A 72,089-nucleotide genomic window follows, 5' to 3' on the forward strand; every position below is an offset into this window, starting at 1 on the left:
CGGAGGGGGCGGAGCTTCAACGCGGCCGGGCCTACCGGTAAATCGACCGGCTGCCCGGGACCATTTCATATCTACAATGTAATACTTGTAAGGTAAACCTTATCCTGGAAATCCCACAATCTAATATTTGCACCATCCTGATACAGTATTTTGAACAACTGATCATTACCAAACAGAGACCCATTATAAGCAAATCTCCTATCTATCATAGGCCCTTAATTTGGAGGGACTATATTTCCTGATTATGATTAAAAACTCTTTATGACTCATAATTATCAATGTATATTAAAAGTGTTTTCCTATGCATTACTCATTTTTTTACACATTGCAAACAGTGGCTTGCTTTATATACAATTGCAGCTCCAAAAGATCACTATATTGATATTTAACTGAGCACTTTACAAAGAACAAAACTGTAATAATATATGTAGCAGCATTTCATATGACAGAATCACTAGAGGAAGAACCACAATGCCTAAAATGGTGTACAATTAGACAAAAATAAAGCCCCCCTACTATTTGGTACTGTAGTAAACGTTATAATAAGTACATTTTAGCTCATTGGCTGATAATTTCGTGAGACAAATCATCATTTATTGTCAAAGTACGACCTAATTGTGCAGTTATCTGGAATGCTTTCCAGATGAGTTTTTCCATAATGCAAATGGCCCATATTTCCAAACACTGACACTGGTATTCTCCTCCTCATTAAATTATTTAGTAGAGCTCCTCACAGTGTCTGGGTAAAAATGCACAAATGAACTAATCCCGACAATTGTAAGAATTGGAATCCAAGACCAAGCTAAATGAAAGTCTATGCGAGTATGGAGAACCCAAGGTATCTCATAATATGGGACTATCCGGTAAGTAGTGGTTATGGAGAAACAGATCAGTTACTCAAAGTTAGAATATAGAAGGAGAGATGCAAACTGGAGAGCGACAGTACCAACATTAGTGTTAGCTTTTATAGCAAATGAACCTGTAATCACGCAATAAGCCAAATGACAGATGAGATAAGTACACTGCAACATACACATGTGAACAAATTTTTTATGCTGCAATGTGTTGTTTAATGTGAAATATGTATATTTTATTTATTCAGTTATACCTGAGCACCATTTCCATGTGTTCCATCTTTATTCATGCCCAGTGAACCTCTGTTTGCCCACACTGACCTGATCAGAATGTTGTCTGGATCACCCCTTTTCTCTGACCATGCCCAGTTGTGATATACAGTGATCAGCCACAACATTAAAACCACCTGCCTAATAATGTGTAGGTCCCCATCGTGCTGCCTAAACAGCTCTGACCGAATAAGGCATGAACTCCACAAGTCCTCTGAAGCTGTCCTGTGGTACCTGGCACCAAGAAGATAGCAGCAGATCCTTTGAACCCTGTATGACTCTAACTTGTTTTCCCAGCACATCTCACAGAAGCTGGATGGGATTGAGATCTGGGGAAATTGGAGGCCAAGTGAACACCTTGAACTCTTAGTCATGTTCCGCATACCATTCCTGAAGAACTTTTGCAGTGTGGCAGGGCACATTATCCTGCTGAAAGAGGCCACTGCCATCATGGAATACCGTTGTCATAAATGGGTGTACTTGATCTGCAACAATGTTTAGGTAGGTGGTACATGTCAAAGTAACATCTCCACGAATGTCAGGATCCAAGGTTTCCCAACAGAACATTGCCCAGACCATGATACTGTCTCTGCCAGCTTACCTTCTTCCATACTTGTCAACTCTCCCGGAACGTCCGGGAGACTCCCGCACTTTGCGTGAGTCTCCCGGACTCCCGAGAGAGTGTGGCAATCTCCCTGATCTGCCCAGAAGTGGGCAGAATACGGTTCAAACGCCGCGGTTCAAACGCCGCCGCCCCCACTGTAAAATGATGCAATGTGCGTCATTACGCAATGGGCGGGGCTAAAATGACGCAAAATCGGGGCCCCACCCCCAACACGCCTACCTCCTACTAGCAGCTCCCGGAAAAAAAAAATGAAATGTTGGCAAGTATGCCTTCTTCTTATAGTGCATCAGGGTGCCATCTCTTCCCCAGGTAAGCGACGTACATGCACCCAGCCGTCCACATGATTTAAAAGAAAACGTTATTCACCAGACTAGGCCACCTACTTCTATAGCTCCATGGTCCAGTTCTGGCGTTCATGTTCCCATTGTAGGTGCTGTCAGCGGCAGACAGGTGTTAGCATGGGCACTCTGACCGGTCTACGGCTACCCTGCCCCATACACATCAAGCTGAAGTACTTCAACGTTTGTGATCTAGAAATCAGTGCCCTATTTAAACTACTACCTGAGTATAAGATCATTGACTTTGTGTCTGTGTTTCCAGCATCTCAGCAGTTTACCAGTTATCTGTTTTCCTTGCGCTTTGTCCCAGCTTTTAATTGTGATTACACTGAGTTCTATGATCCATGAAAACTATTTCCATTCCTCAATGTGTTTTTCTTTCTTCCCTGAATTCTGATTAGTCCGACTCCGTTGCTCCCAGACTCTTTCTGCATAGTGTGAGCACTCCACCTGAATCAATTTCCTGTGTACCGTCTCCTACTCCTATTGTGCATGTTATCTTATTCTTATCATTAGCTGCTCTGTTTAGAGCACTTCTACCAGTGACATCTCCCTATCTTGTCTGTGCAATAAACTCACCACATTTCCCTGACAGACCCATATATCCTGGGATGGAAGACAGAGAAAGACTGAGCTACTGCTGGGTGTTTTTCTCTAACAGCATTGCCTGGTAGGTGTCAGGAAGGGCACGCTACCACCACACACATCCATACAAATGAGAGTTACATTAGTATTACAGGGGAATAACATATGTGCAGGGCCGGTGCTAGGGTCCACGGCGCCCTAGGCATATTTAAAAAAGCGGCGCCCCGTCCCCCCGCAAAAATCGCCGCCCCCCCTCCCCCCGCAAAAATCGCCGCCCTCCTCCCTCCTCTCCTTACCTTGTCTCACCACCACCGCCTCTCTGCTCCGTCTCCTCCCCTCCACTCACTGACACTAGTAAGTGGAGGGGAGGAGATGGAGCAGAGAGGCGGCGGTGGTGACAAAATAGCCTCTCCCCCCCCCTCCCCGTCCATCTGATGCTGTGCGGCGGCCGTGACAGGTATGGTCAGCGGTCGCCGCACAGTTTTAAAGTATTTTAGAATTCTGTGGTGCCCTCCAGGCGCCCTCCAGAGCCCGGCGCCCTAGGCAAGTGCCTAACCTTGCCTAATGGGAGCGCCGGGCCTGCATATGTGCTGTTATACATTGTAATAATGCTCCATGCCACAAGGCTAGGAAAGTCCTGGAATGGTTCCAGGAACATAACAATGAATTCAGGTCAATACTGTGGCCTCCCAGTCACAGATCTAAATCCTATGAAGCATCTGGAAAATGAAATGGAACAAGTTTTACCGACTCGAGATCGACCCCCAGATAATCTGCAAATATCCAACACATGAGCACATGCACAACATGAGCTAGCATTCCTGCGATACACTTCTGACACCATGTTGAGTCCATGTTCCAATAAATTGAGGCTGTTCTGAGGCTAATGGGGAGCAACTTGCTATTAGATGCAACTAATAAAACGGCTACTCTTTGTGGCCCTCTTTATGGAAATACTCCAACAGCACTGGTATAAGGAGTGTGAAAGGCTCCCATTTTATTTGCTGCAAGAGAATGGCTAGGTCCACAGCTACCAAAAGTTTCTTCTACCAATCAGCTACAGCAGTGCAAGTGTATAGTTTCAACATGCACAATTAAGTTTCTTATTGCAGGATATGCAGGATATTTAAAGCGGTGCTGCCTTGTAAAGGGAAACTTCCCTTTACAAGGCAGCGCTGCTTTAAATTTAAGCTGTCATCTCGCCGATCTCGCACGGGATGCAAAAACCGGACTATGATACATTTACCCCCAGGTGCATCCACTGAAGAACCTATGCAGTTGAGCCGATCTTGCGTACCCCAGAAGTAAAAGAGCGAGGGTTAAAAAATAACCTTTGTCTGTATTGTGCAGAGCTGGACACCTACGTGGATCCTGCCCCAAGCGTTCGGGACTCCAGAGCCTAACTGGTACTGGAGAGGTCCTGTTAGTTATATCTGTAAACTCTCCCTCTTCTGATCCCAGTTCCTGTTTTTCTACTTTGGTGACTTTCTATTATCCCATGGGGTCAGTCTGCCTTTCTGGACTCAAGTGCAGCTGGCAAATTTCAGCTTTGCCAGTTACTAAACTGGCTCTTCCCACTCACTCTTTGAAAACCCCACTCTCCTAGACAGCTATTGATGGCAGTAAGATTGCACATGGCACAATTCGGCAAAAAGAGAAGAAACAGAAGTTTAAAGCAGGGCACTCTGGGATGTTCTATTTGTTTAAAATTCAATAAAGTTTATTGACATAAGTGTATTCCCTAGTTTGGAAAGCAGTGAAATAAGGATAAAAAACAGGTGGTGCTGAGTAACGTGCTTAACTCAAAATGTATAACAAGTTAAATAAAAATTGCAGATAACGCTGCAATGACTTTGCCACCACAATTAATTCTGTTTGTAAACATTTTAATTTGTGACTTTTATAATGTTTCCGCTGAATTTAAAATTAAAATTGTCACAGTTGCCAGTCCATTTATGTACTATTAGAACCAGATTGTTATTATTAACATGATCTATTCCTCACATTATCGTGAGGAACATATTATGAAATGAATAATTTGAATCATCCACTTAAGCTTATTCCTAGAAAATAATGATTTTGCAAACAGCACACTAATTGAAAGAGACAATAATATCAAGTTAGTTATCATGATTAGTTACATTATACTCTTCTATAAATGTTAATATGAAATAGTAGCAATATTATAATCTCTGAATATATGACTGACACCCATTGATTTACTTTAACCAATAGGAATGATTGAGAGACAGGATTAACATACTCCCAGCACAGATTAAGGTATGTTTCACCTTGTGAGAATTTTATAATTATAATGACTATACGCCATTCCACTATACATTATATTTAAACTGATTTGACAATTAAAACTAAACTCTTTACCATATGTGACTTATTTAACAACGGAGAACCATGTATTAGTTCAAATAGGATTGTGTGAAGTATTAATATACTTTCCAATAATTATATTTCATCTTATTTATGCCAACTGATCATGGTGTATTTTCTCTTTGGGTCCCTTAACTACTTATTTTTGTTTTGGGACTGATTGTTTACATAGTATTAATTCTGATCAAGCTACAATGCTTATTGATATTTTGTAGCAAATAGGAATGCTAGATGGGTGGGACTAATAATTATAGTAATTACAGTAATAATTACCAACATTCAATATATTATTTCTATAAATAAGATTAATTCCTGAATAATTGGATACAAATTTATAACAGCTAAAAATATTTAACAGTATTTAATGCAGCAATTTGGCTGTAGACAAAATAGCTGTCATATTAACATTTATGGAAGAATATAATATAATTAATCATGATAAATAACTAGACATTATTGTCTCTTACAATTAGTATGTTGTTTACAAGATCATTATTTTCTAGGAATAAGCTCAAGCGAATGATCCAAATTATTCATTTCATAATATGTTCCTTACGATCATGTGAGGAATAGATAATGTTAATAATAACGATCAGTTTCTAATGGTACACAATATGGACTGGCAACTGTGAAACTTATTAATAACACAAATTAAAGTGCTTACAAACAGAATTAATTGTGGTTGCAAAGCCATTGTGGTATTATCTGCAATTTTTTTTAACTTTTTGTACACTTTGTGTTAAGCACTTCACTCAACACTACCTGTTTTTTATCCTTATTTTGCAGTTTCCCAAACCCAGGGGATACCCTTATATTTTAATGTATACATAAACATTCTTGAATTTTAAACAAATAAAACACCCCGGAGTGCCCCAATTTACACTTCTATTTCTCCTCTTTTTACCTATATGTTTGTATGTGCTTGAGTGAACCCTTCAGGACACTATACATTATAGATACCCTGAATGTCCTAAATAGTATAGACTAATTTAGGGATGCACTAACTTATTTGCCTAGTGCATTTGAATTTTTTTCCACAAGGCACAATTTATCTCTTTCTATGTAATTCCTTAGGCTATTAATCCCATAGTCCTGGGTCTTCCCTGGTTGTGATTACATTCTCCTGCCTTAGATTGGTATTTGAAGAAGTTTTAGCCTGGGGTCCTCGTTGTCATTCACAGTGTTTACAGAGAGTTCAACCTCCGTCTTGTGTGCCAATGTCTTCTAAGTCCATGGAACTTTGTATACCTCCTCAGTACACATCTTTCTCTGATGTTTTCTGCAAACACAAAGTAGAAGAATTACCTCCCCACTGGGAGTGGGACTGTGCAATTGATCTCTTACCTGGACAGACTCTTCCTTGAAGCTGTTTGTAACATCTGTCCTTACCAGAAACGATACCCATGTCTAAGTACATCCAAAAAAATCTGGAAAGAAGTGTCATTTGCAAATCCACTTCTCCTGCTAAAGCTGGGTTTTTCTTTGTCAAGAAAAAGGACAGAGGTTTACGTCCCTGCATCAATTACAGAGGCCTGAATGCCATAGTGGTCAAGAATAGATATCCACCTCGTATTTCAGAGTTAATGGACCGCATCCAAGGTGTTCAATTTTTTCTAAATTAGATCTTTGAAGTGCCTATAATCTCATTTGCATTAAAAAGGGAGACAAGTGAAAGACTGTATTCAATACCAGGGTTGGGCATCATGAATATCTTGTGATGCCATTCGGGTAATGCAATGCTCCGGCGGTTTTTCAAAACTTTGTAAATTAAATTTACAAAATTGTTTCATTCCATATGGTTGTCACCCTCTTCTTCCAGTACTCTCCTTCGTCCCCACTCCTGCTGTTCATTCCATTTCTTGTTACGGAAGTTCTTGGGCATCTGGACCCAAGTAAAAATAAATATGATGAAAGTTTCATCCGCTGCAAATCTGCGACTGACACAAAAAGACGCACAGTTCCTAGTTTAGTTCTGGGGGACAAAGTGTGGTTATCCACCTGGAACCTGCACTTGTGAGTACCCAGAATGAAGTTTTCACCACGTTTCACTGGATCTTTCAAAATTGTCCAGAAATGAATCCACTGGCTTTCAGTTTGGATTTACATGGATTCATTACGTGTCTCCAATGTTTTCCACATTTCTTTACTCAAACCTGTAGAATTGAAGTGGTTTACCTCTAGAAGTGATCCTTCTTCCTATGTAGCAGTTGATCAGCAAAAGGACTTTGAGGTTAGCCATATTCTGGACTTTTGTGTTTCTAAAGGTAGTCTTCAGTTCCTTGTGGGTTGGCAGGGTATAGTTTTGAGGAGCGTTCTTGGGTCAAGGCCTCTAATATTCATGCTTCCTGGCTTCTTAAGCTGTTTCATAGAAAATTTCTTAATAAGCCTTTTATTGGATGTCCAGAGTCCACCCATAAGAGAAGGGTACACAACTGAGTCAAGCTGTCCAGCACGCTCCCTCTATTCTTTCCTCAGATCTTGGTGCAGAACCTTGTGCCATGATAATACTTTGTCCCACAGAAGGCACATGTCCCTTTAAGAGCTCTGAACCTGTGATCATGGCTTCTGACCTGAGACGCGCCCTATTTATTAGCTCACCTATGTAAACCCGCTCAGTGCACAGGCCTGTGCCAGAATATTAGGCTCCAAACCTTTACTCCATCATTCCAGTACTTCTTGTGGTTATTCCCTGTGAATTCTGACCTGGACTGTTCCTGACCTCTCTTCTGCCTGTCGTTTAGTACTGTTTATGCTCTGACTGTTGCTGACCTGGCTTGTTCTGACTTTTCTTCCATTTGCTGATTTAGCACCCTGCAGTCCATTTATGTACCAGTCCGGCCGCGACCTGCAAACCTACCTGCAGCAAAGCCCAAACCTCCTTGCGGGGGTCCCTGGCGAAAACTGGGTGTTTTTTAGTTTACACATCTGTGTTACTGCCAGCGCTAATCCAGGTTGGTGAAAGTGAATGCAGGTTATCCGCTAGATCCGCTAGATTCATGACACAAAGCTCCTTTCTGTACACAAATGTGCAGAGTACACATTAGTGCCATGTTATAACCCATAGCAACACAAATCAACAACTCTGAAAACATGCCTGAAAAGCACAGAAGGATGGCAGAAAGAAAAAACAATGTATTTGGCAAATGTTGAAGAACAACAGCATCTGAACAGCATCTGTTAATGCTGACTATATTATAAATGTGAAGCTGACGCAGCCTGAATATCCTGACTCCAGCTACCAAGTGCTTTAATTTGGTTACAGCCTCATTGCAGGGGTCCTGGCAAAATCACAAGCTCTTTTCAAAGAAATCTCGGTTCAGCTATGTGAGCTGCAAACTCTCAATGCTGCTTCCTGTTCTGGAAGGTGAATGAGAGATACTGACAGTTTGTGTTTTCCATAAAGGACCTGCCCAAATTCTACTGTGAATCTGCTGGATTTATGGAGAGAGAAATGACTAAACACTCCAGTCTAATTTAGCTATTACTATTATTATTGTTGTTGTTGATTTGTAAGTTTGTGAGAGAGCTTACAATCCAGTGGAAAAAAACATCTGAAACTAGAGGTGCAAGTGTGGCTCAGAGTGGAGATAAGGACAGTAGCATGGTGTACCAGTGTGAGCAGTATAGGTGGGGTAAGCTCTAGTAACGAGGTGGATTTTCAGGGAGCATTTAAAGATTTGAAGGCTGGGGAGAGTGTGATCAGGCATGGTATTGAATTCAATAGGTGGGTAGTGGCACAAGAAAGGCGGAGTGAGATGTGGTTAGACAGTGGGCCAGGCTATGTAGGAATTTTTGAGCTGTGCGGCAGATGTGGAGCGAGAGAAGAAGATCAATCTTGCCAAAGCATTAAGGATGGAGTCAAGCAAGGACAGATAGTGATTATAAACAATAATAATTATAATTGTTTATTTCTTCTCGCCAACTCAAACTCAATCTTTCAAAAACTGAATTAATAATATTCCCACCCAAAAACAGAAGCTTCCTGCCTGACATTTCTATTTCTGTTGATAACATGACCATAAATCCCACCCCGCAAGCTCGCTGCCTAGGTGTTATCCTTGACTCACAACTATCATTTATTCCCCACATCGATTCTATATCTAAATCATGTTACATACATCTAAAGAACATTTCCAGAATACGCACATATCTCACACAAGACACCACAAAAACCTTAATTCATGCACTCATCATCTCCCGCATCGACTATTGCAATTCTCTCCTTACTGATCTTCCCAAAGTCAGACTTGAAACCCCTACAATCTATTATGCACCCAGCGGCTAGATTGATTTTCCTTGAAAATCGTTCTTGCTCTGCTGACCCACTCTGTCAGTTTCTACATTGGTTGCCTGTATTTCAACGAATCCAACATAAAATTCTTCTACTAACATACAAGACCATCAACAAAATTTCACCGACATAAATCTGCTCACTTGTCTCAAAATATCTCCCAAATCGACACCTCCGTTCTGCACAAGATCTGCGTCTCTCTTCCAGTCTCATCACATCCTCCCATTCCCCGTTACAGGACTTTTTTGGGGCTGCACCCACTTTGTGGAATTAACTCCCTCACCAGTAAGACTTTCCTCTAGTCTTCAAACCTTCAAGCATCCCTCTTCAGGCAAGCTTATGATATTAATCAACCACCATCTTGATCTCCCTAGGTTACCCTATTACCACCCTCTACACAGCTAACACATGACAACAACCCTCTGACCAACATTGCTGTGTGACTGATCACCGCAGATATTGTAGTAAACTACAATATCTGCACAATTGATCTTTTAGAGATAGCTTGAGCAGGGTAGAATGAGATATTTACCATATAAACTACAATATCTGCACAATTTATCTTTTAGAGATAGCTTGAGCAGGGTAGAATGAGATATTTACCTGTGGATGAGAGAGAGGAGAGATTAGAATACTCAGATAATACACTCTTGTCAGATGTAGAATATCACTTGTATATCTCTAACTATACTAGTTAATACACTTGTAAGAATTTCATTAGGAAGAATTCTCACTAGCCGTGTGATTGACCCGTTCAAGGAGTTTGGAGGCAAAAGGGAGAAGCGAAATAGGGCGGTAATTAGAGAGAGAGGCGGGATCAAGGGACGGTTTCTTGACTATGGGGGAGACAAGAACATGTTTAAAAGAGGAGGGGAAGATTCCAGAGGAGAGGGAGAGGTTGAGGAGGTGTGCAATGTGGGAGCAGGCTTCGGGAGAGAGGGAGCGGAGGAGGTGGGAGGGGATTGGGTCCTGTGTGCAAGTGGAGGGGGGAGAAGAAGAGAGAAGGGTATGGACTTCATCTGCAGATACCGGAGTGAAGGAAGAGAAGGAGGGTGAGCTAGCTGGAGGGGAGGGGAGAAAGGAGATAGCAGCAGCAGAGGAGGGTGAGAAGGGGGACAGAATGGGCATGGAGGGGGGAGAGGGTGGGGTAAGAAGGGACTGCTGGGAGATGTCATGACGTATAGACTCAATCTTGGAGGAGAAGTGGGTAGCAAAGTCGACAGCAGAGAGTGTGGTGGGGAATGGGGGAGTGGGAGGGGAGAGGAGGGAGTTGAAGGTGGCAAAAAGCCGACGGGGGTTGGAGGATTGGGAAGAAAGGAGAGCTTTGAAGAAAGATTGTTTAGAGAGGGAAAGGGCCGAATTATAAGAGGCAAGCATGAACTTGAAGTGGAGGAAGTCAGCATGAGTGCGTGACTTTCTCCAAAGCCGTTCTGCACTGCGGGAGCATTTTTGAAGATAGCCGGTAAGTTTAGTGTGCCACGGTTGTGGCGGGGACGGACGAAGCTTGACGGTGACAGCTGGGGCGACAGAGTCAAGTGCAGCGGTAAGAGTGCGATTGTAGAAGGAGACAGCCTTATCGGGGCAAGAAAGAGTGGTGATGAGGGAGAGGAGCGAGCCCAGGGAGGAGGAGAAACTGGTAGGATCAACTGTGTCAAGATTACGCCTGGTGAGAGTAGGATCTCATTGATCACACAGCAGTGTAGATCACACAGCATATAATCAGCGTAGAGGTAGGCCAAATTGAGTGGGCTGTGTGATTGATCACACAGCCCACTCAATACTTTTACCTTTGCATTCTAGCTGGTCCAGTGTGCAATATGATGTAGCACATGCCCTTGTGTTTCAAACTCCCATTGTCCCATAGATTGTAAGCTTGCGAGCAGGGTTCTCTTACCTCTCTGTCTGTCTCTATTACCCAGTATTGTTTTATTAATGTTTGTTCCCAATTGTAAAGCGCTACGGAATTTGCTGACGCTATATAAATAGATGTTGATGATGATGATGATGATTTATATATTGCCAATCATATTATGCAGCACTGTATAGAGAATATGTAATCAGACACATCAGTTTAAGGGAATGCCTGATACAAGGAGGTTGGAAGATGAGAGAATGGAGTTTCGGTTGCGTATTGGGAAAAAAGGGTGCATTCAAGCAATATATCAAAGGTGGATTGGGGCAGCATGGTGGCGTAGTGGTTAGCACTTCTGCCTCACAGTACTGGGGTCACGAGTTCAATTCCCGACCAATGGCCTTATCTGTGAGGAGTTTGTATGGTCTCCCCGTGTCTGCGTGGGTTTCCTCCGGGTGCTCCGGTTTCCTCCCATACTCCAAAAACATACTGGTAGGCTAATTGGCTGCTAACAAATTGACCCTAGTCTCTGTGTGTGTGTGTGTGTGTGTGTGTGTGTGTGTGTGTGTGTGTGTGTGTGTGTGTGTATATTAGGGAATTTAGACTGTAAGCCCCAATGGTGCAGCGGTAAGAGTGATGTGAGTGAGTTCTCTGTACAGCGCTGCGGAATTAGTGGCGCTATATAAATAAATGGTGATAATGATGATTGTGAGAAAAGTCTGGGTGTGAGGAATAAAGCAGTGGGCTTTATTCAAGGATCAAGAGTCAAGGGTGACACCAAGGCAATGGGAAATTGTTTTTCTGTTGACAGTGAGGGATATTAGAGGGGAGGTGGTAATAGCAGAGAGACACGGTCACATGAGGTAGAGAAAGGGAGAGGTCAGAGGAGGAGAGGTAGATTTAGATATAATCAGCGTAGAGATAGGCCAAATTAGCAAATTAGTTCATGAAGAGGAGAGGTATACAATGAAAAAGCAGAGCATTGTGAAACCCCAACAGATAAAGTAGAGGAGGATGTGCCAGAGATAGAGACACCAACGGAGTGTTTTGATATGTAGGTAGTAGGTAAAAAAAAGCAATAATCACACAAATATATTTTAAATTGTGTTCGTGTGGTTTTTTCTTGTTTTGCTTACCTTGCACTGAAGTGCTTTCTGTGATGTGAAAACTGGGAATGGCATATAAGTGTGAAGCTGGGCTTGGTGCCTGCAGTCAGGATAAACACTTGACAGTGCAGAGTGGTGCACCAATGTCTGGACTGTTCGACATTAGTTGGGGCAGTTGGGAGACTGAGCTGCTTTCTCCTACTTACAGCTTAGACTGCTGCTGTTAATGTCTTAAGTTTAATTGCTGCTTGTATGGATCCTGGAATGTTGGGGCCCTGCTTATAAAAGGGATAAGTACTCTTCACCTAATGGAAAGTCCCACAACGAATGAACACTCCAGGCCTACCTCCCCTCAGCCAGCCCAGACATTAAGTTAATAGCTGCCACATCTAATAATTAGGCCCCCATCTCCCCAAACAGCCTCAACATTAAATCAATATTTAGGTCTCCTTCTTCCCAACCAACCCAAACATTAAATTGATAGCATTCACATTTACTAACTAGACCTACACCCCCCCCACCCCCCAAACAGTCCCAGCAACAAATTTACAGCAATAAGATTTAAGTCAAGTGTGAAAAGGTGAATTTTGAGGGAGCCTTTGAAAAAGTCAAAGTTGTGGCGAATCTGATTGGGCAGAGCAGCAGGGGTGGACCCAAAATTTTAGGGGGGGGTGGGCAATTTTGTGCCCGACCATTTTTTCTCTTCTAGCAGGTGCAGGCTGCCTGCAGAAGCACAATATATACGTGTCCCTGTCGGCAGAGACAGGCAGACAGAGGATGCTGCCCGGCCGCTCTGACTGTGAAATACAATCAAAGTAGCCTGGCAGGATTCTTTGTCTGCCTGACGGGGACATGTATATAGTGTGCGGCTGCAGACAGCCTACTACTGCTGAAGGGGGAGGGGTGATTGCCCTGATCTCCCCCCTCTGGATCCGACACTGTGGGGCGGGAAGTTCAAAATGTGAGGCAAAGTCCTGAAAGCGGGAGTGGGAGATGGTGATAGTTGATGAGGAGAGGCGAAGGTCAATGACAGAACATAGAGGGTGAGTAGGGGAGTATTTCTTGACAAATCTAAACGAACCCATGAACCCATGTGTAAAATGTAATCAAAATATTATTAATATGCATTAGAATAAAAACAATGGTGTGCATCATTATCAGAGTGCCACCAATATCAGACAAGCTGCCATAGGTTCAAGTCTACCTTATGTGGCCTTTATGTAAATTCGGTGCTGAGCCCCATACTGTCCTTATGTCAGTAAATGCTTACCAAGTAAGCACTGCACTATATTTATATCAGCAAACTGTTAACATATATTTGTTTATAAACTTCTTTATTTATCTCAATATATAAAGGATAATCCCTACTAGATTAAAAAAAAAAACCAATGGGTCAATTTTCAATTTTGTAAAAACAGTACAAGCTTCTGCCTGTATCTTTGGTTAGATGAACTCCCTATTATCTACAACGACTTCACCTTCGACCGAAGGTCTGATCGCTCGGACGAATAATGTGCACACACTTGTCACGTTTTAGACAATTAAAGAAAGACCGACCATCCAGGCAGCCACTTTTTACAGCCATATTGTCGAGAGCAAACATTAGAATTTTGTACACACTGAAACGACTTATGAAGTCCATGTAACGATATCCCCAAGAAATTTAAATTAAGGGCAGAGCATGCTCAATTGTACCTACCCCAAACCTCGTAAAAAAGCGAAGGTAACACGTTTTCTTCATGCTCGATCGCAACCGCACATAAACATTTTTTTTTATTGTATTTTATTGCTTTACTGCTAGATGCACCTAAGTACCAAATGAGTCACATGCGGACACCGCACCACGTGGGACTGGTACAGGCATCAGAAATGAACATACACACGCCCCCAAAGGAAAGAAACTTATACACACTACATGATCGTTACTTTTGACCATCGTGTCACTATACACACTAACCTGACTTCTGAACAAATGGTCGTATGTCGGATGATTTGCCCGATTATTGGATGAAAATGCTTCAGTGTGTACCCAGCCTAATAGGGTCTAACATTATCTGAAACTGAATGATTCACAGAGGCACAACATTGTATGTATTCTGCACTGATCTACAATCAGACTGAGCAGAAGACAGTCAGACACTTGCTTTAACTGTGTTTTTTGCACTAAAAGCTTAAAAGTTGATTGCTGGCTTGTTGCTATGGCTCAGTGCAAATTTAAATTGTATTTATTTCTATAGAAAAAATAGAGAACAAGCATGTGTATTTTTTGTAAATGAGTATGGTGTTTTAAATATATGGTCCTATCTGTACATACTGTACTAGGGGCTTTGTTGTTTAATTCCATCATAGAGTCTTCTGAAAATCAACAACCCTATTAAAAGTTGAAGAACTTTGCATTTTTAAAAAAGATACCAAACTTTATAGTGCTTTTTTGTTTTTTTTAGTGCTGAATTTTTCTTTTGAATTGGAAAACATAACTTACTACACCATCAGCACTTCCTAATGCTCTCTTTTTTTTTCCATTCTTGTTTGTCTTTCTATATTTAGCATTAAAATATACTAACTATGGTGACTGCAGTTCGGTATTTAGGACGTTTTATCTATGTGTATTTATTTTGAGTTAAAGGCCCCTATTTAGTAATGACAGCAATTCTTACAGGAACCCTTTCAATCTTTATCGCAAAGATAAGGATTGAAAGATTAAAAAACGTCAACAGAAGCAGCAGTCACGAAAGACTGTTGTTCCTGCAAAGACCCCTCTCCTATATTTTCTATGGTCACATTGCAAAGTGACCACCTTTGCAATAGTGATCATCATCACCATTTATTTATATAGCGCCACTAATTCCGCAGCGCTGTACAGAGAACTCACTCACATCAGTCCCTGCCCCATTGGGGCTTACAGTCTAAATTCCCTAACACACACACACACAGGCAGAGAGAGAGAGAGACAGACTAGGGTCAATTTTTTAGCAGCCAATTAACCTACCAGTATGTTTTTGGAGTGTGGGAGGAAACTGGAGCACCCAGAGGAAACCCACGCAAACATGGGGAGAACATACAAACTCCTCACAGATAAGGCCATGGTAGGGAATTGAACTCATGACCCCAGTGCTGTAAGGCAGAAGTGCTAACCACTATGACCGTAGGGGACAGCAGTTAGATGCAGTGAGGATCCGAAGATCCTTGTAACGAAATGTTTTCCCAATACGAGAGGAGCAGAGCTGAAAAATTGCACATACGTATCTGCCTATTGTACCCATGGAGGCACACTTATCACAGGCAGAGAAAAGATGACCTAGAATCCGTGGGCAATTTGTTGCTGTGTTTCCCATTTAAAAGCATCATAATAAGTGTTACAATTTTCACCTACTACTACATGTATACATATATTCAATTAGTGTTTCTGATTTTTTTTCCATATCCCTCTGTAACTAAGAAATCAGCTATCTGCTAACAATCTAGAACCTGAATGCTTGATTTCCAGTACTGAGAAAAGTGACAGCTGTTGGAACAAGTGGCAAACATTCCATTCCACTGTACACATACATTAGGTTGGTAGGAACCACCACACTGCAACTATAGCTAACTCCAGAATCAGAATCATTAATGCTCTACATACACAGTGATAGCAACAGCACCTCACAATCTTGTGTACACACAAATTCACATAAAACAAAGATATGAAGACAGCTCAATACATTTTTTGATACCTCCAGGAGCCAGTTATGTTTTTAAAAAGGATTTAAGGATTTACCTTTAATACACACAATTTAACAAGCTTTCTTGCTTACAAATTTGGGTCATATCTTGACTTATACAAAACTTCCTAAAACTTGTTTAGGAAATGGATGATTGGATAAATCTGTTTGCACTGGTCTTGCTCAGCCAGAAGACTTTGATAAACCGACCTCTTTGCTCCTTATATTTGACACAGATGCTTAGCCGAAGCCAGCGACAGTAACTGACAAGGTTACACTGAACTGTGGCTAACTCCTGGTGCAGAAAACCCCCTTTTTACACGTCACGTCATATATGTTCTGTGACGGGTCTCCCGGTGGGAGGTCTGTTTCTAAGGCAGTGCTGAGTAATCTCATTATTTACACGAATTCTGTATTTGTGCAGGAAAAGGCTTCGCTTCCTGAAATACTATTCTCGCTTAATTCCCACTCAGCTGCTTCTGTTGTTTTAATAAGCACGGAGAGAGGATGGAGAGTACTTTTCTGTGCACGCTCACAAGCGCGCTGTGTCTGTTCACTTGGGGTAAGCTTGTTTGTCCTGCAATGTCTTCTCTTTCATTTACAAGTAGATATGTCAGCACATCTGTTTAGTATCATTTTTTTTTTTTATTGTGCTCCTTGATCTAATTTTCTTGCAAGTTGGGATCTGGAGTAACTGTGTTAACAGCAACAGGCAGAAGGGCACTGCGCTCTGTGGTACGCAAACTTTTAGCAGCTTGCTGGACACAGCATATACTGTAAGTAGGATATCACTTTATTGTCCTCTATGGAGACCCACGGACCGCTGTAAGAGTATATACAGTGTCCTGTCAAAGATTGTTACAGTTTTCCTAGACCGCGGGTAAGTCTCCTAGAAAGCATCTCTTTATTCCTAAGCAGTATCCTACAAATGCATGTTGCAGGCTTAACCTTCCTTGCAAATTCTTTTTTTGGCAACTAGCAGCTTGCTCCATAAAGAGCTGTCATTCAAACCTCTTGCTGTTCTGGGGGGGATAAAACCCCCTTTAAATCTTATGTTATAGAAGTGTTAAACTGATTGAAACGGTCATAGTTGCTCCAGGGAAAATATTACACTTTTGTATTATACTCTCAAGATGGTAATCTATTGAAAAAGAATCACAGTGCTGCTTTTAATTAGTGTTGTTTAAAAACATTATTTTCTTGTTTGTATGAACTTGTATACAGTACATGGATTAGTGAATCAAATTTCTATGGTCCCGTTGCTGGATTCTCGCAGCCTTTGTGTATTGTGAATGGTAATTCCCTGTATAACTATTTGTTGATGATACCTATACTTATGTATTGATGGCTCAGTAAGTTTTGTGAAAGCAGTATTTTGACTGAGATATGTAGCTGACGTCTACTTAGTATTTTATGATATGTGCTCTCATTTGAAGTAAAAGAGATTCTGAGGCAACCTATAAGTTCCAAGAATCACTGTAGCTGACAGAGTCAGAGTTGAGTTGTGAAGAATTGTGTGATTTTGATTGTGATTGTGAGGAAGTGGTAGAATTAAGCAATGCATAAGTACTTCAGAAAAAAATAATATTTGTGACAAAGTTTCATTTTATCTACCTATGTAAATATTCATCTAACAGCATGCACATATGACAAACATTTAGCTTGTAAACCTGTACATGAGAAAGGTACCATAGTATCTCCAGCGTTTGACATTTCCCATCTGTTAGTATTGCTGATGTGAGGTAAATGTTACACTTACACTAATATAATTTAATATCCTCTTTTGCCCATTCTATGCTAGCAACATGTGTTCCAAATTGCATTATAAACATTTCTGTAACTACGAACTACATTTTCAATCCAGGTAGTTGAATTTTACTGTTTTTTGTCCCTTGAGTAACGTATTACGTAGCTTAGTTTCCAATGTTGATTCCTTTCTGTTATTTCCTTTTTGTTCATTACATTAAACCTTTAGTATGCCCTTCAGTACTAGATACTTTCTAGAAGTCAGGTAGTTCCAGCACCTAAACATGAAATTAGTGTTAGTGTATATTATATATAATCATATCTATCTTGCGCATTATATGCTCCATACCTTTCCTGAAAGCAGTAAAATCTGCTTAGGATGGCAGAGCGTCCCTATATCGCCTCATTCAGGTTAAGAGAGACAAGGGGACTTTACCTTCATTCCTTTTCGTTTCTGGGTTTTGACTGTCATTTACCTGAATGGCTAATGACTTTAATCATGTTTTTGTCCACCATTGATATAAGGGAGTTTGCTCCTCTATTATTGTAAAAGTGTAGGACTCCCATGTGTTCTGGTTTTTCCAGGACATTTCCATTTTTCCCACTAGAAATCTAATGTTATCATAATTAAGACCCCTGCTGCACCCAAATTAACATGCTAAGTAAGAAGAGGTTAATATAATCATTTTATCTTAACCAAAATGAAATATGAGGTGGATTATATGGACTGAGCATTGATGAATGATGTCCCCTGTCACCATGTTTGTGGGGTTGTTTTTTGGCTTGAGAGAACAAGAGCCTATGCCAAGCATGGCAGTCTAGTTGTTCAATTGGGCACCTGGACAACCAGATCAGCGCAATTCGACCATCCACGTGTGTACTCAAATTACTCATTTTTTTTGTTATATAGTTGTGCCAAAAAGACTGGCTGGCTGCATGTAGACCCCACCAGCAGTAGTACAGGCAATCAATACCCAAAATACTATGTTAGAGTCACAGGATTATGTCCTTACACAAAAATAGTCATATAGAAAGTGAAAACTTTGTAGAGTGGAAGAAGATGTCCATATCTAACATAGAAAGATTCCCTAAATTATTTGTAATCAAGAAAAAGATTGAGTTGCAATTATATTTATGTTGCAAGTTAAGTCAATAATTGCAATTTCCAATTCATCTGATTGTCGCAACAATCTATATTTGTTCCTGTATAAAAAAAATTAGCTTCACTATTGTTTTATGAAAATATATACTTGAATTATATTTAAATGTTGTCCTGTAATCTAACATTGACAACACATCAAGCTATAACTAAAACATAAGCTTGTTAAAGTTATATTTAACATTAATGAAGTGATAGTGAGGGTTGGAGTTACACCACAAGGTAACTTTATCATCTGTGTCTGTACCCCCTGTCATCATGTACTTATAAACAATTCAGACACACGTAGACATTCTAACTAAAGATTTACCAACATTAAACAGCATTTAGTCTCACTTATATACCATTGCTCATTGGTTTAAACATATGTTGGATAAATGTCCTCTCACAAGTAGGATTTCAAGGAGAGTAATACAGGGTTGACAACTCAGCCAAATTGAAAATCCCCAAAAGTCCAATTTATCCCATACTCACAGATATACACCCATCTCTCTTCTGGGTCGCCCTGACATCTCTCAGTAGAAGCATCTCAAACTGGATTTGTTTCCACATTTCATCCAGAATGCAACCATTGGTGTTGGCTGCCCACATGTGACATTGCATGTTAAATTCATTTGACATATGGTGGTAACTAGTACTTTCACTTTTGGTCAAGCAGTGTCCTCCACTGGACCTCTTTTGTTCACTTGCAGTGAATTCAAGTAATTGCAGCAGGGTGAGGCCGCATTCAAAGACACTGACGCTGCTTCTGGCTGAAGCCATTAGGTTCTATTCCCATACATGATTACATGTTTTTGGTATCATTACAATGCTAATATATAACATTATTTTTGATGCTAGTGGGTATGGGGTTCTACACGACCAGATATGTGGAAAGGTAACCAAGCTTATGCTTAGGGCAACAATTATCATTGATTTATTGAATACTCTATGGGGGGTATTCAATTGTCGGCGGGAATGCCGTAAATCCCGCGGTCCACGCACTATTACCGTTATTACTACGGTAATTTTCTCGCTGGATTTCAGCTCGCAGCTCCCTGAGCCGCGAGCTGAAATCCAGCTAACTATTACCGTAATAACGGTAGTAGTTTTTACGCGCCGCGAAAACGGCACAATTGAATATGCACCTATGAGTGTAGCTTGAATGTTAAACACAAAAAACAGGTAATAAGCAGCAAACAGTTCAGATTTCCATGCTTAATTGACGTTTGGGTTATGTTTTAATTAAATCTAATCTAATATCCCAAACATGTTTTCGTGATAGGCAAGTAAATGGCCCACATAGCACCTTTTTATAGTGTGTTAAAGTGTACACATTGCCTAAACGTTGGTACAGCATGTTGTAGACGGAGATAATATTTAACCTATTATTTAAGCCACTAGGAACAATTAGCCACGGGCTTCATGGCTCAGTGATGTCACTAGTTGATGGGTTGACTATTAGTTCAGCCGGAAAAATGAGTACACTTAAATTCGTATATCTCTTGAAACAGTTCTTCCTATTGTATCAAGCCCACAGTCTCCATTGCACTGTGAACTTTAGGCAGAAGGGCTTTGTTGCATCTCTGCTGCTGTGTATGCAAAAGTATTGCACTCACTTATGTTTGCTTAGCTTACAGCTATGATAACAGTGATAATGGTTATATGGAAACATTTTCTTGCAGAAATTTGCTGAGTATAGGCAATGATAATAAACAATGATATGATACAGTGATTTGGAGACTTAAAAGTGAAATCACTGTCTTTAGGCAGCAAGTTCAAACCCGGCCACACACTCCAAACCACTGGCGACTTGAAGTAAATGCACCAATTTTAAAAAAAAAAAAAAAGCTGGATTCTCATTGGTTGATTTAAAAACAGGTTAATTGCGTGATTATTTCTACCTCACCTGCACTATATAAGCCTGGCTATTGCCTATGCTTAGTTAGTAGAGTTGGAGGAGTTGGAGGCAGGAGAGAGAGTGTAGATAGGGAGTGGTAATGATGTCTGTTGACATAAACCTCTGCCCTAAAGTGAGGTGCTCTCAGCCCAATATGAGCACAATCAATGGCTCCCACAACATTAGGTATCCCTGAGGCCCTTTAAAAGGCTAATTTAAGGTCATGAATGCAGGTGGGGTTGAAGCACATATGTGTGTATCACCATTTCTTAAGGGCACTTAACATTTGGCTTAAGTGTCTGGAAAATGTTGGCTGTGTAATCCCTAATACTTATATAAACTCACAGATTGGAAAGAACCTGTGGCCATAAATTGAAGTGCACACTATAATCTTTGTAGCCCAGACACTGTATAGGTCCTTGATGTTACAGGCTCTAAATCATGCCTCAGCTTCTCATAAAACTGCAGGAGTTTTGTTCGATTCAGGCGAAACATAAGCACAAGAGAGCTAGAGAGTTAGTCCAGGGCCAATCAAGCTATAAACACTAAATTTGCGGCGGGTTGTATTTGTCAAACACGGCTTTCCAGGATCTTTCTGTCGGTTTAACCTTTAATAAATCTGACGGTTTGTAACTTAACCAAAAAGTTGCAGAAAACTGGCAAATTGCTGAAATGGCTCCTTAATAAATCCCCCCTAGTGAGTCCAATGTGGCAAGACAGTGGGCTACAACAACATGTCTCTCATAATTGCAAACTGTCCCTAATTTCCAGGGATAGTACCAATATCATCTGCACAAAAAAATTATCTTTGTCTCACGCTAGATACAATAATTAACATCTATATTTACTCACTAGGCTTTAAACGTTAATAAGTATTGGCTCAGCAGCAAAGTGTCCCTGAAAAATATTCTGAAATGTTGGCAACTATGGTCTCTGTCGATAAAGTTTATAAGTATGTCTAATCAAAAATGGAGGTCCAAGCCTGGTCCAAAGACACTATTTTGGGTTTTAAACTGAATGAACATTCCCAGAAATGGTTTTTACACAGTTATGTTATTTTGATGTAAAAACTATCTCTAACGTGCCCATAATAACATACAGTATGTCAAGCTCTTGACATACTGTATGCTATTTTTGATCTAACGGTCTGGTGAACCGTGTCTGAGCTGCAGGGTCACCTACATATTATCATCTCCATAATTGTGTCTAATTTTACTGACTGTTAGCGCCGGGGTGATCCCCTAGGGGATCGTTTGTTTCATATCTATGTGCCCATAATAACACTTATGTTCTGTATATACATTCTGATGCGATGAAATGCAATTTATGATTGTTATATTGTGGATTTTAATTTATCATATGGGTGAACTCTACGTGTGCCGTGATTAGTTATATAATCATTTTATCTGATGTTATTATTTGAGTTCTCTTTGAGTTTGTCAATTGCTTTAAAAAAAATGATAAACTGTTTATAACAGCATGGGCAAAGCTTCATTGTGACAGAGCGGCACCCTACTTCCATATATTCATTCCTCGTTCAAAGGAAATGACTGTTGTATCCAAGTTTGAGACTGAATCTTAATTTCTTTATTCTTTAATATAAGTTGACATAATTTGCTTATGAGATGTCTATGATAAGATACGTACAGTCATTATGTAGCACATCTATGTGCATACTGTAAACCCACTGAGTAAAACAACTATTCCATCGGGAACATCAAATATACTAAACCCTCCAAATCAGAAGGTAACATCAACCCATTTGTGCTGCCCCTGTTGGCATCTCAGATGGTACCATCTGAGGGGCATATAGACATCATGCAGATGTATTTATGTCAGTCCTCCACAATCGCATTATTTGTACACAGATATAATCAAACAATCACAATATAATAGGATTGTATTTCAAATATTTTCTTTAATTACTCCCCGTCTTATAATTATTAAGAACTGATGCAGAGAATGGAAGGAGTTGTCCACTTTGGATAATTCCTTCTTAATTAATCATGCTCCTCACGTATAGCTATTACTTAGTACCACCTGTGGCTCTTTTACAATGTGTCAGTCAGTAATGAATACACCTGTGCTCCAGCAAGGAGATACGGAAAACATGCACTGTTATGGTTTCCTGAGAATTGGATTTCGGAATCACTGCCCTAAACCATCGAATCCAACATTTTCTTAATTTCAGATTCCTGTTCTCCATCAACAGTGACTGAAAGTAGCTTGGAGGGTATTCAGTTATTTCTTGAACGGACCACCGTTATAAATATAATTATGTGAAATGGGGTTTTTCCATAGATATTGGTAAATTGGGATTTACCTTTCTAATAATTTTAAAATGTCCAACCAAAAGCCAGACCCTATCTCCTACTTTGTTGCACCTCCCCTCTCTCTCTGATCTGATCTGTCTCCACTATGATAAGTCGGTTAGAGGTTTTCTAATTTTGCTTGCAAGATCTGTTGTATATTATATTATATTATTATTAGAAGCCTGATGAGGAGCTTGAGGCAGGTCTTTGCCTTGAGGTGTCATCAACTGCATGTCTGAGATGTTATTTGCTGCCGTATGAAGAAAATGGTACAGCTTTGCTATTGTTGAGGTGTGATCTGTTTTATCCAATTTTCAAAGGGTTATCGGATGTTTGTTAGCTTGTACAATATATCTCAGTGAAGAGGTAACGTGGTCATGATATATCACAAACACAGATTCCACGTGGTAGCTCTGTTTCACATAGGGATGCAGGTAGTGAGTCCTGAATAGCAGCACTGAATAGCAGTTTATAGTTTAGATGATACAGAAGATATTAATAATGTCTGGTAGAATCTTCTGCCCCTTGGTTTCCCAGAGCCAACTATTCTGAATGCACTCTACCACATCCCAGCTGCTGTGCTTTGGGCACATTGTGTATGGCAACAGAGATAGACCATTATGAACAGGCCTCTGTCACACATATAGAAATAGAGATGGCTGCCGTCTCTATGATGCAGAGGCACAGATTTGTGCCAGAATATTGAAAATCATTCTGAGGATGTTCAAATATATAAAATATTTATAACCATAAAAATAGCAAGTAGATTACCTCACACTGCCTGTAGCCCCTTTATGTCAGTTCAAGCACCCCCTAATTGAGCACCCTAATTAACAGTTACGATCACTGAGGGATTGGGAGTCTCAAATCTGGTGCCAGTGGTCACCCGCTGTCCACAGCCTCCATACTTGTCCGACGCTTTTCCGCACTGCCACCCCGGCGTGATGCACTGTGCACTGCCATCTATCCATAGTGACTACTATCATTGTGTGGGATTGTTGGCCTCCAGGCTTTTCACCTGACCAGGGTCCTACAGAACGGCGTGCCCAGCACCCGACACACACTAGTCTACGTGTGATGGATCTCCCACCTCTCCTATGGCTCGGATCCCCTTCAAAGATAGCAGGTATGTGTCTGTTGCTATTCATGACCAGATATGGAGATAATTGAAATGTTACTGACACGAAGCCTGAGTTTGGAATAGGCCTCGAAGCCCCGCTCTAGATAGACTTACCCCCAGAGAGGTGCGGAGTCTAACGGTAGAGAGGTATTCACCTGGGATCCCCGCAAGGGAATATGGACTTAGTTGCTCTCTAGTCGCAGGTCGCGGTCCTCTAAGGGGGATTAGAGCAGGGTGAGATGGAACCTTGGAGTGGAGCAGGCCTGCAGAAAGATAAATGCAGAGGTTCAGATGAACGGCAGTGAACCGAGGCACTGAGGTCTTTAGAAAGCGAATAGCTGAGAACAGGACTGATTATAAAGCACGAGGTTCTTCCAATAATACCACAGGTCTTGATCGTGGAACAGGTAACGCAGGATACCGATGTGCAGACAGGAGCCAGAGAGGACAGCGTCCTAACAGGTAAGGAGACCTGAAGATCTGGCAACTTGGTAGAGAAGCAGGTGCTTTAAATAGACAGAGCTGACAGGCAATGAGCCAATCAAGAGAATGCAAGAAGTTTTAAAAAAAACAGGTGTGCACATACTCAGTTCAGCAAGTGAATGCAGGGAGTGAGAACTAAGTGAAACAGGTAACAACAGTGACCCAAATGCAGGTTAGCTGGTGCAATGTGTGACAGTTACAAACCGCTAGGATATTAAATCAAGAAAAATATTTGGAGAGCAGACGGAAAGTGCTGCTACCTTATGCTCATTCTATCTCCTACTTTAAACTTAAGGGAATGCCCACACTGCAGATCAACAAACCACTTACATTGAGAAATATGGTGATTTAGATATGAATCACTCATCCCATATTTGTTTCAACCATCGAGCAGTACGCTTGATTTCAGGAACATCACATGTCTGAAGAGAAGAAAATGAGAAAGAAAGTATACCCATAGACACAAAAGAACGTCAATATTCCGGTAGAAACGTGGGAACACTTCACCCATGGCAGATACACTAACCAGTCATCCTGCAGAACTGAAACATAGCACCTCACGTATTGCTCCAGTGGTTGATTGGTGAGTTCAGTTTATCCATTGGAGTGTGGATGATATGCAGAATAGAAAGATAAATCAATCCATAAATTAAACAAAAGGCTCTCCAAAATATATAAGAACTAAAATGTTTTCTGGAATACTATGCAAGCTGACAATGTGCTGAACAAAAAGTGATTTTAGGACTTTAGCAGAAGCTAATCCAGTGAGGAACAAAATAACTGATTTTGATAACTTTAGCCACAGTCACCATGATAGTGTTAAAGCTCTTGGAAGGAAACAGTTCAACAATAAAGTCCATGGACAAATGTGTTCATTGATGAGTAGGTAGAACTTTTGTTATGGCAAACAGCTCACAAGCAGAAACAAATGATCTGGGGACAATAACTTAATGGTCTTACTGATGTCAGGATGTCCCAACAATTATGGACCTCAGACAGTACTACCTGACAAAGAGTTTGATGAACATAAGAAGATGGGAGAGAGTCTCTTCAGGAGCCGGCCCAGAGCTTGTAAGAGCTGACCAGAAATGTCCTGAATCGAGGTTGACAAAATCCAGCTAAAAATGTTGACATAAGGCACCAACATTGGTATTTCTAGACTATGGCTTGTTTGTAATGATAAAATTATTATTATTTCATAAAAAAAATATTGGAGACATAAAAGCCAAAATGTTGGTCCAGATACACAAAAATCATACACAGATGACTGTGCACAAAGGCAGCAATTGTAGCTACTCACACAAGCCAGATAATACAGAAAAATAATCAGAGTGCAAAGAGGTAAAGGCAGGCTACTAACAGTATAGGAGTTCAGGCAGAAGTTGAAGTAGTCGTCAACCAATAGGGCCGACAAGGTCCATGTGGTGGTCAGGTCAGATGGCAATCAATAGTGTGGTCAGTGTCCAGGTAGGTACCCCTGTACATTGGCTCCAAGAGTGTATTTATGCCTCCCAAATGCAGAAAATAATAAAATAATGGGATGCAGAGCCATTGCCCCAGATAGGGAAGAAAACATCAGAGATAAGGGCTGGTATTTTTGTTTTTAATTTACAGAAAAGATGGCTACCTTGATGTAGTTGACCATTGTAAAATTAGATTCCAGTTTCAGTTCTTGTTTGGAAATATAATAATAAAAGCGTTGTTAACCTTTCTGTTTAGCTTTCCACATGCACCCACTGGGCAAGGCCTGCTATCATAACATGCTTGCCTGTCAAATATGCCAATTACTTATTGCCTAATGTGTGCTCTGAATTGTATTTTGCAAGAGTTTCAGTTCCAGAGAATTTCTAAACATTTCTGCTACGTTTGCAATATATTATAAATATGCAATCCCGCTACACATGATCTTATTTAAAAGGACAGTAAACCTAAAATACCAAATATTCATAAAGGCATCCTGCAACATACACAAATGTATATATAAATGTTGGCATGGGTTAAGATGATCTGCAAAAGAAAAGTGTCCTTTGTGATCAAAGTCCATTCTTGTGAATAATTGATCAGCCAATGAAAATGGCTGACTCAACTTCATGTAGGCCACAACTTCACAAGTTCTCTCCATGCTCTTACATGTATTCCATATGTGAATACTGGTTTAATATTAGTTGCACGCTGATGTGTCCGTTAGTGATAAAAGTGCATGCGACATGGGACTTGTTAAAAGATACAACTATTTGGGTGTAGACTTCAATCTTTGTTGGCTGTATTTTAGATGAGCTCCAATTCATTAGTTTGTTGTTGACCAGAAACATAGCTTGAAAAGAGGATTGGTGATCCCTGTGTAGAGGGCAGACTCCATACAAAGGCATTGTAAGGAATGCCAATGAAGCCTGGATACATTGCAATATGTGTTTTCTCTATTCTGGTGTCACTGTGTTCCTTGTAAAGTCTGTTTATACTAACTTTGTACTCTACATAGGGATTGTGACTGGATCACTTGTAAATAACTTATGGTATAAATTTATTTAAAGGAAATAGTGCAGGGCGCTTATTTATATATTTGCAAATGTACTTATTTTTGATATTGTGTGTATTTTGGTAAAGCAGATATCTTTATTTCTGAGACCAGGGGAAGAAACTCGTTTTTTTGTTTTAACTTTGCAAGAGGAAATGCATTATTTCTGAGGTATATACCTGATGCAATAAGCCTTTGTTGAGGAAGTCTTTTGTATATTTTGGTAGGGAAATGACTTGTTTGGGGTTTTGTAACTTTTCTTTGGGAATGTGTATTCTGCAACTGTCTGAAGAAAGGACCCATGTTAATCTCATGATAATTAGCCCTTTTGATGTGTGAGGATCTAGCACCTGAAGCCACAGGAAGGTTTAATTAGACTTGCTGTTAGATTTCCTGTGTCTAAAACAAGATGCAGGAAATCACAGCAAGTTTTAGAATATCACAGATAAGTGTAAATATTGTTAGCTTTGCATTGCATGCAAATCCATGTTTGGGCAAACACATTGCATTGTGATACTAAAAATAGCTCAGACCTCAGGGGGCATACCCTGTGAGGCTGTGTCCAAAACTGTATAAAAAGCACTGTTTTGTATTGAAAGTTGTTCTTCTTGTTTCATCTGACCTGCTCACTTGTACCTTCAATCAGGGTGAGCAAATAAACATCACTTGCTTTAAAGACCTGCTTGAAAACTTGTCTATCCCTGTGACCTATATATTAGACCCAACTCTAATCTGTTCCTGGCTGTTCTGAGATTTAGACCCAGCTTTCCAATACCACCGCACTGCCAGCTACCCAGCAGCTCTGGCCAGTGTGATAGGCCAGGGGGGATCCATCCACAGCAACCATGATCCATAGGAAGAGGTGTCAGCCCAGGTACACCAAAAACGGGGTACACTAACAGCGTCAGTTACCCAGAAGAAACCCGGTTCTGGATGCCGGTAAGAAGTCCAGTGGTGGCAGCATTTGTGTTTAGAGGACGCATTTGGGATAACGAAAGGGGACGGTGGAAAAGTAAGCCCAGCCGGTTCCCAGCAACAACAGACAGGGTGGCATAGGCGGTCCATCCTGTCCCAGGGATCCCAGGTCAGTAATTAACTCTTCATTTCTGCCCTGTAAAACACCAGGTGAATGAAGTGAAACTCCAACATTGAGAAACCACTAAGACAAGGTTAGTCATAAATGCCCTAACACTGGGTGTTGCTGGTTGTGTTTGAATTCCCACTTACCACAGCGGTCTCCCCAGAACATTTTGCCAGGTGGGTGGCTTTAAGAAGCAGCCACGTGGCATTGAGAAGCAGCCGGGTGAGGGCAATTGTAATACTTTGCAATAATAATGAAAAATGTTGGAGGCTATTGGCCACACCTGCCAGGACTGGTGGTCAGTGGTCTAGCGCACACTGCTGGCCATAGTGTTCACATAGTGCCTGTTGGCCACACTCGGGGACGTGCCTTGCGGTTTTGAAGCGCTAGACTGCCCCTTTCTTTTCCTCCCCTCCAAACCCCTGAATGTAGAGCAGCAGTGAGCCGAATACCTCCTAACTTTCCCACCAATCAGGACAAAGCTATCTGATCTAAATTGGGACGGTTTGGAGGTATGATAAAATTGCAGTAAAATCCCAACTCAGAAGCAGTGGTTTGAACTGAAACATTTTATACTCCACCAAAAGGCTTTCCTTGACCTCTGACACCCACAGACTTATTATTAACATAAGTTAGTCCCCAGTCATAGGCCTTGTTCCTCCACCTGCCTCATGGAAATAGAATTTTTGTAAAGCACTGACATGCAATAGTATTTAAAGGACTTGTTCACATTGGAGTACTTCTCGTGTCCATCCATAGTTTCATACATAGTTTTAAACATTTCCAGAAGCGCCTTGAGCAGACTAAGTATAACCATACTAACCTAGCGGCCTGTTACATTGATCAATTCAAGTTTATAATAGACTTACATTCACCTGGCAATGTAATTACTGTACAAATTAGGAGCAGATGAAAACAACAGTGCATATATGAGAATCTCAGAGCTTAGAAAAACACATTCTTATCTCTGAAAGGAAATATATTTTAAACACTGCCAAGCTCAATAGTTTAAAATGTCTTAAGTATACATTCAGTTTTGTAATTTTTATTGATAAGAATCTCTTGCCATCAATATTGACAATCCCCCTTTATATGAAAATATACACACTGCAGGAGGTTACCGAAGACAAAGCCTTGTGGACCTAATCTAGTTGTTAAGGGTGGAGGCATGTTGCTGCAACAGCCAAAAAATGTGGCAAGTTGCAAGGGTAATGTTTTCATATGAGGATCTCATTGTTGTACAAAAGAAACAAAAAAAAACCACTATAAGCTGATATATATGTAGAGCATGCATATACCGTAGATACAGTTCAGGCCCATGTGATCAATATATATATATATATATATATATATATATATATATATATATATATATATACAGTGCTTTTTTGTCATAGAACTCACAGAACTGAGTTCCGGCCACTTTTTTCAATGGATTTTCCAAGTTTTACAAGTAACCTTTGAACATTTGATGTTTGGTCCACGTGGACTTGAATCGCCCTGTCGAGCGTAGCAGGCTGCCGACAAAATCATTAAAACAGGGCATGCGGACTGCTTGTGTGTCGAGTCCAATGCCTGCGTACTTTGTCCGCGCTGGTTGTGATGGCACTGCTTCTGGCGCTGCCCAGCTTGTGATTGGTCGCGTGCTGAGAGCTTACTGCGGGCGGTGAACGTTATGTTTCGTTATACAACTGACGTGTGTGGGTGTGTGTACAGTGATTGACTACGTGATGTGAGTTCCCGCATCTTTTCTCTTACAAAAAAAAGCACTGTATATATATATATATATATATATATATATATATATGTGATGAGCAGTATACTGTGTAAAGCCCCACTATGATGACCAGTATACAATGCGAGTCCCATCCCATCTGAGGACCAGTATACAATGTCACAGTGCCACGTCCATTTGATGATGACAAAAAGGGTCCCATCCGACAAGACAACCAGTATACAGAGGGATGTACTTGTAGTAATGTAGGTGTCACAGATGACATGTAGCAGATCTGATCAGGCTCTAGTGCTACTTGCTGCCTTTCAGGACTCATCTGTTCATCTGTTCTGTTCACTTGCTGGTACAATTCGCTATCAGTTGCTGTAGGAGGACTGTGTAGAGTGCTAAGAAGAAGACATACTTCCTCCTTTTTTAGCAGGAGAGCTTGGCAGTCTGAATGAAGCAGCCCCAGGAGAGAATCTAGTTTACAAAGAGCCAGATTAAGACCCCATGGGACACCAGGCAAGATCCTGGTTTGGGCACCTCTACCTATAGGCAGAGGTCCTATATAGGCCTGACAGGCAGCAACCAGGACAACGTTAGGCAGTATTTTACAATTAAGACAGAGAATAAATAAACCTGCGCTCGCTTAATTCCATTTATACATGGTACCAGCTGCATGGCAATATAAGTGCCATATACATATACAAAACACAAAGACAGTTGTTGAAAAATAACATCAAAGCGCCTAGTAACAGGACTAAAAAAAACAAAACAACCTATAATCTATAATAAAAATATTTGCATAACAATAATAATAAAAATAATAATAGATATTAAAAACTTTTCTTCTGGCTTCTATCAGAAAAATAAGCGTTTATTAGAATTGTTTCAAAATTATCTACTTGTGGGCTGGAGATTTCAGTTGACATATATCAATTTAGTTTAACGAGAGAGAAATCTCAGAACTCACATCTCCATCTCTTCCCTATTCAATGCAATAGATTTTGGTGACAGCTATAAGAACTGTTAGGCTGGACACATGCCTCGATACAGCACCATGTGTGTACTGTGCCCAATAATATTCCATTTGAAATCTATCAGATTATTATCGCCATGCTGGTAACTGTGGTTGGAAGTTGACTATCGGTCTATGTGTGCAGTCCTCTCCCAGTCACATTAACAGGACCCTGTGACGCCGGATCTCATTCAATCTAACCCCTACATGTATGTTGCAGCGCTACAAAATATTTAATGTTAAGGAAGCTGACGAATTTAAAAGGAATGTTTAATATATCTATGTTAGGCTGTGAAGCTAAACTTGCTAAGATAATAAACTAGTGGAGAATTTTCTATATTTTTAATATAAATATTCAAGAAAAAAATAGCAGTGTACAAATTATAAAACAGGATGGTGCTGGCAGCCTCTGCAACGATATTCTCTCTAAAACAGTTTCTCACAGTCCATGCGGGAACACAGCAGCACATCAGGTATTATAGTAAATGCTTTGCCATTAAGGGTCTTGTACTTTAAGTTCCAGTCATTGTGATCAAAATCACTCAGCAACAAAGAACCTTAACAACCTGCAGACTCCTTCACTGAAGTGGCTCTAAAATGCTATCTCCTCGGGTCTGTCTCCCTGCTTCTGTCCTTCTTCTGTTTTCTGCAGTTTATCTTTCCTATCTGTTCTCTCGCCCTCTTTCTTGCTAGTAGCTGAACTGTCTGTAGCCGTGGAGCACTGCATGTGTTAGATTGCATGATGTAGCATTACAAAGGTTGTGGTCCACAGATGTTGTATATGGCCATCGTGGTCTGTAGCGGATGGATGAGTGGAGGTATGTGGTTCCCGCTATGGAGAGCTAGGGGTTGCAAGAAGTAGTAACATGAGTAATAGAATGAGCTCTAATTAGGGTTACAAATATGGTACAAATGTAGTGGAAAATATGCTGAAATGGTAAAATAAAGGTACAGTGTAATGCATTCAGTATTATGCTAAGTGTAGAGGTGGTTGAAGGTAGGGAAAGGGTGGGCGATGGGAGTGAAGGGGTTAGGTGGGGGGTAGGGATGAGTAGGAATGGCGAGGAAGGGGGGAGATAGGGAGTCAAGATAGCATAAGGTAGCAAGGGATAGAGTGTTGGTGTGAAGTTTGAGGGGATGTGTGCAATGGATTAGTAAGTGGGAAAGGTAAGTGCGCCATAGTATAGGGGAATAGTTGTTGAAAGGTGTGTAAGAAACTAGGATGGCATACTGGAGTGTGACGTGTGCAGGATCTGTAACAGAAAGAGGAAAGCTGTGTAAGAAGGTAGGATGAGATATTGGAGTGTGATGTGTGCAGGATCTGTAACAGAAAGGGAAAGGTGTGTAAGACTGTAGGATGAGATATTGGAGTGTGAGGTTTGCAGGATCTGTAACAGATAGGGGAAAGGTGTGTAAGAAGGTAGGATGGGATAGTGGAGTGTGACGTGTGCAGGATCTGTAACAGCAAGGGAAAGGTGTGTAAGAAGGTAGGATGGGATATTGGAGTTGATGTGTGCAGGATCTGTAACAGAAAGGGAAAGGTGTGTAAGAAGGTAGGATGGGATATTGGAGTTGATGTGTGCAGGATCTGTAACAGAAAGGGAAAGGTGTGTAAGAAGGTTGGATGGGATATTGGAGTTGATGTGTGCAGGATCTGTAACAGAAAGGGAAAGGTGTGTAAGAAGGTAGGATGGGATATTGGAGTGTGACATATGCAGGATCTGTAACAGAAAGGGAAAGGTGTGTAAGAAGGTAGGATGGGATATTGGAGTTGATGTGTGCAGGATCTGTAACAGAAAGGGAAAGGTGTGTAAGAAGGTTGGATGGGATATTGGAGTTGATGTGTGCAGGATCTGTAACAGAAAGGGAAAGGTGTGTAAGAAGGTTGGATGGGATATTGGAGTTGATGTGTGCAGGATCTGTAACAGAAAGGGAAAGGTGTGTAAGAAGGTTGGATGGGATATTGGAGTGTGACGTGTGCAGGATCTGTAACAGATAGGGGAAAGGTGTGTAAGAAGGTAGGATGGGATATTGGAGTTGATGTGTGCAGGATCTGTAACAGAAAGGGAAAGGTGTGTAAGAAGGTTGGATGGGATATTGGAGTTGATGTGTGCAGGATCTGTAACAGAAAGGGAAAGGTGTGTAAGAAGGTAGGATGGGATATTGGAGTGTGACATATGCAGGATCTGTAACAGAAAGGGAAAGGTGTGTAAGAAGGTAGGATGGGATATTGGAGTTGATGTGTGCAGGATCTGTAACAGAAAGGGAAAGGTGTGTAAGAAGGTAGGATAGGATAGTGGAGTGTGACGTGTGCAGGATCTGTAACAGATAGGGGAAAGGTGTGTAAGAAGGTTGGATGGGATATTGGAGTTGATGTGTGCAGGATCTGTAACAGAAAGGGAAAGGTGTGTAAGAAGGTAGGATGGGATATTGGAGTTGATGTGTGCAGGATCTGTAACAGAAAGGGAAAGGTGTGTAAGAAGGTAGGATGGGATATTGGAGTTGATGTGTGCAGGATCTGTAACAGAAAGGGAAAGGTGTGTAAGAAGGTAGGATGGGATATTGGAGTTGATGTGTGCAGGATCTGTAACAGAAAGGGAAAGGTGTGTAAGAATGTAGGATGAGATATTGGAGTGTGACGTGTGCAGGATCTGTAACAGATAGGGGAAAGGTGTGTAAGAAGGTAGGATGGGATATTGGAGTTGATGTGTGCAGGATCTGTAACAGAAAGGGAAAGGTGTGTAAGAATGTAGGATGAGATATTGGAGTGTGACGTGTGCAGGATCTGTAACAGATAGGGGAAAGGTGTGTAAGAAGGTAGGATGGGATATTGGAGTTGATGTGTGCAGGATCTGTAACAGAAAGGGAAAGGTGTGTAAGAAGGTAGGATGGGATATTGGAGTTGATGTGTGCAGGATCCAGAGCCGTAACAACGGCGGTGCGGGCGGTGCGACCGCCCCGGGCGCAAGCCCAAGTGGGCGCAGCCACCCGATACCTGACTCCGTGCCTAGAGGAATCGCCGCTCTAATTCAGATCCCCTACAAGCAACAATCCATTCCCGGCAATGCAGTGAAACGCATGTGAAAGCAGGAAGTTCGGCATTTGGAACGCATTTGCGTTCCAAATGCCGAACTTCCTGTTGTTGGAACGCACATGCGTTCCACTGCATTGCCGTGAATGGATTGTTGCTTGTAGGGGATCTGAATTAGAGCGGCGATTGCTCTGGGCACGAAGGTAGGTATCGGGCGGCTGCGCCCCCTTGGGCCAAGTATCCTGGCAGAGTGTCAGTTTGGACATGTTTTATATGCAGGTGTAATACCTGTTGATTATAATATGAAGAGACCCTAATGTCCTGCCATTTGTAGCAGCCACTACTATTACTTTTTATATCTAAACTTTGCCAGTGCAGCTCATACATACAGTACTCTTTATACCACCTTCTTTATAACATCGCTCTTGTTTACCATCAGGTTTATTCTCCACACAAAAGTACATTCAAATATATTATGTCCAGTATACACCAACTTTCTATACCAGCAGTTTTGTCTATATATTTAGTGGGAATTATATGGAGCACTTTATAATGTGTACTGTATGTAGTATTTGTAGGGTATGTACAAACATAAACATGAATATTTTGGTAAAGAACAAACTTGGAAAACCTCTACATCAAAGTCCTGCTCTCGCCCCTGATAGTATGTCTCCTTCCGTTATATTGACATCTGCTTGGGTTCATCATGAAAAGTGCCTATTTGTGTTTTGTGATTATTGTGTTTTTGATTATTTGCTAAAACATCCGGTTGTTACAGTGAGATATAAATTAAATGCTGCTTGATGTGAGCATGTCATCATTATTTGATACAACATAGACAGGAAATTTGTGCTTACAGCAAATTGCATTATATTATAATATATACAAATTTTTTCAGTAAAGTGCTAGCCACACCCATATTAAGTTGGCCACACCCACTTGTCAAATGCCACTCCCACTAAGATGGGGGGCGCCGGTGCCCAGTCTCGCCCAGGGCACCACAATGTCTAGTTACGGCACTGGCAGGATCTGTAACAGAAAGGGAAAGGTGTGTAAGAAGGTTGGATGGGATATTGGAGTTGATGTGTGCAGGATCTGTAACAGAAAGGGAAAGGTGTGTAAGAAGGTAGGATAGGATAGTGGAGTGTGACGTGTGCAGGATCTGTAACAGAAATTGAAAGGTGTGTTGGAAATAGAAGAGTAGGAGAAGTGATGTATGGTGAGGTAGTGAGATTGTTAGCAGACTGAATACAATTTGATAGAATACAATGAATGGATGAATGAAATAATAAGTATTACAATATTTAAATCAAGGTTAGAGTTGCTTGTTTTGTATAGCAGTTAAGGTATAGATATAAATAGATATAAGTATTAGTAGATAGATATGAAATCTATAGATACAATTAAGTAATTGAAAAAAGTAACCCTTTATAATAAATTAAAAGGCTTTATTATTAAAATAAAACTTTTTTTAATTTGTCAATAGTTCCAAACTATTTACTTTTTAATACATATTTTATCTATATTTTTACTATATTTACCTGGGTTGCTCAGACTGTCTAGCCAGGTCACCAAATCCACAGAACTTGGCCTGGCAACGCGATAAGCTAAGTCTTACCACACTTGGCTAGAAGCGCCCTGGCAATATTTTCTTAATAAGTTATGGCAATAATTGATTTATATTGCTCGATAAGTGGAGATAGATTATTGGCCTTAGCGCTGCAGAACGACAAATAAATCACTTTCAATGCAAGAAGTGGCAATTAAATTTATTTTTCGATGCAAGGAAAATACTGTCTCCATTTTTGCATGTAACACACAAATACTGTGCAGTTTTATTTAACCCTGTGATTTAAATTTGAGCTATAACTTTAAGGGCTAGATTTACTAAAGGGTGGTTTCTTAAAACCGTCGGCTTTGTTTCCGGCGGTGTACTGAAGCCCGATCCGCCGACGGCCAGAATTTACATTTTTCAAAACCACTACTTTACAAATCCCTATCCTGATTTTAACAATGATGAACATGCAAACCACCAGATTTACTAAGCTGTGGTTTTCAAAACCACCGCAAAACAGCCATCCAAACGGCCAAAATGAAAGAGGTGGTTGTGGGTGGTGAGATTGCTCAAGCTAGTTTGCCATTCAGAACATAAGAGAAAGCACCATTGACATTTAAATTATTTGGGCAATCATTATTTATTTATTAAGTGGCAAAATTTATTTAATATTAACTTATGGGGGAAAGTTTTTAAAATATTTTTATAAGGGGACACTATTATAGCATTATATTATGGGGGAAAGGTGAATATATAATAATATTAACTGATGGTTAATATTGTATAATATAATAATTAAATAATTTGTCCTCTTCATATAATGAAAAAAAAATCCCCCCATAAGTTAATATTAAATAAATTTTTCCTCTTAATCAAAAAATAATGATTGTCCAAATAATTTAAATGTTAATGGTGCTTCCTCTTATGTCCTGAATGGCAAAATAGTTCAAAAAGCATGTTTGAGCTATCAAGCCATTCAGAAGCAGGTATTAAAACTGTCCTGACTTTTGGATGGCGGTTTTGATGGAGGTTTTGCTTTTCCGCCACACATCACCATTCATTTTAAAACGCAGCCTCCACCGACCTATAGTAAATGCGGCGATTGGGACCACTAAACCTCTGGCGATGTGTGGCGGTTTCAAACCGCCACCAAACTTAATTCTTAGTAATTCTAGCCCTAAGGCCCCAATTTATTAATTTGCAGCGTTAACATAGATTTTCTATTTCTGCTCATAGACAATAGCATTAAAACATCACCAGAGCAGTTGAGTGATGTTGTCTGAGAAGGGTAAGTATTCACTTACTGCTTCACCTGGCCAGTCTAGGGACATTTGTGCATGCATAGGACCCAGCAGCTGGCTCACGCCCATACAGTGGCACTAATATCCCAGGCTTGGGCTTTCAGTTCCACTTAGAGAAAAAAAAAAAGAAAAATGAATAAAAATATATAAAAAATACAACAAGAAAATAATTATTTTAAAATAATTACCTTTGGAAAAAGAGCTTTATTTAAATAAAGCATTTTTCCTTTCATTATCTTCTGTTATCATCATACTGAGATGGCAATAGCAAGGATTCTCCATGTTGCATAGGGAGGCTTTCACTGGAGAAAGCCATTGAATCTCTTTGCCGTGGGTAGCTATCGGCGGTGATAGCACGGTGATAACTTTTGATAGATAGGGAGAAGCCCTATCTCATAGTTGCCTACTTTGTGACTCGGTCCTCCGGGAGGACAGGTCACGTGACAGGGGTAGGAGGGGGCGTGGTGACATCTTGGCAGCACCAAAGCCATGCCCCCACTATATAAAATGCCTAAATTCACAGCATTGATTAGCGGGGGTGGGGCTTAATGACGTGATTGAGTGATTCAATGCCGTTTGAATCCATTTTTTAGAATGCGGGAGAGTTGCCTACTCTTCCGGGAGTCTGGGAGGACTCCCTGAAATTTGGGAGCCTCACGGAAATTCTGGGAGAGTAGGCAAGTATGCCCTATGTCCAGAAAAACACTCATTTTCCCCTGATATATCACTTTTCCATGTTTAATAAATAAGCCCCTAAATATTTCCACATATTTTACATTTGCTTCCAATGAAGCTCAACATGGTTTTACCAAGGTGCAAAATTGCATCTTCTGCTTGGATGTACTCCAATTTCTGTAGCGGAAAATCTGCAAATGTGTGGTTGTCCGTAAAACAAGCTGCATCTGACACTTGCCTTGCTTGCGCCTAGAGGAGCGGGATATTAAGGGTGTGTTTGCATAATTTCGATAATATATAGACTTGCACAGAGACACATATACAAATTTCAGTAGTCTCATCAATTGAGGGTGGCTGAGGGCAGGTGCAAATACATGCTGATAACGGTGAAGGTCGTCAGCACAAGCTAGCTGTGAGCTCACTTCTGAAGCTGTTCGGTTCTTTCTGCATAGATGGTGCATATTTTATATTATTTTATGAGTGTATTTTAGCAAGATTTATTTTATTTATTTATTTGTACACAAAAAGGAGAGTAATATCGGCTGTATTCACTAAGCTTTTTTTAAGTCCATTACAACCTAATAGTGAATGCATACTTCACTATCAAAACTAAAGTTTATAAAATGGGGTGTAAGTGTATCTGATGTATGTGTGACGGAAACTTGGCGAAAATGCTACCGGTGCGGAGCTGCACACATCTTGCAATTCATCCAACTCTGCTTATTCCCGCAGTTGCGTTATTTTTTGTTAGGTATTTTCGTTCAGCCCCTCTGGAGGCTCATTAGTGTATAACACATTTTGGATTGTTCATTTGTTCAGCAATCATATTGTTCACCTGCAAAAGTCCAAGTACCCTACAAACCTAGAAACACAGTGACTCAGTGTGAGACAAAATACATTGTTTTCAGGCTGGTTAATCACTTCTTTTTTCTTCTTTTTTTCAGTTTTCTGATTTGTTTCAAATCCACAGATAAATTATTTTTTGGGGAATAGTTTGTTTGAAACCAATTCTGTCGGACAATCAAATTGCTTGGCAACCATAACTCCTGGACTAAAGACTTGTGCGCACCGGTGACTCAAACTTTGAAAAACATTTTGTATACTGGAAACAGTGTGGTTCATTGAGTACTGTACATATATTTGGCAATGGCCAAAAACTATTTCTGTTTTAGAAATCCTTTCAGATGTCTGGTATGTCATGTTTACCTTTGTAAAAGCACCCATAATGCTCTGTACTATGAAGGTTTTCATTCTGAGGCACAAATATCTTCTATATATGCACACGGCCCCATTTTGTTTTAAAAAAGGATGTTCCCATTTGTCTGAGTGACACGGAAAGGATGTTTGAAATTGAAAATAATAGTTATATCCTCTGTGTGCCAGACAAAATGATACAGACATCCTTCCTATGCTACCAAATAATGCTGACTTCTGTGTTCTCTGCTCACAAGAGACCTGTCATCAGAATTGCTTAAAGGTTTGAGTGTGCAGAGTGATGGGTATAGTGAGAGACATTTACTAATATTGCATTTAAGTACATTGCACTTTCATTGTTTATAAAGAAAAGTTGTTAATCTCCGCTTCCTATGTGTTGGTGTAGTAATGTTGTTACTCAGGGAAGGGGAAACAAGGGGGATTTCGATAAAGTGGAGTGCCCAGGGCCCAGGGTAGGTGTGGAGTGATTAAATCTCTAGGGTGGTATTCAATTGACGGCGGGATCGCCCGAAAATCCCGCGCTCTATAAATATTACCGTTAATACGGTAATCCTGCGCATAAATACCGTTAATACGGTAATGTACTCGCTGGATTTCAGCTCGCAGCTCAGGGAGCCGCGAGCTGAAATCCAGCGAGATATTACCGTATTGACGGTAATATTTTTAGAGCGCAGGATTTTCGGCGATCCCGCCGTCAATTGAATATGCCCCCTAGTGTCTAATGGGGGTGTGACTGCATACACCAATACCGTATAGATTGAAATGTGGTCGGAAATTTTCTAGGGCAATATCTCCTATAAAGGATGTGTCTGGAATATGTGGTTCTCACTACTTAGAGTTATACAAATAATACTATTTAATAAATGATTCAATCATTTGCAAAATATATCCTCATCATCATCATTTATTTATATAGCACCACTAATTCTGCAGCGCTGTACAGAGAACTCACTCACATCAGTCCCTGCCCCATTGGGGCTTACAGTCTAAATTCCCTAACACACACAGACAGACAGACACACAGACTAAGGTCAATTTGTTAGGAGCCAATTAACCTATCAGTATGTTTTTGGAGTGTGGGAGGAAACAGGAGCACCCGGAGGAAACCCACGCAAACACACAAACTGCTCACAGATAAGGCCCTGGTCGGGAATTGAACTCATGACCCCAGTGCTGTGACGCAGTAGACAATAAAAAGCAGACAGTAATAAGGAGGATGGGTTCCCAAAATGAAATAGCTTCTGAAAATCTCTACTTAGAAAACTCAAAAGTTTGCAGTGAAAACGAAGGTGATTAATAGCAGCAGCTATATATAAGAAATCATTGAACATGCTTTACATAACTATAATTTGTATGTGTGTATACATATATTAATGTTATTAAAATACAACTAAACAAGCATAGGCTAGGCTCTGTGTACATGGGTACATGAAGGTAGCTTACAAATAGATAACTGATCTATATGGAGAGACGCCCATGTGGTGCCTGCCGCTGTCTTAGCAAAGCGCAGGGATCATGGATGGGGAAAAGTAGGATATACTCTATTTTCCCTGTTCGTGTTCTGTCATCTCCTTAAGAAAGATGCGCTGTATGAACATTTGGACAGCTCATAAGACATTAGAGCCACATGTTACAGCTCTCTACACAACACAAAGATTTATCACAAGCTGGATTTCATTCACAATGTAGTAAATATGAAATCAAATGTGGCTGCAATTTTTAGCATGTGTACCATTATTCCTTCAAATTTAAATTTCCAGCATGTGTTAAAATTCAATGCTGCTCGTCCAATTTCTCCACTGCCAGAAAAGTATTTCCTCTAGCATGGCTGACAAAATGCAGAGCAGGACAAGCACTGTTTGGTGCCTCTCTGAATCTTGTTACTAGCACTGTATTGGGAAAGCTGTCAGTAGAAATGGAATAAATGGCTTTGCAGCTGTATATGGACAGTGTAAGGATTGTATCTATTCAAAAATCTAAACCAATGATACATTCATTGTTTTAATCTGCATTGTAACCCTACTCTGACCTCAAACCAGTAAGATTTGATCTGCACTTGATCTGAACCAACTGTATGATATCCCTTATTTGATCCAGAAAAGAGACATTTATAAAATAAAACTGCCACCTTGCTGATAGAAATCTGCTGGGAAACTAACTGTATTCCCACCCTAATTTGGTTGCTGAAATGTTTAATACAGTAAATAAATGTCTGCCTCTTACTATCATCATTTATGCTTTTATGTTGCACAGTAAGAAAAATATATGACTGCTTTAAAAAAGCACAATAACAATTTGGCATTTTAAGTGATTATATTCATAAAAAAAGGATTGAACCAATCTGTGGTCTGAACCAGTATTCAGCTGGTTTATTCAGCAATGTACAGTCATTGTATATAGCCACCATCTGGCTGGTTATTGAAGTTCCAATATGAGAAGTTAAACAGGAACAGGGACAAAAGCAGGAGAAAAGCAGGAGGGGGTTGCTAAATACTTGATTTTGGAACAAAGCAAAAAGAAAAAAAAAAAGAAAACTTGCTGCAATGAGGCTGCAGACACTTTTTTTTAAGTCAAATTGTTTTTACTGTAAAGTTCGGTTGAGTCACAAAGTGCTCATTCACATAGTGTAAGATATCGGCTAATAATAACTGGAAATACTGTCACAGCATGAAACAAGCGGCAGAACATAGTGGTGGAATCAGAGCCGGTTTTACTGTAGAAGGGGCCTAGGGCTAATATCAAGCATGGATCCACTCATAGAGCTACAACACTATGTAAACATTCATTTAGAATATATCATGCTTGCCAACTTCTTATAGTTGGCGCCTGGGAGCTGCCGGGGGGAGGTGGGCGTGCGGGGCTCCAAAAATCACGTCATTTGGCCCTGATATGTAAAGACGCAAACGCGTAATTTTACAGCAGGGGGCAGGGCCAAATGGCATTTTAGATCTAATTCTGCCCACTTCAATTAGAAGTGGGCAGGTGTGAGAGGCTGCCATACCCGGAATCCGGGACTCTCTCGGACATTCCGGGAGGGTTGGCAAGTATGGAATATATAGAACAATGGAAGTGCACTTGTCCCCACATATCAGCTGCTGAAAATTACATAAAAAGTGTACTGTCCACATGTACAATTCATAATGGCATTTGTTCTACAAAAATTAGACTCTAGTGCAGTAATGATGCAAAGTAGAATTAGAAAAGTAAAACGTACAGAAATGTAATTAAATGTTAAATAAAATTAGGCATAGAGTGAAGCTGTAAGTCCCTCCCCATTTTAATATTAACCAAATAAATACTATGTTAAAAAAATGATATTAATCTCTCCTCACACACAATTAAAATTAAAATAAATACTAAAATTAGGTTTGTAGTTACTCACCCATTGCTTTACGTCAAAAGAATGCACAGCAGAACAGGTTGTTTACTTTCTGCATTTACTTTTTTATATATCGGAAAAACACTAGAGTACTAGATGCAAAAGTAAAAATAATACACTAGAGACAAAAACAACCTTCCCCCAAGCTGATCCGTGGTGGTGGCCCTTTTGTTGTGGCCATAATTCATTAAAAAAACAGTTACGAAACAATGACTTACAAAGCTCTGAATTCCACTTTCAGCCTCACTTATGTTAGTTATAAATTGATAGGCTGCATTCTCAAGAATATTGGATCAGCTTACAAAATGACTGCCTCCATTGTGGGTAGGTGATGAGAACACTTTAAAAACTGTAGAGGTTTAAATTGGAACATTACTTTTCATGGTTTCTATTATCTGTAGTTAGAACAAATGACCACTAGGTCTCACAATACAGAGCCATAGTTGACAATACCTACTATCCCTAATTTCCAGAGACAGTCCCATATTTAGAGGATTTGGCCCAGGAAATTTCCGCCCCTGGAAATGTTCCAGTTTTTCAAAACTGACCAAGTAAACAGTACGAGTCCTCTTTTTCTGTATACTGAATACATTTTTTATTATTATTATCCATACTTACCAACTTTGAATAGTTGGTGTCCGGGAGCCTGCCATGGGCGGTGGGCGTGATGGGGTGGGGCTCCAAAATGCACGACACTTTGGACCCGCCCCCATGACGGCATGACGCAAATGCGTCATTTTACAGTGGGGGGCGGGGCCAAATGCCGCGATTCACCGGGAATTGCAGCGTTTGGGACCTAATTCTGCCCACTTCACTAGGAAGTAGGGAACTTCCTAGTGAAGTGGGCAGATCCGGGAGATTGCCACACTCTCCCGGAGTCCGTGAGACTCTCGCAAAATGCGGGAGTCTCCTGGACATTCCGGGAGAGTTGGCAAGTATGTTATTATCCTAAACGAATATACAAGTAATATGTATTGTATAACATAAGAGTAAAGTGCTAAAAATGACATTATAACCAAGGTCAGTAAAAATATATTGATAGAGGGTGTAAACTATTGCCCATGTAGACAGTACCGTGTTTGATCTGCTTAGATGCAGTACTCATAAAAAAACTCGACTTGCAAACCTTTACTATGTTTAAAACAAGCCTATAAGTGTTAGTTTCCATTTCTGAATATAGGAAATGTATTTGCTAAAATAATATTTTTGCCCATTGTTGACTGGAGGTAGAGAGCCGAATTGTTTTTCCTACAGAGCTAGACAATTATGTTTGCTGATGAGAAGCCTTTTAGACCACCAGCTGGAAAGCATTGTTGGGCATTATCTGGCCACTTTTTGAAAAATAAATCTGTTAAAATGTGAGCGAACTGGAGTTATTCTGTTATGGCTTTGCTAGTGAACTACCATTTCTGTAATTCCACCAAGAATTTTAGACAAGTACTGTGAAGATTTCAGAAGTCCTGATCTACCCTAGGTCTTCAAAAACACATATACTTTACTCTTGTACATCCAGTTTAGTCCGCACACATAGTACTTTGTTGATAGACAGTTTATAAACCCTTAAGAATTATTGTGTTCCTGCATTTAGATAAAGAGAATCAGTTTAAGCAAATAATTCAATTAAATAAACAGTTCTCTGACCTTGATGCAATAAAGTCTTTAGAACTATTTTGATTGACAAGAAGCATATATGACTGTCATGACAAGACCAACCTGAGCATGTGTGGTTGTGAAAGGTTTAATCAATACAAAACCACCTGCTCTGTTTAAAAATAACTAAATCTTCCCACACAAATCTATCTCACACTAGCTATTAATCACAAAATCTTGTCACCACTAGAATTTAGCTCAAGAGCTGATACTCTTAGACGATCTTCAGTTACTCCCTGACTGATCCCAAAATAAAATCACAGCCTAATTTAATTAGAGTTACTGTAAGCCAAAATGTAACAAATACTGCATAAATGTAGTGTTGTAGTGTTAAAAAAACCAAGCCTGACACATTAATTCTTTAAGAACAAAAAGACAGAATGTTAATAATTGGGATTTAATATGACAGAGTCATAATGTTTTTGAGTAAAAAAAGTGATAACAAATTAGCATACAAAAATAACAGTTTCTTAAAATAAAACAGGAATAAAACAAAAAAATGGGCATAGCATGCAATAAGGTACACAGAGGTGTTAGCACTGTTAAGGCACTAAATAAATGAATACAACGGAGTATGTTGAAGTGACCCTATAGAGCAGAGTTAGATTGCAAGTGTAGCAGAGCCCACATACAGATAACTAGCAGGTGGAATTGTCATAGCGAAATACACTGGCACTGAGCCTAAGACCCCCACCTGACTTCACCAGGGATACCCACAAGAGGATATGGACTTCGCTCAGTGAGATCCCAGGTCGCGGGCCTAGAATAGACCTGGAGTGGGAGTATCGATGTTAGACTAAATTAATACTCAGGCACTGAGGAGTGCAGTGCACAAGTTCTTATAGTTGCTAGTTGATTGGTGATTCCCTGCATTTGTCATCAGCACTGGAGGTTAGTGGTAACACCTGAGAGATGTGTTACGTCATCTGTAGCCTGAGGCTATGCCCAGCTTGGCTCTGTTAAGGATTGTAATTGGGAAAGCTAGCAATCAGTCGACTGAGTGTTTGAGGCTGGCGAGTGATGTCTAAGACTGCTGGTACTGACATTTTGAAAATGGGATTTATACTTACATGGAGATAATAACTTAGCAAGAGATGAGCACTACGACCAGGAGGTAGATGTAGCATTCGACCACCCAGTAGAAGGGAGTGAATTAGAGTCTTTACCGACCTAGCTTAGGTTCGCATGGAAGATAATGTGTGGGTATGAAAAAAAAATCTTGTTCGGGTTTCTTCACTGCTTACTGGATATTCATGTGTGTTGCCCTGAAATATACTCACATGGTGTTTTTAACTAATAATGTGGCATAGTAGAGGATGTGTACCCTGCCAGTTCTATTTAAACTAACTTCATGGAGTAGACTATAGCCTTGAGAAAAGTCAGGTTAAACCAGACAGAACACATCAGCAGTCATCCTCATTTCCAGATGGGGGACTGTTTGCAATCTTTTAACACTTTATCTCATGAAAAGAAGCAACCTACTAGTCAGGTGGCCACCTTCGGGTAATGACAACTTGTTTCAGTGTCATGTGTGCTTGCTTGAGACACTGTTTACCGAATTGAACTAACTGCTTTACTTATATTACTAAAGCCAACAGGATCGTCTTTTTGGTGCTTGGTATCCAATATCAACTGCTGTATTATTTGCTCATTTATTGGGACTTGGGACACAGATTGGACTGCAAACCTACCAATATTGGTTAACCAGTCCATCATTTTTCCTGCCATGGTTAGAGACTTTGTATTGTTGCATCTGTACACTACATGCTAAGTAACCGGGTTACCAATGTTAAGTACACTAATGTTAAAGTACTGTTATATTGTTATTGCCTAGTTTGCCATAGGAGTGCAGTGATAATCTGGGATGTAGATGTCAGAGTAAAGGGGAACTGAGCAGTCTGAAGCAATGGAATGATGCAGCGAAGAAGAGTCTCTTGATACCTTGATCTGCTCTGCTATTTGGATCCTCCTTTCTGGAGTCCTGATTTAATTATAGAGTCCCTCCTATTGCAGAAAAATAGTGTACCTGGGTGGAATCATTCAGTTTAGAAGGGGTACCAAATTAATTTATAGAACCATGTTTCATATGTGTGTGTTAATGTGGAATTAGATTTTATATGTGTATGTTGTTTGTCATCTAACATAAACTTTTGTGCTGTATTAAAAGAGTAGCCAGAATGTGAAAACTACATATAATTGTTATGTGATCTGTTCCTACTTGTATCTACTTCCCATATTGTGCCGGTAAAACAGATAATACAAAACACCTTGATTGTTTGCATTATGTTACAGACTATGTTCTTTTTAATGTGTTTCATATGCTGAACTCCAGAGGTCTCTACAGTGTATTGGCTGATTTGGTCATCCCCTTGTGGGTTCGACCTTCCTTTGCTCTCCTGCCAAAGGAAAGGGGAGGGGAGTGCCTGCAAGAAATCTTGGTGCTTTTTATTTGGCATAGTCTCTGTATGCCCTTATGCAAAACTTAGTCTTGGGGTTCTTTGTGAAAAATGGATTCTGTAATTGCAAACGTAAAGAGATGAGGAATTTAGGAGGTGGAGGAAGTTAGAGAGAGGAAAGGCTGAATTATCGTAATATACCCAGCTTGCAGTGATAAAACGAAGGGAGGTGACAGGAACATTCACATACATTAATGGACAAAGCACAGTGCAGGAAGGAAGCGGAGCTCGGTAAAAGAGGTGTCAATACAAGGTCATGCTGTAAAAAATGAAGGCTGGGAGGTACAGGGGAAATGTGTTGAAGTATTACTTTACAAATAAGTCAAAGGAGTTGTGGAACTGCTGATCACCAGGGGAGTAAAACATACTATAAACATTAAACTTACTGTTTTGGTCTAACATGACTCTTAGAGATTTGAAAGACCACTGAATGTAAATATATATATATATATATATATATATATATATATATATATATATATAGACACACACACACACTGTATCATCATCATCATCATTTATTTATATAGCGCCACTAATTCCACAGCGCTGTACAGAGAACTCACTCACATCAGTCCCTGCCCCATTGGAGCTTACAGTCTAAATTCCCTAACACACACAGACACACAAACAGACAACACAGACTAGGGTCAATTTTTGTTAGCAACCAATTAACCTACCAGTATGTTTTTGGAGTGTGGGAGGAAACCGGAGCACCCGGAGGAAACCCACGCAAACACGGGGAGAACATACCAACTCCTCACAGATAAGGCCATGGTCGGGAATTGAACTCATGACCCCAGTGCTGTAAGGCAGAAGTGCAAACCACTTAGCCACCATATATAGATAGATAGATTGATCGATATACACACATTCAACATTTTATCAGAACATAAGATATCTGATAACATGATCGTGGGGGGAATTATTTTCCCACAAACAGCACACTTCCAGCTGTTAATCCCAATGAAGGACTCTACAGTCAGCCTTTTCTTGTGATATTTTGTAGGAAATGGCTGGTAGCAGATAACAATATCATGCACTTAGCTGCAAATCAAATAAATGATCACATGACCATGAATTGATTATGGGACCTATTCATGATTGGCTGCATATCCCCCCTGTTAATTATCATCCCGTATCGTAACGATTAGGTTTGTTTGTTTGCTTGCAACAATAATAAGACATTGGGTCATGGCCTGGCAGATCATGTGCGTTGACTGATAGCAAAACATGGCTGATAGCAGAAAAGTAGCTTACACTTAGCTGCAGAGCAAATGTTAACACAATGTCAAACATCTTAAGTTCAAAAATTTCCAATGGGCGAAGCATCCAAGAAGATCCACCTTAGATCTGCTCCTGCCTCGACTCTCTTCCACAGCCATCTTTTGATTTCAGCGAACCAATTGGCCAGCCAAGAACATGTTTGGGAGTAGGTGGATGACCTGACCACAGTCATATTAATACCGTGGCTGATCAATTTCATCGCTAAAATTAATCACTCTTAGTAGAGCTGATCAGTGCTCTTTCACATTTCTCCAAGGGTCTGCGCATACTGTTTACCTGCATTCTCAGCTGATCCAGCTTCCATAAGTCTTCCCCTTCCTCACTACACAACGGCATCTTCCCCTACCTGCCACTTAAAACACAGTATTCTTGGTGATAGGAAACAGTGGAGAAGATTAAAACGGACAGAAGAAGGGGGATAAAGGGATAAAGAGGCGACAAACACAGAAGTCTAGGGGACATTTGAGGAGCATAAGAAGAAGGGGAATATGGGAGATGGATGAATGAAGAAGAATTAAGTGTGAGTCCTGGTGTCGACATACACACAGATTCCTCAACCCACACTAAACATATACAAGTGCCATCCTGCTCTTCCTGGGCCCTCCAGCTCTTGAACATTCTGGGCTCCCCTTTCTCAACCCTGCTTCTCCTACTGAGATCTGCTACCTTATCTCAGTGAACAGACATCCCCCTTTCCCATGGCATACTGTACCACAAGCTGTCATTTGAGGTGACTCTAGCCTGCCTGACCTGCTTAAAGAGGAGTCTCAACACCTGATTCCGGAGCCCTATGACCTGTTCCTTGCAACTTGAGTTCTACTACACGTACACTCCAGACCTGCTGACTGACAGCACTGTTGGTGTCCATGGGGTCGCAAACCTGACAATAAATACCTCTTATTCTTCTCTGTGTCCAACTTGTTTTTTTTTGTTCGCCCTCTACTCCCACTTTTCCCATATATCTCCTCTCTTTCTTCATTATTTTTGAATTTTAACCCCTTCTGTCAACTCTCTCTATCATCCATCGAAGTCTGCCAGCAAGTACAACAAATATTGCAGTCTTCAGGTTCACCAGTTAAATGATCATCTGTCATTTGCTTTTACAGTCCTGTTCCCCCTATCTGTTGTACCAGCTAGCCCCTTATCCTTCACCTCACATCTTCCGCCAAAGTGATTACCCTGTGTGTCCTTCTTCCCTCCCTTTTTTATTTCTGAAATGTAAAATTACACCTATTTCTCCCTCCCTGCCCTTATATTTTAATGAATCCTTTAACTCAAATGATTGCCTCAACACATCTCCTGCTTCATCCATCTCAGCTATAGCCACTGAAGCAACTAAAGAAAATCTCATTAATTCTAATGCCCCTGATTGAAAAAAAACCCTAGAATAGCTGCAGGCATCCTTCAGTTCTGTCTTAATATTATATCCAATACTTTGTGAATTGCTTCATTGGAACAAAGCGCCATCGATGTAAAAGACACCATTTTGTGCTTATAAAACACTATTGAAGCCTAGACAAAGTCCCTACAGGATCACCAACATTACTTTTTGAAGTTTTATTGGAATATCAGAAAGTGATAAGGACCCTAATCTCTTTAATTACCTCTGTACTACTTTAACTAAGGACTAGAACCTACAAGAATAAATTGATACCCCTCAAAATCAAAGGGCACATCGAGTAGAACAGAAGAGAGAGGGTGACATACCAAGAACCTTCCCAGTTACAACCAAATTCCTTGATTATAGGTTCTTGTGGCAGCAACTCATACAAAATTAGTCAATAGGCTTAGTTGTTATTCAGACCAAACACCAGATTGGGGAAGAAATGTGACTGAAGGGCCGCCAGGATTACATTATACAGGCGGTGGGTCCGGACATTGCCGCTTTACAAACCGGCATTTTCACTCTGGCCATTAAGTTGTTCCTGGAGAGATTTGTGAAAGTCGCATATTACATGTGCCGGTCATTCAGGGTGAGCGAAATAGTGACCGTCTGTTAGATGGTAAGTCTACATTTTGTGCTTGTCGCTCTTATAGTCTTCACTATTTTAATGTTGCTGTAAGGTGTGCCGGGATTATCACAGCCGAGAAAACCAACCACACCCCACCAAAACTGGACAGGTAAAGATCGAGAAATGTCGCCTGACCTGACGTCTGTCGATTTTCTGTTGCAAAATGCATATAGTATGGACCAAATTTGGTGTACACAACATGAATCCTTGGATCCATCCAACCTTATGAGCATCGTTTAAATGACATAGCCTACGTTGATATTGTTGCTTATTATGTGCATCCCTTTATGGCCACAGTATACCCATTTTGTAATAGCTACTTCCAGCGGGATAACATGCCATGTCTCAGAGCATACGTACACTCAAGCTGTTTACACGTATATGACAATGAGTTCAGTGTACTCCAGCGGCCTCGAGCGGCCTCTCAATCCAATAGAGCACTTTTGGGGAACCGGATATTTGCAGCATGAATGTGCAGCCGACAAATCTGCATCCACTGTGTAATGCTATCATGTCAACATGGATCAGAATCTCTAAGGAATGTTTGAATTGTTGAATTCATCCCACAAACAATTGAGGATTTTCTGGGAGCAAATGTGGCGGGCGGTGGGGTCCTACCCAGTACATAAAGTGGCTACTGGGTATAATATATATATATATATATATATATATATATATATATACCTGTATAGTCCATTCAAAAAAGCATTGCAAAAGTTTATTTAACGCCATATTATAATACCTTAAATCAAGACAATCTGTGTTGCCTCATAACCTCACCAATCAATGTAGCCCCTATACAATCTGTATATCAGCCCTGTTTCAGCCTTTGTATAAATATAAGTAATACATTATTAGTATTATATGTATTAAAAAATACTGAAAACAAAAAATTGAAGTAAGCAGAGTGCTGCCTTTTGTCTGTGTGTCTGCGCTTCTTTGTAAAATGTGTAAATACTTACCAGAGACACTTTGCTGCTGGGCAGGTGCATCTATGTAAAATCATATGGAGAGCAATCTAGACATATTAACCCACATTGCCCAAAGAATAAGAATAGATAGTGAGAATTGCATCCAAAATACAGAGAAAGAAGAACTGCACACAATACATGTGAAATGGTCCTACAGTCCAACTGACTCAGCGTTTACCAAGATGGGCCTCATTTTGTAAAAAAAAAAAAAGACAGTCATGTAACCATATGGTACTATGTAGAAAAGATGGAAAATAAGTATATTTTGGTTCAGGCAATACGGGGGCAGAGGATACTTGTCTTTAAATTGTGGTTTCATACGTTATGCCTAATTGCATTATTAATGCTACAGTGTTATTTTATTGTTTGATAAATTGTAGACCTAAAAATTAGTAATTATAAACCATAAAACAGTTATTATCCTTTATTTGTAGAGCTCCAACATATCATGTTCAATAGTCTTGTTTGTCACTTAAGCTTGGTGTTTGGTGTTAAAAAGTGATATTTTGTTTGCAGGCAACGACTGAATTTAGTATTAAGGTGCACATACATGCTGTCATTTTGACAACCAATTTAGGTCATTTTAAAAAATGCATGAATGAGCTCAAAAAGACTGCTGATCCAGATCATCTGAACAGGATTGTTCACATGTTGACTGAAATGGCTGGTAAATCCAGTTGGATGATCACTGCATCTGGCCTTGTATGCGGTCATTATCTGACTGCGTAAAATGTGCACTCCATGATCTTGTCATTTGACCCCAGTGCTGAATGGTCGGATCGTTCAGATATAGTCACACATGTCTGTGTACATGTATGGTCAAATCTGGGAGAGATTTAGACACATGCCTGTCAGGCCAAGTGATGTCTGGGTGAGGAAGCTCTTTTGGCATTTGGATTTATGTCTAAAATATGATTATCGAATCTGCAAATGTAAAGTTATGTACATATTTTAATTAAGGATTGTTCCAACAGCTTCCAGCTTAATGACAGTACCACAGAACGTCACACAGTCTCCAGTCAACGTGTCCATCCCAATAAATGCAACTCTGCTTGGTGAGCATAAGAAATGTGATCATAGATTACTGCTTCATTCTGCACCTACTGTAGGTTATAAGTAATGATTGTCAAAACTGTATTTAACTTCAATTAAAGGAACTGTAGCCTTAAAACATTTGTTTGGTTAATTGTGCCCAGCATAGAGGACATGTAGACTTATCTTAGCTTCCCCACTAAGCTATCGCAAATGAAATAGTTTTGCCTACTCCTGTTTTGCTATTATTCTGCAATATTTTCGTTCCTTTGCGCACCTGGCCGCGTCCTATGGACACACCCCGTGTGCGGTAGTTTCACCTATATCTCTTGCCACTAGGTTAACCCCCAAGCTATTGCATTGTGAGAGGAAAATAAAACTTCAGTAAGATTGACGGGGAAGCACTGGAAAGAGATACAGGGATTGTGGAGAAGAAAAAATAAACAGTGGTCTCTGTACTGAATGGCAGGCAGGTGTATTAACACCATCACAGAAATTAGGTAAAATGAAAGGATAATATAATTATTGGCAGCAAACACCCCCTTATCAGCTCTCCCCTGTTATTTAGACATGTTAACATGACATGATCAGGAAAACATTTGTCTAGTCCAGTATTTACCACTTGCTTTTCATTGAATGAATCTGGACTCATGGTTAACATGTACAGTGTTCTATCATAGAACATTGTGTGCATGTGTTAGAGGCCAACTTCTTGGACAGACTGTAACCCCCATGACAATATCACCAGGGTCTCCCTGGAGAAAGAAGAGCTTCTGTCTTATTGATAGACCCAAGTATCTCTCCAGTAACCCTAGTATTAGTCCTAGCAGAAGCTAGGACTGGTTTTGGTCAGGAAGGGACAGAAAGCTTCTGCTCAGGAAAGAGTCTGTTTAATTATGTTTTTTGTGTTTTTTCTGTAGTGCACTACTACTATTATGAGGTTGACAATTGCACGCACCACTTTCATAGCTCAATGTCGAAAATGAATCCAGAGCACTGGTGCGAATGGGATGACGTCATCAGGTATTACCTTCAATCAAATGAAAATTCAGATTATGTACTTAGGTTGCAGGGATTTCTATATCCACTAGTAGTATGTTCCTATGCACCAATGCAACAATGTAGAATGTGCACAAAACGAAGCATGCTCACACTTTTGGTCCATTCTCTGTTCTTCTATTGGCAAGTTAAGACAAGCATGATGTTCTTTGGGCTGTCCTTATGGGGATTACTGATACTCATACATATTACATGTGGGAAATTTGTATACTTTTCTAATAAAGCAATATTATACATATGTCAAGACTTGAGACTGCTGGGAACCCCTTGCAGCTGGTCATGCTAGGGTGGAAAAGATAGACACAGAAGGGAGAGACATACCACTGCATCTGTATCCAATACCAAAAAGGCTAAGGAGCAGCCTCTGAAGCACAAAGGTCTTGGGTTGAAAAACCCAGCAGGGCCTTACATCTATCTTGTATCTATTTATTTACACATCTTAACCCTATATCTCTATATCATATCTAGCTAATAGCTATCTATCAATTATTTATTGTACATGGCCAAACGTATGTGGACACCGCTTCTGATTAGTGTGTTTGCCCATTTTAGCCACACCCATTGCTACCTGGTACATAAAACATGGCACTGTTATCAGATGTCACTTTTCCAACAAATCAGTTTGTCAAATTTCTGCCCAGTCAACTGTAAGTTCTGTTATTGTGAAGTTAAAAAATCTAGGAACACACCCACTACTGAGTTCCAAACTGAGTTTGGATGCAACCTGAGCACAAGAACTGTTCATCAGGAGCTTCATGGGTTTCTATGGCCAAGCAGCTGCACACAGGCCTTAAATCAACATGTACAATGACAAATGTTGACTGGAGTGGTGGAAAATACACTGCAGTTGGACTCTGGAGTGGTGAAAACTCATTCTCTGGAATGACAAATCAAACTTCACCAAATAATAGTCTGAACAGGGAGCATTCTCCTGGCATCTTCCAAATCAAAATTTGCAAGATGCCAGGAGAATGCTCCCTACCTGAATGTGTACTACCAACTGTAAGGTTCAGAGGAATAAAGGTCTGGGGCTGTTTATCATGGTTTGGCCTGGACCCCTTAGTTCCAGTGAAGGGAAATCTTAATGCTATAGCATACAATGACACTGTAGAGAATTGTGTGCTTCCAATTTTGTGGCAATAGTTTGGGGAAGGCCCTTTGTTGTTTCAGCATGACAATGCTCCCATGCACAAAGCAAAGTCCATCAAAAAATGGTTTCCAGAGCTTGGTGTGGAAGAACTTGACTGGCATATACAGAGTCCTGACCTCAACCAGATTGATAACATTAAGATGAATTGGAACACTGACTGCTAGCCAGGACTTATTGCCTAGCATCAGCACATGACCACACTAATGCTATTGTGGATGTGAATCCCTGCAGCCATGTTTCAAAATCTAGTAGAAAGCCTTCCCAGAAGAGTGGAGGCCGTTATAGCAGCAAAAGGGGGACCAACTCCATATTAATGCCCATGGTTTTGGAATGAGATGTTCAACAAGCACATATAGATGTGATGTTTGGGTGCCCACATACTTTTACCCATGTAGTGTATTTCCCTATTTCAGTTCTTTTTTTCTATGTCATAACTATATCTCTCTCTCTCATATCTATCTCATCTACACTCTTTCTAATCCATGTTACATGTCTATGTAACTCATATCTATTTTCTCATATGTATATCTGTCATATTTCTACATCTATCACATATACTGTATATATGGGGTAATTTAGAGTTGGGCTCTGTTTTTACGTGTAAAATACACTTTTTTTGTATTGCGCATGCACATGAAAAGTGCATATCCCTGTGTTCATATTGCATTTTTTGCATATCCCTGCGCCTCCTAGCATTTGGAGAGCTGGAATGAGGAGGGAGGGTGCATGTAAACATTGGGCAAGTACAGTAGAGGCATGTTTACGTACTTGTTCTCTACTTAGAGGTGGAAAAGCCATAGATACGTCTGTCAGGCGTACTGCGGGTGCTCCACCCTTGGAGCAAAGATCTATGCTGATGATGATGGTCATCAGCATGGACCTTTGCAGTGTAAAAAAGCTTGTAAATATATATATAAATAAAAAACAGTGTGTCCCCACCCCCACCTAAAGAAAGTGGTACTATGCCTCAAACAATAGGCTAGTGTTGGCAATTTTAGCATTGGGTACCCCTGCAAAAGTAACACTAGGCTATGCCAGCCTGGGCTGTTGGCACTATATGAGGAAATCCTGCAGCGCAGGGTTATACTATTATACTGTCACAGAGCCCCAGTCTGTTCAGCATGCAGTTGAATTACCTAGGGAAAGAGACACACCAAAAAAATGCAGCCCTCTTCACCCCCAGAAAAAAACAGTCCCATGCTGAAATCACTCTTGGGTGCTTCCAAACACCCGTGCTATTTTTGTTTCCCAGCTTACATTCTCAACTTACCAACCCCCTATAGTTGATATTGAAGCTATAAATAGTAAAATTATAGAATTCAGAATTTATAATGACTTTTTTCAATAAATGAACTATGGCTTTTGCGGATGGACCACAAGCTGTTAATCCCCCTGCAAGTACCAAAACCAGCCCAGGCTATGATCACTTGTATCACTTTTGTGGGGGAGGCATGCCATTTTTTTTTTTTTAAGTATTTAAAACCTTTGTTTTTACTATAAAAACAAAACTTCATCATCAAGTTGATGATGATGATGAATAGTGTCTCAAGTATGCCGCTGCATGATACGCTTTAAATGTACTTCCATGTGGAGTTATTTAGGTGTTTATTTTGAATTGCACATTTGCTAAGCTAAGCTTAGCTATATGCAACTCAAAATAAATACTTAACTGCACAACATAGTTTACGCTTGTGATATTCACACAAATCGTCCAGCTCTAAATGACCGCCAAAAAGTGAAAAAAGTGTTATAATATAAAGCATGCCAATAAATGTTTGTACATTTGAATTAATCAGTCTATGTACTCTATTTTTTCTGTCTTAGTTTCTACGACAAATTACAAATATGCATAGAAGACGCAACTGATGGTTATGATTTTCCCTATCCAAATGTACTGACACATGACATTTTCTTGTCAATTCACAAACATTATTTTGCGAATTGCACTCTTTTGTCTGAAGAAATCTTGGACCCTCCAGAACATGTGTTGTTGGCATTAATTTTTGTGCCTATCTGTATAATTCCTTTCCTGGTCACACTTGTTGTGTACAAGAGCAACACCAACAAACTACAAACGTAGGTTTTAGCTGCTGACATAACTAAGCACTGTGATTAAGTCCCAGAACTGTTGTTAACATACTAGCAGAAGGCTTGGATAGCCTATGGCCAATTTTGTGACCATGTCTGATCCTTACTGTTCACCTACGAGTTCAGTCCACTTACATTTTGGAAAGACCAACACACCTAACTTACTTGGTGTTCATTTTATGGTCATTTAAAAAAAAATGTATCTTATCTCCTTAAAAGATTCTTCTCATCTGTAAGTGAATATATGGAACGATTCCATTGAAGGTCTCTTTATAAGATGATATCTTCAAAAGCCATCATAAGAAGTGTTTTTCAGGAAACGTTGGTTGGATCACTTTTTAAAAATAACAGTCATGCAATAAAATCTAACGCAAGACAACACCATAGCATGACTATCTTCAACAAACAGTTTTTAAACACCTTGATGGCAGCCTCCAACACAGTGTTCAGGATTCTGGAATTCATTCAAAACTCTTCGTTAGAGATCTTCCATTTTAATAGAAAAACCTGAAAGCATTGTGAAAAAATCGTGGTTTGAATGAGCATTGTGACATTATTTTTAAGGCCTAGTTTATTTTAAGAAATATTGTCTTTCTATGTAAAGACGAAGTCACCCATACAGTGGGGAAAACTGTTATAATGGAATACTGGAAGCGCTTCATGCTTTTTTGCGTCATCTCTTTTTAATATTTATAAGAAATACAGTAGTATCTCAAGAAGATAAATGATGTCAGACGAAAGGTGTACCTACAGCCTGAGGGAACTGACGTGAGACATTGAAGCCTCCAAGCCTCTAAGATGTTTGTAGATATGAAAACATACATCACAAAACAATATTCAAACGGTAATCAGGCCCTAGGAAGAATTCTGGCTCTAGTCTGGTCTACAGATGAAGATCCTGTCTGTAAAATCCTGCAGGGGGTGTCTTTATTGGATGACGTGCAGCGGACTGTGATTGGTGTAATAAAGTTGCAGACTACTAGCAAAAGCAACACATGAAATTGTATAAACCAGTTCTGTGTGTGTGCTCCTAGAGAGATTAGCATTATGTCGATAAGAGGGTTGTGGTGAAAAGGTTTTTTAATCTGTAGTAAATGTTATCTGTTTTTGTCTGTGATCGATGCAAATATATATATGGGAATTAAATACATTTACATATTTCTGATTTTAAAACACTTGTGTCATTCTCCAAACTGAAGGTGATGCAAGTAATCCCTAAATAAAGTATAGTCTAGGGCAGTGGTTCCCAAACTTTTGCAGTTCGCGGCACCCTTAGCGTCTCTAAATTTTTTCAAGGCACCCCTCCAAAATAATTACTGAGCAGTCCTGTGTTAGAAGCAGTTGGGTTAAAAAATTGTAATAAGTATTTAGGTCAGGACAGAAATACTTATTTAGTTGTATGCAAAAATGCCCCCTCTGTATCCAGACACTCTGCCCCCTCTGCAGCCCCCAGGCACGCTGCCCCTCTGCAGCCCCCAGGCACGCTGCCCCCTCTGCAGCCCTCTGTCACGCTGCCCCCCTCTGCAGCCCTCTGTCACGCTGCCCCCCTCTGCAGCCCTCTGTCAAGCTGCCCCCCCTCTGCAGCCCTCTGTCACGCTGCCCCCCTCTGCTGCCCCCCTCTGCAGCCCTCTGTCACGCTACCCCCCTCTGCTGGCCTCTGTCATGCTGTCCCCCTCTGCTGCCTGCTGTCCCCCTCTGCTGTCACGCTGCCCCCTCTGCAGCCAGGGCCATCTTAACAACATTATGGGCCCCCGGGCAAAGCAGTGCACCGGGGCCCCTAGATATAGATATAGATATAGATATATAGATGTATACAGATACAGATATAGATATATAGAGATAGAGATAGATAGATGTACTTGCTCAGTGACCATTGTAGGTTTTTTTTGCAGGTTTTTTTCTTTTGCAGGATTATTTATTCTCATTAAGAGCCGTGCCTATGGAGCCCCCTTGCCTGTGGGGCCCCCGGGCAGCTGCCCATCGTGCCCAATGGAAAAGATGACCCTGTCTGCAGCCCTCTGTCAAGCTGCCCCCCTCTGCAGCCCTCTGTCAAGTTGCCCCCCCTCTGCAGCCCTCTGTCACGCTGCCCCCTGTCACGCTGCCCCCCTCTGCTGCACCCCGTCATGCTGCCCCCCTCTGCTGCCCCCCGTCACGCTGCCCCCCTCTGCTGCCCCCTGTCACGCTGCCCCCCTCTGCTGCCCCCGTCACGCTGCCCCCTGTCACACTGTCCCCCTCTGCTGTCACGCTGTCCCCCTCTGCTGTCACTCTGTCCCCCTGTCCCCCTCTGCTGTCACTCTGTCCCCCTGTCCCCCTCTCCTGTCACTCTGTCACCCTCTGCTGTCAATCTGTCCCCCTCTGCTGTCACTCTGTCCCCCTGTCCCCCTCTGCTGTCACTCTGTCCCCCTCTGCTGTCACTCTGTCCCCCTGTCCCCCTCTGCTGCCATGATCCTCTCACTCTGCCCCGCGCCAGCCATAAAAAAAATAAAGAACAGAAACTTACCAATCCGTGGGGCGCCGGGACCCAGCAGACTCCTCTCTCCCGCAGCTGTCACTGAATATTGACGTTAGTGACAAACTGCTGCGGGAGAGAGGAGTCTGCTGGGTCCTGGCGCCCCACGGATTGGTAAGTTTCTGGTCTTTATTTTTTTTATGGCTGGCCCGCGGCACCCCAGGGAGCCGCGGCGCACACTTTGGGAACCGCCGGTCTAGGGGGTATATTTGCTGAAAAAGTGGAGATGTTGCCTATAGCAACCAATCAGATTCTAGTTAACATTTATTTAGTACATGCTACAAAATGATAGCTAGAATCTGATTGGCTGCTATAGGCAACATCTCCACTTTTTCAAACCTGCAGTTTAGTAAATATACCCCAAGGAATCAATTAATTCCTATGCTTTATCTTGTGTGCTGCTTATACATACAACTATTAAATATACAGCATGGCCATTGATATGAGTATATGGCACAGATGTAATTTTCTCGTATTCATATCCATGCAGCATATTTTATTTCTCTGTGTAAGACACACAGGACAAGACATAGGATCAATGGATCCTAGGGCTGCAGTAAATTATTTGGTGTTTACTAAAGTCACATTCTATTTGGAATGCAACACAACACAACACATTTTTATAAAGTGCTCATTGATGAGCAATGAAGGAAAAGATAAAACACATTACTGTCTGTCTTCATTACTATTCATTCCGGTTAAGCTCATAATTCCTTAGTGTGTTTCTTATATTAAATACAATTATATACATACACTAAATCATACATTAGTATAACGGTTTGGTAGAGAAAATTGAGACAGTATTCCATGCATGTTCTACACATACTACAATTGAGCATTAATGATCTAAACAAAACAATTTGTCCTTACAGAGTTTCAGTGAATCCCTCTTCAACAAGTGCTTACCTCTGCTTATTGTGGTAGAGTTTGCCACTATGCACTGTTTTCTGATATATCTCTTTCTGGCCTCCATATAAAGGTTATATGTTCATATTTGTATTAAAGGTATGTCGCAGCCAGAAATTAAACTTAAATAAGCTTGTCCTGCAGTATAAAGACATTTGTGTTAGTGTAATTTTCAAAAAGAATAGAAAGCCCCACTATCTGTAAACAGACAGATTACCATGGTATTGAATACACAAGAGACCTCTCATCATTAGATTTTCCTCTCCATGAGAATTAGGCCAACGTGATTCAATACAATTCAATCAAAATAAAGAGCTTAAGTGAAACAAAGGATTAGGATCTTGATATATTAAAGAATGATTTTACAATTACAGCATATAGACAATATATACACTACATGGTCAAAAGTATGTGGACACCCCTTATAATTAGTGTATTTGGCCATTTCAGCCACACCCATTGCTAACAGGTGCACCAAATCAAGCATACAGCCATGCAGTCTCCATAGTCAAACATTAGCAGTAGAATGGGTCGTACTGAAGAGCTCTTTGACTTTCAACGTGGCACTGTCATAGGAATCCATAATTCCAACAAGTCAGTTCATCAAATTTCTGCCCAATCAATTGTAAGTGCTGTTATTGTGAAGTGGAAACATCTAGGCTCAGCCATGAAGTGGTAGGAAAACACAAGCTCACAGGACTGGCGAGTGCTGAAAAGTGTAGCGTGCAAAAATCATCTGGTCTCAGTTGCAACACTCACTACCAAGTTCCAAACTGCCTCTAGAGGCAATGTCAGCACAAGAGCTGTTTGTCGGGCGCTTCCTGGCTTGTGTTTAAATGATCAAGCAGTCAGTGTAAAACACAACACTGTTGGACTCTGGAGCAGTGGAAATATATTATCTGGAGTGACAAATCACGCTTCACCACCGTCTGAACAACGAACCTGGGTTTTCTGGATGCCAGGAGAATGCTTTCTACCCAACTGTGTACTGTCAAATTGGTGGAGGAGGAACAAAGGTCTGGGGCTGTTTATCATGGTTTGGCCTGGGCTCCTTAATTACAGTGAAGGGAAATCTTAGTGCTACAGCATACCAGGACATTCTAGAGAATTGTGTGCTTCCAAGTTTGTGGCAACAGTTTGGGGAAGGCCCTTTGCTGTTTCCGCATGACAACGCCCCCATGCACAAAGCAAGGTTCATCAGAAAATGGTTTCCAGAACTTGGTGTGGAAGGACTTGTCTGGCCTGCACAGAGCCCTGACATCAACCCAACTGAACACATTTGAGATGAATTGGAACACTGACTGCTAGCCAGGCCTTATTGCTCAACATCAGTGCCTGACCTCACTAGTGCTCTTGTGGCTGAATGGATGTGAATCCCCTCAGCCATGTTCCAGAATGTAGTGGAAAGCATTTCTCAGAAGAATGGAGACTGATACAGCAGCAAGGGGGGGGGGGATAATTCCATATTAATGACCATGGTTTTGGAATGGGATGTTAAGCAAGCACATATGGATGTGATAATCGGGTGTCCACATACTTTTGGCCATGTAGTGTAGGTCCATAAAGCTTTCATGGATTTCAGCTTAAACAGGTCTTAAAGGGAAACTCCATCTTATATTTTGTTTTCTGAGCAAATTTGTTTATGATCATTGCACTTGGATACACAAACAGAGGAGTATTGAAAAAAGCAGATCTGAGGGCAATGAAAATAAACAAATGTGTCCGGAAGACAACATGGTTATTGCATGTAGACATCTAACTATGTTGATTCATGCATAAGTGCAGTGTTAGTCTGAAACACAGGAAGCCTTCATATATCAAAATGTGCATGTTACGTAGGGGAATGGGTTTGTTTCCATAGGAATTTTCAAGCATTAGAGATCCCCATCCCTCTTTGGTGCTTATTACTAATGGCATTTACTCACTTGGTACACAATACTCACACCTGCTTTGCAGTTGGGAATGGTAGCACTGCCTCCTCTATTCACTTATGTTCTCCATTGACATCTCCGCCCCCCACCTGACTACTGATGTAATCTCTGGTTATACACTATGATCATGTTTCACACGTGGTGTCACAGGTATTATCTTAACACCATTGTGTATCCACCCTAAAATCATAAATTATATTTTCTGGGATCCATTATCATCATCACCATCATCATCATCATTTATTTATATAGCGCCACTAATTCAGCAGCGCTGTACAGAGAACTCATTCACATCAGTCCCTGCCCCATTGGAGCTTACAATCTAAATTCCCTAATATAGACACACACTCAAACACAGACACAGACAGAGAGGGAGACTAGGGTCAATTTTGATAGCAGCCAATTAACATACCAGTATGTTTTTGGAGTGTGGGAGGAAACCGGAGCACCCAGAGGAAACCCACGCAAACACAGGGAGAACATACAAACTCCTCACAGATATGGCCATGATCGGGAATCGAACTCATGACCCTGCTGTGAGGCAGAAGTGCTAACCACTAGGCCACTGTGCTGCCCAGCTTTGTACTTTTGTCAAAAACATAAAGTACTTATATTATGGAGCGCCATTCTGCCCCCAATTGATAATAGGATATCTTGCAAATTATTATTGTTATTTACATTTCTGTTGTCTTCCGGTAGAATAATATTATAATATTTTACAGTTCTTTCTAACCTACTTGTGAGCTGGAGATTTCAGCTGACATCTATCAATACAGTTTAAAAACATAGTGGTCTAAGCTCTCACATAATCCTTCCTACCCCATTCCATCTTCAAACTCATTTATTAATATAGTATTTAGGTGCAAAATTTGTACCAGTCCATAACAACAAATCAGTTACTTGCTTTTATTGTCTAATAAAGCTAATTGCTGATTGGTTGCTGCAGTTCAATGTTAATTTTGCACCTGTTATGTGAATGAGCCCATATAAATTAGAAATTATGAGTGTAACACAGTACACAGCACACAGACACCTGCAGGCTATCTTCCTGCTATATCACGTATTTAGCCAGTAACTGGTGTAGTCACTTTAATTTTTTGTGCAAATCTGGCCTGTTGATATGCTTGCAATGTAGCTTGATATTTGCACTTGACGATGGTTTTCACCTGTGTATTTAATGGAATTTGTAAAATGAGAAATACTTATGAGTGTGATTAAATAAATAAATGATTTGTGAAAAATTGCTTACCTTGTGCAATGCAAAGCAAATGACTTTTGCTGGTATTGGATACTATGAGTGTCTATGCTACTTTCAATGGGGCTATGTTTAGGGGTTTGGAGACAAAGCTTTTATTCAGATTCTGACCTGGAATCAAATAAAGTGGTGTACATTTAAAATCAATGGTTAACACTCTTTGTGAAACTAATGTATGGAGGTAAAGCTGAATGGTATCAAAAGTTTAAAATTATACCTTCAATGCAGAGTCATTTATTTTCACTGTCAATGGATTCGGAACCAAACTTTGCCCTTTTGTGTCAAATGCCCAAAACTGAACTGTGTTGTAGCCAAGTGCATCAAAAACAACAACAGCTCAATATGCTAAACATGAAGGGCCTGAGTCATTAAGGAGAGCAAAGCATAAAAAAGGTATAACTGTGCACCTGGGCAAAACCATGTTGCATTGGAGGGGGAGATAAATTTAAAATGTGGGGAGAGATTTATTATTTGGATCGGGCATGTCCTAGATCAATTTTAAATTTCAGTATAAAAATAAAGCTATCAAGTATTTGTGTACTAGATGAAAAAAACAGCCAGTATTTAACTGATGTGCAAAATAATAAACTAAATTGCACCCCTTGCATAGCTAAATGGTTTTGACCAGAAAACTTCAGTAAGAAACTTACTCAATTTCTTGCCTTAATGAATCAGGCCCATAGTCAATTAATGAACAAACATTAAAGAAACAGGGTTTTTTTTCATTTTTTCTCTCTTCATAAAATACATTTGTCAGGATGTTATTAATGTCTACTGTACATAAAATGCATTTTTACAGTTGCTCTTTATTGCAAACACATGTTCCAGCATATGTGACCGTCATCATTATCACTCAACACTTACACCTGACCTGTAGCTGGTGGAAGCGATATGACTGAAAATCACGAACCTTAGAGATGCCCAAAGCTTGAATGTAGGGCTGCTGCCTGCAATCTTGGAACACCCTTACTGTAAATTGATTTGATGAATACCCCCATTCTCACCCCCTCCCCTTTCCATCCATGAAATCGTAACTTGTCATAAGTGCCCTTTGCACTCAAACATGAATTGCATTCACTTGCGTTCTCCGGTGTATAGTCCGTTTCTGGGCATGCGCAGAGCAATTTAACGAAAAATACGGCACATAACGGCATTTACGCTCCTTAATAAATCAGGCCCAGAATGAGGCAAGAAAGATAATGCAATATATTTTGTATTTATAGTTCTATATAGTTTATATTTTTTTAAGTTGCAGGGGAACATGTACAAAACAATAAATAAAAGTTGTTCTGGCTGTAAAACATTTCAAACATTGACTGTTCAAACATTCATGCTGAGCTTTTCACTGGTAAAGGAGCAACTTTTAATAGTTCTGTTTTAGATATCACATGTTAATATTTAGGCTAAGTATAAATCAACTGCAAAAGTACAACCTGCTCCCTGTGCTGTAGATATTTTCTATGGACTGTAGAGAATACAACGGGGAATTGTAAAGTCTTGTAAAGGCTGCAATCTAAAATCTTCAATTTTCAGGGACAGAAAAAAGAAACTGTTAAGAGGATGTATAAAACATATGGTATACTTCTGCATAAAAGTCCATGAGAATAGAATTTAAATACTACGAACAATAACAATGTCTCAGAATGAGCAAACACCATGAGTTCTCACGGGTGGAGAACGGCCAAGTTCATCATTCTGGGAGTGAACAGATCAATCCAATGGATGAATTTATATATCTGGCTCTGATACAAACCCAGAATATGGCCAACAGTGAAACAATGAAAATACTTAAACATCAAAACCACCAGAGGTTTTCTCTAGTATTTCTACAGGGCATGTCTGCTCTACCTCTAGAATAACTATAGTCATCTATAAACTGTACGGACATCCATTCTATTTTTCTTTCTGCTCTAGTTGTTGAATACAGAATGTATTATTAATAATTTGTTCTCTAAGGGAAGTAACTGCACAACCGCAGCCTGTAACAAGAGCCAATAAGATTCATATCAAATTACCTTTGATAACGGACAGCTCTATAGGTATTCATTGGGTTATTTAATATATTAATTTTTCCCCTTCGAGGCCATATGTTTAGTCTCGATTTTTCTAACATCTGCTTTCAGTGGAGCAAATGACTTTCTGGCTCAGTAGGAAACAAATGAAATAAAAACAATTTGTAAATTATTGTTTATGGCACTCAAAATGTCATCTGTCTAATCCAAGCAATTGCATTGGTTGAAATTACTTCTGGAGGCTTTCATATTTTTTTTTTGTGGGCGCATCTGTTGAATAGCATGGTGACAAAGGTCAGTACTGAGAGGGAGTTGTAAACAAACAAAAAAAGACTGGATAGAAGTAAATTCGATGACACCAAGCGTTTCAAGATCATAAAAATTTCAATGGGTGGGGCGAGTTTTTGTCCCTACATTCACTTGGTTGGCGCTAATGCTTTTGTCGAGTAATCCTACACACCCCTGATGTGTAATACTGTGGCGTGTGAGGGTTTAATATCAAGGATCATAACAGATAGTGAGCAGTCTGCACATAATATGGTCCTAAGATTAAATGTAATGTGCTTCTTTGCTGCTTAATAAGAGAAAATAAATATCTAATGACAAGTAACAAAGCTTGAAAACTGTACACTTTTACAAGTTAGATTTATACCTGTCATTTAACGTCAAGGAATAGTATAAAGCTGCTGGTGCAAAGGTAGTATGGATAGTATCTGTTAAATGGAATAAGCTCATGTGACCGCAAACTGTGTAGTTGCTCTATGACCCATTAGAGCCCAATGAATCTTACTAGAAGAATACAGAGATGTACATAGGTGAGCATTGGAGTACCTTGTTTTTCTTTATTATATTCATAATGAAAAAATAATAAATTGTGACTAAAAGAATAATTTAGTTACATAATAAAAACAGAGTGTAGGGTATTGCTGAGAATGACATTACTGTCAAACACTGCCCTGCTCTCATACATTAAAGTCATACTCGACCCTGCTGTCATACATTACAGCCATACACTACCCTGCTGTCATACATTACAGTCATACACTACCCTGCTCTCATACATTAGTCATACACTACCATACTGTCATACATTACAGTCATACACTACCCTGCTCTCATACATTACAGTCATACACTACCCTGCTGTCATACATTACAGTCATACACTACTCTGCTGTCATAAATTACAGTCATACACTACCCTGCTCTCATACATTACAGTCATACACTACCCTACTGTCATACACTACCCTACTGTCATACATTACAGCCATACACTACCCTACTGTCATACATTACAGTCATACACTACCCTACTGTCATACATTACAGCCATACACTACCCTGCTGTCATACATTACAGTCCTACACTACCCTGCTGTCATAAATTACAGTTATACACTACCCTACTGTCATACATTACAGCCATACACTACCCTACTGTCATACATTACAGTCATACACTACCCTACTGTCATACATTACAGCCATACACTACCCTGCTGTCATACATTACAGTCCTACACTACCCTGCTGTCATAAATTACAGTTATACACTACCCTACTGTCATACATTACAGCCATACACTACCCTACTGTCATAAATTACAGTCATACACTACCCTACTGTCATACATTACAGTCATACACTACCCTACTGTCATACATTACAGTCATACACTACCCTACTGTCATACATTACAGCCATACACTATCCTGCTGTCATACATTACAGTCCTACACTACGCTACTGTCATACATTACAGTCATACACTACCCTACTGTCATACATTACAGCCATACACTACCCTACTGTCATACATTACAGTCATACACTACCCTACTGTCATACATTACAGCCATACACTACCCTGCTGTCATACATTACAGTCCTACACTACCCTGCTGTCATAAATTACAGTTATACACTACCCTACTGTCATACATTACAGTCATACAATACCCTGCTGTCATACATTACAGTCATACACTACCCTACTGTCATACATTACAGCCATACATTACCCTGCTGTCATATATTACAGTCATATTACAATCCTACATTACCCTGCTGTCATACATTACAGTCATACATTACCCTACTGTGATACATTACAGTCATACAATACCCTGCTGTCATACATTACAGTCATACACTACTCTGCTGTCATACATTACAGCCATACATTACCCTGCTGTCATACATTACAGTAATACAATACCCTGCTGTCATACATTACAGCCATACACTGCCCTGCTGTCATACATTACAGTCATACACTACCCTGCTGTCATACTTATAGTCATACACTACCTTGCTGTCATACATTACAGTCATAAAATACCCTGCTGTCATACATTACAGTCATACATTCAGGGCTGATTTTTGTAAAGTTTAACTGAGCTGTTCCTTTCCTTTAGTGGGCTATAGGAGAGTGGAGATCTGCCACATATGGGGAAGTGGTTAAGTTGTCATGGAGTTTGATAGCTCCATCCCTTCCTCGCATAACTTGCCAGTGTTATAGCATTTATAAGGTCAGACGGCCCAGTGTTGTTGTCCAACAGGAGGGAAGAGTATTCCTGTGAAGTTCTGCAAAGCCTCTGTCATACTGTAACACAAGCGTGAATCCTGCAAGTCTACAAGTTGATGCTAGTAGTGGGATCGCGTCCATGTCACAAGGGTGCTATTAAGGAGACAATAAAGCAGCAGGTTAAAGGATTTCAGCAGCCCAAGATAGAGCATATGGTTCAGCAGACACAGCACCTGCTCATATTGTTTCACCACAAGTGGGCTGCTCATCAGAATGAAATTCAACTATTTTGAGCAGAAACAGCCTCATTGGTCTTTCCCTTCCAGGTGTCTGTTACTGCTCATACCCAAAATGAAGGATTGTGATGACTCTGATCTAATCCTGGTAATCCTCGAAAGGCTCACTACAGATCAGTCTTGCCCTTAGTCCTTTTGGGTTGTCCGCCTAGCCCCCTTTTTAATTTGGGGAACACAAGCGGCTTATGCCTATATGGCTGTCACGATCTGCCTCATGCTGCAGTTCAGTATCTCCCGTATAGATGTTGCACTGTCTTCTTCTGATCCTAATTATCCGTGGCTGGCCTTTTAGAGACTGCCTTTCCCAGCAATCTGATCCAGTTCATCAATTGTCATTGCTGCTGGAATTTTCTCCCTGAGAAAATTCCTGTGATCTGATTCCGACTTCCTCCCTGATATTTGACTCCTGGTTGTTAACCTGGATATCCTTGGATCCCATTTCAACTCTTTCTATGGACTTGTGTGAGCTGCTTTATCATTTACTGCATTTTTACTTTAGTGACCTGTGTTTAAAATTAGTTTCATTTACATTAATCTTCGTGGTTTACATATCCTGATAATGGCACTGAGGGTGAAATTAAATACAAGGCTTCTATGATGAACCGACTCTCATTCACAAGAGAGACTTATTTGTAGGACTTCAGGGAACAAGTTTTTTTGCAAATGATAGGCCTTAGCCATGCATCTGTCTGATTATGCTAATAAGTGACTCCACTAAGAACACATACAGCTGCCCTGGTCCTGATGGTCAAGGAGACAATTTTTGAGCAGTTTCTTAATGGTAAATAGAAGTTTGGTGTGATGGTTGTCATCAGCACTAGGCTGGTATCATGGCAACAGCAGTCAGGTTTGTAGGAATGTTGTGACCTTAGACGTGGTGACACATTCATCCCTAAAAGTAGCAATAGTCAGTCCTACTCCTATGATTTCAAAGGAACCCAACTGGGGGAAATCTGTGACTAGAAAGGAAGCAATAAGAGAGGGATCAATAGATGTATTGAGTCCAAGCTCCGGTTACTCCTTCCTGTCCAGACTGCTGATTGAATGCCATCCAGTTGGCTACCATGATGAGTCTACCTCTCATTTTCTTTCTTTGAAATATATACTGTCTATTCTCTCATCTCTACAGTCATACGCTGGTTTCCCCCGACTGCCTCACGGGATCCGGCGTGCCTACCCATCTCCTGATTCCCCGCTCTCCTCCAGCTGTCATGTCGGCAGCAGTTCTGCACATGCGCAGACACCGTCTCACCTTTCTTACCTTTCCTGCTCTCCCATTGGCTGTCTGCTATTGGCAGTCCTTTATAAGGTTCCTCCCGTCACCTCTCTGTGGTGGTTCGTCTCGTCAGACTCCCGGTACTGCCGCAGATCATCGCTCACCATATCCACTCCTTAGTGGTAACTGTTGCAGATCATCGCTCCCTATCTCTCCAAGTGTACTGCAACAGATCATCGCTCACCATATCCACTCCTTAGTAGCAATCTGGTGCCCACCTTCACTACCTGATGCTCAGTTCTCTCACACCTCTCACTGGGAACCTCCTTAGAGGGCCGCGACCTGCAGGGTAGAAGCCGCGAAGCCCAAATTCCCTTGCAGGCTCCCTGGGGAAAACCTTCTGCTCTGTTAGACTCCGCACCTCTGGAAGAAGTACTGCCAATCCCAGCTGAGACCCGGAAGGATCCTACTCATCCTTGTAGATTCGTGACAGTAAGAACCAGCCATGATGGATCCCGATAGAGAACCCTCAGCTAAGGATTTGCTCCAATGCCTTGTTGGTAGGCTGGAACGTTAAGATGCTGCACAAATATAATTACTACAGTGTATGCAGTCTTTGGCTACCTGTCTGGAAACACTGTAAGTAGTGCCTCTTCCTGCTCCGGTTCAGGCCCCGGTTCAGTTTCTTGTTCCTGAGGCACCTCATGCTCCCTCTGCTTTACATCTACCTATCCCCTCTAAATTTGATGGGGACCCAAAGTATTTCAGGGGCTTCTTGAACCAATGTTCAATTCAATTTGAGCTCCTTCCTCAGAACTTTCCCACCTCTAGGTCCAGGGTAGCTTACATCGTCTCCCTTTTGTTGGGACAGGCGCTAGTCTGGGCCTCCCCTCTCTGGGAGTGAAATGATAACATCCTAAATGACTTTTCTGCCTTTATCGTGGCGTTCCGGAAAATCTTCGATGAACCGGGCCGTGTCACCTATTCTCAGGTTACGCCAGGGTTCATGTTCAGTGGCACAATATGTTATAGAATTCCGGACCCTGTCTTCAGAGCTTCAGTGGAAAGACCAGGCCCTAGTAGCTACTTTCTGGCAGCGGCTTTCTGACAAGGTAAAAGACGTCCTCTCCTCCCAGGAACTGCCTGCCACTTTGGATACCTATCCCATATCCCTCTGTAATAGAGTGGATCTCCGGATCCGGAAAAGGTCTTTGGAGAAGGAACCCCCAAGACGCTCATCTTTCCGGCTGGCTCCTCGCTTTCAACCTCCCAGCTCCTCCGATGAACCCATGCAGTTGGGTCGCTCTGGCCTAACTCTGGAAGAAAGGGAGAGGAGAATGAAGAATAAATTATGCATTTATTGCGGGGACTCTGGACACCTTCTGAAATCATGTCCTAAGCGGTCGGGAAACGACAGACCTTAGCTTGCTCAGGAGAGGTCAGGCTAGGGACATTCAATTTCTCTCCGGACTTTTCTTTTGGGCAAACGTGCTCCTTTCCCGTCACCTTACATTGGTCTACTGGATCTGCCCCATTCCTGTGCCTTGTTAGGCTCTAGTGCTGCCGGAAATTTCATTTCAAACTCCTTAGTGAAACAACTGGCTCTTCCTTCCGTTCCTCTGAAAAAATCGATTGTCATTGGCGCAATTGATGGATCCCGCCTAGCTAACGGCCTCATCCGTAGATGTACTGAACTACTCTCCCTACAGGTAGGGGCTTTACATTGGGAAGAATCTCCTTCCTCATCCTTCCACTACTAGTCCTGTTATCCTAGGCCTACCCTGGCTTCATCTTCATTCACCTCACCTGGACTGGCCTTCTTCTCAAATTCTGGCATGGGGCAGAGCCTGCTCAGGAAGATGCCTTACCCAGGTCAAACCTCTGAGGACTGTTCATACTTCACTAAACTCCACCTCTTCCACTCTTCCCTCCCTTAATAAAGCCTATTCTGAGCAACTACCTCATCACCGAGCCTAGGACTGTCCCATCGACTTACTGCCCGGGAAAAATTGCTCCTAGGGGCCGACTCTATCCTCTTTCCCTACCTGAGACAGAAGCCACCTCGCTCTATATCAAAGAAAATCTTCAACGTTCGCTTTATTAGGCCATCTACCTCTCCAGCCGGAGCCAGATTTTTCTTTGTGAAAGCCCTTGCATTGACCACTGGGGTCTGAACGCCATCACAATTAAAAATCGCTACCCCATTCCACTACTGATCACCAAACTGTTCGAAAGTATTAAGGGTGCCAGAATTTTTACCAAATTAGATCTTTGTGGGGCCTACAACCTTATCAGAATATGAGCCGGGGATGAGTGGAAGATAGCGTTCAACATGCGGGATGGCCACTACAAGTACCTAGTCATGCCTTTCGGTATCTGAAATGCCCCTGGCGTGTTTCAGAGTTATGTTAATGAAATTTTTTGTGACCTCCTATATTCCTTCGCAGTAGTGTACCTCAATGATATTTTAATCTTTTCTGGGGAACTTCTGTCTCATCGCCTCCATGTAGCTGAAGTTCTCTCTTGACTTTATAGAAACTATCTTTATTGCAAACATGAAAAATGCTCCTTTGAAGCTCCCAAACTACCCTTTCTCGGTTATATTGTCTCCGGATCAGGTCTTCAGATGGACCCTGAGAAAGTTTGTCCGATTCTGGAATGGCCTCGTCCTATCACCCTTAAGATCATCCAGCGATTTCTAGGATTCGCGAATTACTACAGACGTTTTATCTCTGGATAATCTACTATCGTGGCTCCTTTGGTAGCCAAACGGAAGGGAGCAGAAACCCATCGTTGGTCACCAGAGGCTATCGAGGCCTTTTCTTTTCTCAAAAAATCATTTTCCTATGCACCTATTCTGAAACATCCTGACTTGTCCCTCCCTTTTTTCCTTTAGATTGATGCCTCTACAATTGGAGTAGGAGCCGTTTCATCTCAGAGGTCTATTCAAGGCAGATTTCATCCTTGTGCTTTCTATTCCCGCACATTTTTACCTGCTGAGAGGAAATACACCATAGGGGACAAGGAACTGCTCACTATAAAGCTAGTTTTGAGTGAATGGCGCTATCTTCTGGGAGGGGCTCGGCATCCCGTCACAGTTTCCACGGATCATAAAAACCTTCTCTATCTCCAGTCTGCCCAGTGCTTAAATCCCCATCAAGCTCGTTGGTCGCTTTTCTTCTCACGCTTCGACCTTCATGTTACCTTCAAACCTGGGCTTAGAAATAAGAAAGCAGACGCCTTATCCCGAGCTTTTGAGACCTCCGAACCCAAGAATTTCCTCGAACGTCCCAATTTGCATCCTAAATGTCTCAATGCAGCCACACTGTCTCCTTCCACTACTCCTCCTCCAGGAAAGACGTTTGTTACTCCTTACCTACGAAAGAGAGTCCTAATCTGGTTCCATGCCTCACGCTTTGCTGGACACCTGGGCACTCGTAAGACCTTCGAGCTAATCTCTCGCCAGTATTGGTGGCCCAAATACCAGTCCGAGGTGAGATATTTTGTAGCTGTGTGTATTGTTTGTGCTCAA

General features: G+C 40.8%; 1 protein-coding gene across 1 annotated transcript; it reads left to right on the plus strand.

Moving 5' to 3' along the window:
- Positions 1–16,430: 16,430 nt before the first annotated feature.
- RAMP2 (receptor activity modifying protein 2) lies at positions 16,431–57,074 on the plus strand. Its single transcript, XM_075177396.1, has 4 exons — positions 16,431–16,572; positions 51,547–51,627; positions 52,525–52,627; positions 55,638–57,074. The coding sequence occupies exons 1-4, from the start codon at positions 16,518–16,520 to the stop codon at positions 55,891–55,893; spliced, it is 495 nt and encodes a 164-aa protein (XP_075033497.1). The 5' UTR covers positions 16,431–16,517; the 3' UTR covers positions 55,894–57,074.
- Positions 57,075–72,089: the final 15,015 nt, after the last annotated feature.

The sequence above is a fragment of the Mixophyes fleayi genome, chromosome 6 (assembly GCF_038048845.1).
Source record: "Mixophyes fleayi isolate aMixFle1 chromosome 6, aMixFle1.hap1, whole genome shotgun sequence".
Classification (NCBI taxonomy): domain Eukaryota; kingdom Metazoa; phylum Chordata; class Amphibia; order Anura; family Limnodynastidae; genus Mixophyes; species Mixophyes fleayi.

What these genes read in the sequence shown, in the direction of transcription:
- RAMP2 (XM_075177396.1), top strand. Translation starts at nt 16,518, where the DNA reads ATGGAGAGTACTTTTCTGTGCACGCTCACAAGCGCGCTGTGTCTGTTC. An exon ending in GCTGTGTCTGTTCACTTGGG is followed by an intron (nt 16,573 to 51,546) that starts GTAAGCTTGTTT and finishes TTGTTCCAACAG; the next exon opens with CTTCCAGCTTAATGACAGTA. An exon ending in AATAAATGCAACTCTGCTTG is followed by an intron (nt 51,628 to 52,524) that starts GTGAGCATAAGA and finishes TTTTTTCTGTAG; the next exon opens with TGCACTACTACTATTATGAG.